General features: G+C 44.0%; 2 protein-coding genes across 2 annotated transcripts; both read left to right on the top strand.

Moving 5' to 3' along the window:
* The first annotated feature begins 348 nt into the window (after positions 1 to 348).
* Positions 349 to 21,407, top strand: EXOSC7 (exosome component 7). Its single transcript, XM_028750591.2, has 8 exons — positions 349 to 506; positions 3,912 to 4,013; positions 5,199 to 5,293; positions 10,263 to 10,428; positions 10,731 to 10,801; positions 15,966 to 16,086; positions 18,552 to 18,707; positions 21,172 to 21,407. Exons 1-8 carry the CDS (start codon positions 450 to 452, stop codon positions 21,274 to 21,276), a joined length of 873 nt encoding a protein of 290 aa, XP_028606424.2. The 5' UTR covers positions 349 to 449; the 3' UTR covers positions 21,277 to 21,407.
* Positions 21,408 to 28,722: 7,315 nt separating this feature from the next.
* Positions 28,723 to 37,948, top strand: CLEC3B (C-type lectin domain family 3 member B). The gene is made up of 3 exons (XM_028751417.2): positions 28,723 to 29,018; positions 34,265 to 34,363; positions 37,152 to 37,948. The coding sequence occupies exons 1-3, from the start codon at positions 28,922 to 28,924 to the stop codon at positions 37,550 to 37,552; spliced, it is 597 nt and encodes a 198-aa protein (XP_028607250.2). The 5' UTR covers positions 28,723 to 28,921; the 3' UTR covers positions 37,553 to 37,948.
* Positions 37,949 to 60,948: the final 23,000 nt, after the last annotated feature.

The following is a 60,948-nucleotide window of genomic DNA, read 5'->3' as shown; positions in this document are numbered from 1 at the left end:
ATTGTTGGGACTACAACTCCCATCATCCCTAGCTACAGGACCAGCGCTGAGGGATGATGGGAGTTGTAGTCCGACAACAGCCGAGGCGCTGTAGCCAGTGAGGCCATGCACAGGCTCGCCTGCGTTTACTCGGGAGTAAACACGAACGAACTGACCGGTCACGAATGTCCAAAAAAAACAAAAAACCAACCGCTCACTTTTAAAAGAGATTATTCCGGGCATCCGCAACGCACGTGCGCGTAAGCCCAGCCGCTCGGCGGGAAAGGCGCGAGGACGCCTGCGCCTGCGCGGTCAGGAAAGCAGGCGTGGAGGGGGCGCGAAGGAGCGAGGGCGTCATCAGACAGCGCCGCAGAAGTGGGCAGGCAGGGAGTGGGCGCCCTTTTGCTGATGGCGACGGCCGGGCGCGCGGCGTTCGGAGGGCGGCGCATGCGCGTGAGGGTGTCCTCGCCATGGCGTCGGTGGTGCTGAGCGAGGCGGAGAAAGTGTACGTCATGCACGGCGTCCAGGTAACTGAGGCGGGGCTGCAGGCCTGTCTGGGGCCTGTTACTTATTTATTTTTATTATTTATTGCATTTATAGCCCACCTGTTTCTCCATAGGGCTCAAGGGGGATGGTTCTTCCCCCTCCTCATTCAATCCCCACAACGACCCTGTGAGGCTGGGCTGCCACCGGCCCTATACAGGATTGTCCCAGTTACTAATTATTATTATTATTAATAATTATTATTTTATGTATTGCATATATAGCCCACCTGTTTCTCCATGGGACTCAAGGGGGATGGTTCAATCCCCAAAACGACCATTGTGAGGCTGGGCTGCCACCTGCCCTGTATAATACAGGATTATCCTAGTTGCTTTATTATTATTATTATTATTGTTATTATTATTATTACTATATTATTATTATTTTATTTATTGCGTTTATAGCCCGCCTGTTTCTCCATGGGGCTCAAGGGGGATGGTTCAATCCCCACAAACACCCTGTGAGGCTGGACTGCCTTGTATAATACAGGATTGTCCTAGTTGCTTAATAATAATAATAATTTTATTTATTGCATTTATAGCCCACCTGTTTCTCCATAGGGCTCAAGGGGGATGGTTCTTCCCCTCCTCATTCAATTCCTCACAACGACCCTGTGAGGCTGGGCTGCCACCTGCCCTGTACAGGATTGTCCCAGTTACTTATTATTATTATTATTATTATTATTATTATTATTATTATTATTATTATTATTAATTATTTTATGTATTGCATTTATAGCCCACCTGTTTCTCCATGGGGCTCAATGGGGATGGTTCAATCCCCACAACGACCTGTGAGGCTGGGCTGCCACCTGCCCTGTATAATACAGGATTGTCCCATGTTTCAATGAAAAATGCTCTTGTCATTAATACGAGGTGCAGTTTGTCCTGTTATTTCAGATCTTTTCTTTCTCCTTCTCTCTCTCTCTCTCTCCCTCTCCCCCCCTCTCTCCTCTCCAAATACACATGTCTCCAAGTACCGTATTTTTCGCTCTATAACACGCACCTGACCATAACACGCACATCGTTTTTAGAGGAGGAAAACAAGGGAAGAAACATTCTGAATGAAACAGTGGATGTATCATTTTTGTGCTTCATGCTGTGGCCACAGACATGTGATCTGATGGTGAATTTGGGGTGACCCAATGCAAAGATCCTGAGGATCCATGTGGATCCATGCTTTTTAACCACGTTTTTGCACCATTGCAACCCCAGGCAACAGTGGGTGCATGATTTTTGGGGGGCAGGCTCTAGCCATGGACATGCTATGTGATCTGATGGTGAATTTGGGGTGACCCAATGCAAAGATCCTGAGGATCCATGTGGATCTATTCTTTGTAACCACATTTTAAGTGGGGAGGGAAGGAAAAACAAAGAAGGGAAAAGGAGCATGAGAGGGGTGTGCAGAGAAGCAGCTGGCTAAGAATGCAGGAGAGGGATTTAACGGGAGGGAGGAAAGAAAGGCAAAAGTTTCCCCCCACCCAAGCACCCAAACCAGCCAGCTCTCTCTCTCTCTCTCTCTCTCTCTCTCTCTCTCTCTCTCTCTCTCTCCCCCCACCTGCATGTTGCCTGCTAGTCCCTAGATGCTTGCCTGGAGGGGAGGGGCTTTCCCTGCTCTTTGTTCCGTTTGAGCAAACACAGCAACGAAACAGAGGAGGGTGGGCAGTAAGACCCTGAGGCAGAATGCAGGAAAGCAGCCGCTTCCTCTTTTCAGGTTTCCCTTCTCCGTGAAGCGCGATTTGATTTTTGTCTGGTTTTTTGGCTCCAGGGACCACGCATTCGCTCCATAACACGCACAGACATTTCCCCTTCCTTTTTAGGAGAAAAAAATCTGCGTGTTATAGAGGGAAAAATACGGTATGTGTGAAAGATTATGTATTTAAGCTCTGGGTAGCAAAGCACAGACAGATTTACAAATTCATGTATTTGTTTGTGACAAATTCCAGAGGGGCCATCCTGTTAGGCTGCAATGGATTGTATTGGATGGCTTTGAAGTCGCTTTAGCACCAGCTGAAAAAATAATTCGACCACCTCATCCCGTCCTGTATTTTGCCAGACCAAAGATGGGAACCCTACTACTGTGAGCTACGTTAGACTGAGGTTCAGTCACTGGCTCCAGGTCACCCAGTAAGCTTCCTGGCTGAATGGGGATTCATACCATGGTCCTAGTCTGACACCTCCCATCATCATAGCCAGTGATCAGGGATGATGAGAGATGTAGTCCAACAACATCTGGAGGGCAGCAGGCTGTGCACCTCTGCTCTAACCACTGCACCACACTGCCTTATGCTCCAGGAGGCTTTGTTTGGTCAGAATCAAGAATACACTTTCGGAGTTAATGCTAAATACATTGCTTTTGGTAAATGAGTGCCATGGCCCTGAGAGGACTGTGAAAATCTCAGGCTTTTTAGACCTTTGGTACTATCAGAAACCAAAGTTGCGCATTGGTTGCCAGATGTGGATTTTTCTTTCAGCCAAGGTGGAAAATTGGAAAAAAATGTTTAAAAGTACCTTTCCAAAAAACACACACCCCAGAGTCCTTTTTTTTTGGGGGGGGGGGGTAATTCAGAGGGAAATTCCCAGGTGTCAAAAAATATTATTATTATTATAAATTTCATTTCATTTCTATACCGCCCTATACGCAAAGGTCTCAGAGCGGTTCACATAACCTGAACCTGAGTCTGTAACCTGAAGTGTCTGTAACCCGAGGTACCACTGTATAGGATATAGATCAAATCAGGCAAAGGCCTGATTAAAAAGGAACGTTTTTGCCTGGCGCCTAAAGGTGTATAGTGAAGGTGCCAGGCAAACTTCCCTGGGTAGTAGCATATTTATGTATGCTACTACTGCAGTCTGTGTTTTGTTAGCCCAAAAATGGAAAACGAGTGAGGTCCCAACCAAAGAAGAATCTCAACTTAAACTGATGGAATACGTACAGCTTGCATATTTAACTTATAGAAGAAGAGAACAACAAGAACGTACATTCAAAGAAGTTTGGAAAATGTTTACTGAATATATGGGTGAAAATTGTGTTTATTTAAAAATGCTGGTAGCATTAAGATAAATTCAATAGTGTAAATAAGTTTCTATGGCTGTAACAGTGGATTACTGAATGGTTTAGTCCATGTAAAACATGCAGGGATGTATGGTATGCAAAATGAACCACGGAAAGAAAAGAAGGGAAGTCATTGATTTAAAGTTGTTTAAATGAATACTTTGAAATGTACATTAGAAAATTTAATAAAAAAATAGAGAGAGAGAAAGAGATGGCATTCAATTATAATCACAAGTTCATGAATAATATGCATTCGTCTGCTTCTCTTAGCAACATTTATTTGTGTGATCAATCAATGGCATTAGGTAACACATTGTGATAAATGACTGTTTCAGGAGGATCTTCGGGTGGATGGCCGTGGTTGTGAAGATTACAGATGTACGGAAGTGGAAACAGATGTAGTATCTAATACAAGTGGGTCTGCCAGAGTAAAACTTGTAAGTACGTCTTGTGGGGACTTTTATACATTGCTAATGATATTGTGTGTTTTTCATTGAAGCTCACTCTGCACAATGCTAAAACATAGCTTGGGTCTGCCCTGCCCTAGCTAGAACAGTCTGGTGGCACCTGAAAAAGTAACTCATTTATAGTGGCATACGTTTTTGTGGCACAGGAAATGTATTGTTCATTTACAGTGCAGGAGAGAGATCTGTCACATTAACACGTAGAACACAAATAGAAAGGAGAGCCAGATGCAAGACTAATAATTCTGTTATAGTGGCCCATTACTCCCCAGTTCGTACTGAGTTGACAAAATTGTGTTCTTAAACACCCAGTAGTATTTAAGGAAGAGAAGGATGGCATATGGTATGGAAAATGAAAGGTTAGTATAAATGAGAAAAGGACGTTGGCTTAGGGCAGGCTTCCTCAACCTCGGCCCTCCAGATGTTTTTTGGCCTACAACTCCCATGATCCCTAGCTAGCAGGACCAATGATCAGGGATGCTGGGAATTGTAGTCTCAAAACATCTGGAGTGCCGAGGTTGAGGAAGCCTGGCTTAGGGGCTGTTTGCTGTTGAAGGAAACGAGGAAAGAGTTGGCTGAATGCCCAACATAGAAGGAAGGTAAGGGGGTGGGAAGTTCAGTGAGAGGAAGACCCAAAATGTATTGGAACCAAGCAACAGGAAACCTTAAAAGCAAGGTTTAGTGGAGGAAGACAAAATAAACATTGGTGTGAGAAGCAGGGATCAAAAGGGAAGGGGTGGAGGAGACAGATTTGCAGGAAAGGGGACTGAAGAAGTAAATTGTCGGAAAAGCGATTGGGTTATTATATTGAACAACCAGTACTTTTTTACAGGGTATTCAAGGGTATGCAGTACCTGCACCACTTTTTGTTGTTAAAAAGTGTGGCACTTACTATAACAACTTTACAATGAGTGCCAGCACCTGTTTTTCTAGGAAAAAAGCACTGTGAACAACAAATATTCACAATGTTAATCTCGCAGTCTATCAGACTCAGTGCTGTTTATTAGCAGTGCGTGTCTACAGTGGTTGGCCCTTTAAATGCTTTAAAGGTGCTTCAAAGGTTTGCCATTGTGTTTTCAAGGCTTTTTATTTTTTTAAGGAGAAATATTGGGTAGTACTGACTGACACAGAAAGTAAAGAGTGCTGTTATTTTAACAGGGGCACACAGACATCCTGGTTGGAGTCAAGGCAGAAATGGGAGCACCGAAGCTGGATAGACCAAATGAAGGATACTTGGAATTCTTTGTTGATTGGTTAGTGCAAACTGGGCCACAGGGGGGGTCTTCTATATAACTAAATACCAACAACCTTAAAGTGATGCTAGTTGCAGGACTATATGCTCTGTGTTTGCTTTTTTTCAGGATTTCAGAATGCCAGATAACGAATCATTAATCTGACTGCCTCTTTGCCTTTTCCTTCCCCATCTTTTGCATTTGGCAGTTTATTTCTTTACTTCCTTCTGCTCATGGCCAGTGTCCCACCCTTTCCCAAAATGGACACACACAACCTCCTAGTCCTCACCAGATCTCTGTAGTCTATTCCTTTCTGCAGATTCCTTTTGCCTGCTGCTGATGGTGGTACCTCATTAGTTTTCTTCACCGTGATGACCTTGCCTCCTTTGCCAGAGTAGTGAACACTGCATTCAGTTCTCTGTGCAATTTGCATTTCTCAAGGTGGCATTTGTAGTTACAAGATATTGCCCAGAGAGGTACAAACATTTTTAATAAGCCCTGAGCAGAGGAGCCAGTGAGATTCAGAGCAGCATTTCTTCTGCAGACATGCCAGATCCTATAGACCAAGGCTGAAAGGAGTCTGTCTTTCTTTCTTTCTTTCTTTCTTTCTTTCTTTCTTTCTTTCTTTCTTTCTTTCTGCTATGCCAGGTCTAGGCTGGCACAGTAGATCACTCCCATCTCAGGTCCCTTTCTGGAAGCTGGACCAGTGAATCAGTGGTTGGCCAAACTCTACCCTTGCCCCATCCCAATAACACCACTTTGCAAACCTAATAATAATAATTATTATTCAGGCATACTGGGCCGAGGCCATTTAGGGCTTGAAAGGTCAGCACCAACACTTTGAATTGTGCTCGGAAAAGTACTGGGAGCCAATGTAGGTCTTTCAGGACCAGTGTTATATGGTCCGGCAACCACTCCCAGTCACCAGTCTAGCTGCCGCATTCTGGATTAATTGTAGTTTCTGGGTCACCTTCAAAGGTAGCCCCACATAGTGCATTGCGGTAGTCCAAGCAGGAGATAACTAGAGCATGCACCACTCTGGCGAGACATTCTGCAGGCAGGTAGGGTCTCCGCCTGCGTACCAGATGGAGCTGGTAAACAAAATGACTCCCAGGCTGTGCACCTGGTCCTTCAGGGGCACAGTTATCCCATTCAGGATCAGGGAGTCCCCCACACTCACCCACCCCATCCCCCCAAAACAATACTTCTGTCTTGTCAAGATTCAACCTCAGTCTGTTAGCCGCCATCCATCCTCCAACCGCCTCCAGGCACTCACACAGGACCTTCACTGACTATTGCCAGCAAGAGCACTATGAGCTATAATAGGAACATATGTGGTTTTAGATCTGCACATATAGCTACTGGTGTACTGTTAGGGCTGCCATACGTCTGGGATTTCTTGCTTATATCCGGGATTTGTCTATCGAAAATAGCATCTGGGTGGAATTTCCAAAATCGATTAAAATGTCCGTATTTCCTTTAAATTGCTCAAAAACTTCATTTCATTTATTTTTTACTGTGCATGCTCAAAGCAACTGTAGAGCCTTCTCTACCACAATTAGAAATGGTGGGTTTCAATCTCTGGCACATCATTTGCCTGCCGCTAGGTGGTGCTAACTGAGCGTTTTTGAACACCTGGAGCATTTTGACAATTCCTCCTCTCCATTTCAAAGGGTTGTCAAATCATTAACTCGTTTTGAATTGCTGTCCTGGTCCCTCCTGCGCTTTCTGAGATAATGTAAGATAAAATTGAGGAGCAGAGTCTTCCAACAAAATTTTTAATGTGTATGTTGATACGCATTGTTGATGAGAGATGAGAAACGAGGTTGGCACTCTTGCTTGTGGTTGCATGTTTAAGAGTGACTTCAGGGATCTTTTCCATGGCTCTGTGCCAGGAGAGCGGGCAACCAGTTATGAAGAGCATGGCAAACACATACAAGGTTGATACTAACTTGATTTAGGTCTAATTAATATAATTTTCCTAAATCTTGGGGTACAGGGTGGGATGAAATCATTTTCTGGATTTCTTAAACCTTCACACATGAAACCTTGACCAGGCACTCATATATAAGATAGATGCGCATGCCCAATTTCTAATAGCTGGCTGACATTTTTGAGAATCCCTACCATTGGCAGAACCTCTAGGAGTGATGGCCAAACTTGGCCCTCCAGCTGTTTTGGGACTACAATTCCCAACATCCCTGACCACTGGTCCTGTTAGCTAGGGATGATGGGAGTTGTAGTCCCAAAACAGCTGGAGGGCCAAGTTTGGCCATCACTGCGCTACAGTATCCTGGAATGTTCATAGTTATTCCAACTGCTCATGATGTGGTTATTGATAAAGAATATGGATAAAGTGCAGCTTCTGTGGTGAAAGTGAAAGGGCAGCGTGAATGGGGGAACAGCTCCGCTTTCAATGAACTAGGTGGGGCTAGCCTCCCGCTCACACACTCAAACAAAACTCACTTCAGTCCACCAGAGGCAACCAACCATGCCAATGTAAACTAATGAATGAATGGAACCTACACATGTGACGCTGACACACAAACCTTGCACATGCACTTTGTAAAAGAATGGAAGTGTACTATTCCCCTTCTCCTCACCCGTCTTCTCCCCCAGCTTTATACTGTCTATAGTTGTGGTTCCCAACATGGGGCACATGCCCCACAGAGGGGCAATTTGATTTTTAAGGGGGGCAATTCGAGAATGAGTCATTAACAGTTACTTTAGGCTTCCTCCACATGAATAGGAGTTCACTTTTTCAATAATAAGAATTATATGTCACGGTGGGGTGCTATCAGGATGTTAGAGTTGCTTAGGTGGGGCATGTCCAAAAAAAGGTTGGGAATCACTGTTCTATAGCATTAGTGTCTCTCATTGAATAAAAATGACAATCTTTAATAAAAACATTTTAAAAAAACACTAAATGGGGCTAATAGGCTAGTCTAACCTATTTGTACCTGCCACTTGGCAATGACAACTGTTGTGGGAGACTCTTGACTACAGTCGTACCTTGGTTCTCGAACGGAATCCGTTCAGGAAGTCCGTTCGACTTCTGAAAATGTTCGAAAACCAAGGCACGGCTTCTGATTGGCTGCAGGAGCATCCTGCACTCATTCGGAAGCCGCAGAACATTCAGCTTCCAAAAAAAGTTTGCAAACTGGAACACTCACTTCCGGGTTTGCGGCGTTCAGGAGCCAAAACGTTTGAGTCACAAGGCGCTCAAAAACTTAAGATACGACTGTATCTGGCTTTTAATCATTGTGATTTGGAGAGGAAGGCCGATCCATCCTGCTCTCTTGCACCAAGCCTCTGCATCCTGCTTTTATGCATATCCAGAGCAGGATTGTGCCTATATAGCTTTTTAAAACAAATTCTATTGTGGGTGTGGGGAGGGGGGGGGAATGTAAGTCTATAATGGGGACGCTTCTGTCTCTTTAGCACAAGGTGATATGGACAGAAGCAGCAACAGACACAGAGTAGCGTATTACTTGGCTTTCTAATTGGAATGTTATCCTGCAATAAAGTTCTAAAACGCCGAAGTTCAAAGAGGCAACCTCAAGGTGTTGCTATGAGAACTGTGAATCTGCCCTTTAATTAAACATAACTTCAAACTCTCCCTCAGTGCGCTAGAGATGACTGTGTGATTTGATATTCATATAAATTGGCTATTAAAACGTTGCCACAATTTAAAAATCAAGTGTGCTTGGAGGCTAAATTGCATAGTGCAGGTAAATTAGATAATTGTCGGAGTTGTTTTTTATATAAGCTGCTTCTCCCTAGGAAACCTTTAAGGATCCTTTGTAAGTATACTATTAAGAAATGTTACATTTCGGACTAATTGCTTGTGGCCTGACTCAAAAAGAATCAATGTGAGATAAATGCTTTGCGAAGATCCTGCCTATTTTCTATGTTATGAAAAGTAGTACCTGTACCTGCCATTCAGCTATATATGCCAGCATTTCTCAAACTTGGGTCTCCAGATGTGAGATGATGGGAGTTGTAGTCTGACAACAGCTGGAGACCCAAGTTTGAGAAACACTTACACATGCTATAGGAAAACAGACAAGATAAATGCCTAAGGGGCCCGCTTTAATGGGAGCACTGAGAGTTATGTGTTGCCCTCCCAACAGTAGGGGCACTGTTGCTTACTATCGAAGCAGGACAGTGGTGAAGCAGGAGCTACACAGCAAATAGGATCAGTGGATTGGATCCACCAGTGTGCCCACATAGTCCCAGCTTGCTTCTGCCCTGCCCCACATTGTCCTGGCAGTGGCAGTGATGCTGCTGTTAGGAGGTTGCCTCCATGTCCCTCCCACACCAGCTTCTCCTGCCCTTAAAGGTTTGCTATGATCAGTGTTGTCCTTGCAGCCACTTCTACCTGTTGTGGACTTGAGAGCTTCTAAATCTAGGTAGGAGATGGGAGGAAATAGGATGGGCAGCATTGAAAGCTGTAGACTTCTAGTATGCTGCACAGTGTAATGCTGATTCTTCTGCTGGAATAGCTTCTAATTAGGCTGATTTTTGCCTTACATATTTGAAATTGTGTGTGCATTTTTTATAAGATTAGAGACCATCACGACTGACGCTTGTTGAAGGCAATGAGACTTTTTCAGTAGAGAAATACCCAGGACAGGAGAGGCCAATTAAAAATATGCCAGTCTTCCTGTTCTCTCCCCCTGTCATATTTAACAGGCTATATTGTTAGCCATGCAACTTTCTTTTCTTATTCTTAACCTGAAGATGGAAGAAAGCAATTGTTCTTAACTTCCATCAAACCACAGTAGTTAGACTGTAACAAAGAACTGGAGCTGAGATACCAAACTATGTTGTTGCCTGTTTCAGGTAATCAATAGCTCTCTCTGTCCCCTTTATTATTTTGGTTTATTAAATCTTATTCCTAGGGAAAGGGCAGGATTTAATGTCCTGTGCTGAGCCGTAGATCCCTGAAAGGTGAAAACTGCTTTGATTTTTTATTTCTTCCTTTCAGCTCAGCCAATGCCACTCCTGAATTTGAGGGCCGCGGTGGAGAGGAGCTGGGCACCGAAATAGCAAATACCCTCTACAGAATTTTTAACAACGAGAGCAGCATTGACTTGAAGTTGCTTTGCATTGCTGCCCGAGAGCACTGCTGGGTGCTTTACGTCGATGTCCTGGTAAGTAAAACAAACTTCAGCTTAATTGAAACTAGATATTCAGAGATTTCCTCGGGCCGTTGACGGGTTGAATTCTGATGAGATTGTTTCTGTCTCAAAGTCAGGGCAGATAGTTTAAACGCCATCGCAACCCTGAACCTCATTGTCAGCCTTTGCTCATTCAGGACTGTATCTTGATTTAAAAAGTCAAGATAAGAACGAGCCTATCTGCCACAATCAGATTATCACGTATAGTTCTAGGATTGATATAACTGAATGGGTTATTCATGTAAAACACACTTCTTCTTTTTTTAACGTTTCAGTTACTGGAGTGTGGTGGGAACTTGTTTGATGCCATCTCTGTTGCAGTGAAGGCAGCACTGTTTAATACCAGGTAAGGCACACATAATTTTCTAAAAGAAACTTGCGGAGGAAAATGCAGAGGTCTCTGTTGCAGCCAAAACAATGTGGTGTGGCGCCATAACAAGTTAACAAATTCATTATGGTATAAGATTTTGCGGACTAGGGTCCACTTCATCAGACACGTCAAGTGAAATCCTCAATTGTATTTATATATGCATGTTGTGTGTGTGTGTGTTTGTGTAATCTGTGAGATTGTTGTTGTTGTTGTTTAGTCGTTTAGTTGTGTCCGACTCTTTGTGACCCCATGGACCAGAGCACGCCAGGCACTCCTGTCTTCCACTGCCTCCCGCAGTTTGGTCAAACTCATGTTGGTAGCTTCGAGAACACTGTCCAACCATCTCGTCCTCTGTCGTCCCTTTCTCCTTGTGCCCTCCATCTTTCCCAACATCAGGGTCTTTTCCAGGGAGTCTTCTCTTCTCATGAGGTGGCCAAAGTATTGGAGCCTCAGCTTCAGGATCTGTCCTTCCAGTGAGCTTCATGGCTGATTTCCCTAAGAATGGATAGGTTTGATCTTCTTGGGACTCTCAAGAGTCTCCTCCAGCACCATAATTCAAAAGCATCAATTCTTTGGCGATCAGCCTTCTTTATGGTCCAGCTCTCACTTCCATACATCACTACTGGGGAAACCATAGCTTTAACTATACGGACCTTTGTTGGCAAGGTGATGTCTCTGTTTTTTAATCGGTGAGATTAGAAGGACATAAAGTGCAAAAACTACAGACAGTGGCAAATAGAGACAATCACAAATGCTGTTTCATTGTCACTGCTGCTGTTACAGGTCACTTTCCTTATTTTCCATCCGTCCAGTTCTAATGAAATCTCACTGTCTGTGATTTTTGCATGCCACTCATCTCTGAATTCACTACTTGCAGCAGCAGCCCCCCCCCTCGAAGTGAACTCTCGTCCGAGAAAGTTTATGCCATAATTAAATGTGTTAATCTTTAAGACAGGCATAGGCAAACTCCGGCCTTCCAGATGTTTTGGAACTACAGTTCCCATCATCCCTAGCTAACAGGACCAGTGGTCAGGGATGATGGGAATTGTAGTCTCAAAACATCTGGAGTGCTGGAGTTTGCCTATGCCTGCTTTAAGATGTCACAAGCCATTTGGTGCACCAGCTGAAACTGGGTATAGACACTCCTATCCGCTGAGGCTACCTGGGACTCAGTGGACTAAGATGGTTCCACAAGCACCTCAAACCTGCGCACCTGCTCCTTCAACAAGAGTGCAGCCTCATTAAGGACAGGTAGTTTTCCCAACTCCTGGATGCGTCAATCTCCCACGCATAGCACTTCCGTCTTGTCTGGATTGTCTCTAGTTTGTTTTTACCTTGTCCAACCCTTCACAACCTCCCAACACTAGTTTTTTTGTCTGTTTCTTTGTTTTTTGAAAATAATTTTTATTTGATTTTACAAATAAAAATTTACAACAAAATCAGTTACAAAGCCATATAAAGAGATTTCTCTGAACCTCGAGACTTCCCCCCATCCCCTCCATGGGTCCTAATTTCACCGCTTGCAACTGCACATCCACATTTTTGTCCATCTAGTTTATCCGTAGTCTTTGTTACCTTACAAGTGAGATTAAAATCCTGCCAATGTTTCCATTTGCTTACAATGGTCTCTTAAATAAATTATAATTTCCCCCCCAAAGTTCTTGTCCTCTTGGTTCCTGAGCTTTCCAGTTAGCTTTGCCTTTCGGCATACTCCATCAACTTGGTTTGCCATTCTTCTCTGGTCGGAACTGTTTCTTCTTTCCACCTCTGGGCTAATAACATCTGTGAGGCCGTTGCCACATACATAATTTTTCTGGGCCTTTGGAATCTAGGTACCTATAATTCCTAATAAAAAGCATCTAGTTTTTTAAACAAACATTATTTTGAACATGTTTTTTCATTTCATTATATATCATCTCCCAAAAGGTTTTTGGGACATGGGTGGCGCAGAGCCTAGGACTTGCCGATCAGAAGGTCGGCGGTTCGAATCCCCACGCCGGGGTGAGCTCCCGTTGCTCGGTCCCTGCTCCTGCCAACCTAGCAGTTTGAAAGCGCGTCAAAGTGCAAGTAGATAAATAGGTACCGTTCCAGCGGGAAGGTAAACGGCTTTTCCGTGCGCTGCTCTGGTTCGCCAGAAGTGGCTTAGTCCTGCTGGCCACATGACCCGGAAGCTGGACGCCGGCTCCCTCGGCCAATAAAGCGAGATGAGTGCCGCAACCCCAGAGTCGGCCACGACTGGACCTAATGGTCAGTCAGGGGTCCCTTTAACTTTAAAAGGTTTTTATTACCTTGCACGACCACCATATACTCCCAACGCTAGTTCAGGACTTGGTACCAGTGGAACCGAGAAGCAGAACTGTGCGTCATTGCCATTCTTGCTTCAGGTCCCGGAGACTGCTCTCAGCAGCTTTGTATAGATGTTGAATAACACGCATGACCAAGTTGAACCCTACTCCCACAGGGCTGAGCAAAAGTCACCCCATTTGAAACAGTTCTGAGCCAATATTGTGGTGGTAGCTTCAGGGTAGATATCCCCCAGCGCCGCAACAGAGACCCTGTTCCCATCGCACACCTTTGCACCACTTCTTGTTGGTCAGCTGGATAGGACACAACAGGTTTAACTTACATATAAAATGTACTCTTGGTTGCGCAGACACATGGTTGTGGTAGATCCAGACAAGCAGGAAACATGCACATAACCAGAATTACATATAAACATGCATATAACCCCTGGTCTCCTCACTGGCTCAAATAGGACTAATTCGGCCAGTTAGTCCTTGTGATCACCTTGTGTTTATTGGATGGATTTTCCCCCTAAACTGATTTTTGAATTCTGAATTTATCGTTATTCACATTTTATACTGTATTTTATGCTGTTTTTTGTTGCATCAATTAAATGTTTTAAATTTGTTGTTAACCACCCTGAGCCCGGTTTTCTGAACCGGGAAGGGCGGGGTATAAATAAAAAAATATTATTATTACTAATTTCAGGTACGTTTGACTGAATAAATAATAATAATAATAATAAATTTTATTTATATCCCGCCCTCCCCAGCCAAAGCCGGGCTCAGGGCGGCTAACAACAATAAAACAGTACAAAAGTACAGCATAAACAACATTCTAAAATCATTCATTATAAAAGTTAATTAATTCAAGCCACTGGCAACTATTGGGCCAGAGCTCCGTGAAGATTGCCGAGGGAGGGAGTCAGGCTGTGCCCTGGCCAAAGGCCTGGTGGAACAGCTCTGTCTTGCAGGCCCTGCGGAAAGATGTCAAGTCCCGCAGGGCCCTAGTCTCTTGTGACAGAGTGTTCCACCAGATCGGGGCCACGGCCGAAAAAGCCCTGGTTGAGGCCAGCCTAACCTCTTTGTGGCCTGGGACCTTCAAGATGTTTTTATTTGAAGACCGTAAGTTTCTCTGTGGGACATACCAGGAGAGGCGGTCCCGTAGGTACGAGGGTACTAGGCCGTATAGGGCTTTAAAGTATAGGGCTTTAAATTTGAAAGGGGTGGGAGGGATGGCAGGGATTGGAGTAGGGCTGGGCGATAGCTGGTTTTCACCATCACAATATCACACCAGCAAAACAGTGTGATATATTGATATATCATGATGTCTTAAATAAGGATGGAACTGTGTAGAGGCGAACACTAGGGCTGGGTGATACCTGGTTTTCAGTATCATGATTTATCACCAGCTAAACATCGTAATATACCAAGATATCACGATGTCTGAAATAAGGATGGAGCTATGTAGAGGCATTGGCTGGCTCCACGGTTTTTCCTGCATCCTGATTTTTTGCCAGCGCCTGCTCTTGTGATTCTCTGTCCCCTGCAGGAGGCAGGGGAGAAGAACGGAACCAGCAGAGATAACAAGGGCTACAGGAATCAAGAAAAGTATTGGCTGGCTTCACGGTTTTTCCCATATTGTGATTTGTGCATCACACCCCCACACCCCATGATTCACGATATGTTGCCAGGTCAAAAATTATGAAACCGGTATCAATATATGGACTTCAAACCGGTTTTTGATGATATATCAATATATAATTGCCCAGCCCAAGGAAGGGGGTAGGGGGAATTCTCCAGTGTTCCTCATCCTTCTTTAGTGTTTGTTTGTTTGTTTGTCTGTCTGTCTGTCTGTCTGATTGATTTATATACAGTGGTACCTCGGGTTAAGTACTTAATTCGTTCCGGAGGTCCATTCTTAACCTGAAACTGTTCTTAACCTGAAGCACCACTTTAGCTAATGGGGCCTCCTGCTGCTGCTGTGCTGCCGGAGCCCAACTTCTGTTCTCATCCTGAAGCAAAGTTCTTAACCTGAAGCACTCTTTCTGGGTTAGCGGAGTCTGTAACCTGAAGCGTATGTAACCTGAAGCATATGTAACCTGAGGTACCACTGTACTGCCCTTTGTCATCTCAGGGCTGCTGTAACTCCATCAGGCTTCCTAACTGCCAAACAGCCTGGTTGAAAACATCTTGCCTTTTGTTTTGTTTCTCATTATATTATATAAAGCCTACATAACACTTTGGCAGAGCTGCTTTCAAAAGCAGTCCAAAACAGTTCTCGGCTGTTTATTTTAAGTGACCTCAGCTTTAGAATGGAATGAACTGTATTATGCTGGGAATGTGCCTTTTCTTTTTTTACAGATGGGAAGCTGCTCTAAATCATTTGCTGATACAGCTTCCATTTTTTAAAAAGTTCAGATAAGGAAAAGAACACACCACACACCCTGCGATTTTGTGGAAAACCTCCCTATTTGGACAATGAATTGGGTCTCTTCCTATTTTTATTGTTTAAACTGCTTACTGACCAACAACAACGAAGATAATTGCCATTTCTGCAGTAACTACAATCACAATATATCCTTTTAAAATGATAAATATGGTGTGGTTTTCCCCCTCATGTTGCCAGGTTAAAAAGCTGTACCTCTTAGAAAGATGCTCCATCACTGAGCTATCTCTCTTCTGCAAACTAATGTTCTTTTAATTGTTTGTGGTGTTGGGTGAGATGCTCTTCTGGAGTATGAAAGCTAATAGGATCTATCTTTGGAAACTAATTTCAGCATATGAATAGGAATTGGAATGTGGCAGAATGTGCAGAAATGACATCTTAATTTGACATCACCTTCTGCTTTCTTTAGAATACCCAAAGTACGCGTTTTGGAGGATGAAGGTGGACGGGAAATTGAACTTTCTGATGATCCTTTTGACTGTATTCGACTTAATGTAGATAATGTACCTTGTATTGTCACACTAAGCAAAGTAAGTCACTGACAATTCTGAGCTTATCTCCTATGGGCTTGTTTTGATAGAAAAGTTCTAATACAGAAGGTGGACCTGCCATTTTTATTGTGGACACTGCCATGGAAACCATCAGATTATTTCACTATTTCTTTCTGGGTTCTTGAGTGTACAGTATGGGAGAGATTTATTATTATTATTATTATTATTATTATTATTATTATTATTATTATTATACTTTCTCTTCTTTAGAAATGGAACTCTGTCCATTAACGCCTTTAACAACATGGTTGGCTATTCTGTAGCAATGATTTGAGAAGCCATTTTGACACGTATGAAAAAAGGGTTTGTGGTTTGAAAACGTTAGGTTTACAGAAAACAGTCGCTTGCGAGGGCTTCTCTTCATCATGGCTTGGTCTTTTGGTGAATTAATTGCATGAGAATTCTGGATTAAAATGCTGTGGTTCTAGAATTCCTTCCCCATGTTATTTCTCTATATTCTAACTTTCCTCCCTCAGATTTGCACAAAACCAGAAAATTGCACAAGCAAACCACATATAAAATTTGCAAACCAGATATATTGGGCAGCGATCTGAAAAGGCTGTGCTAGGCAGTGGTTTTTTTCAGGGGGTACTCAAAGCTACGCAGTACTGGCACTTCTTTTTTTGTTGTTAAAAAGTGTGGCACTTACTTAACAGCTTCATAGTGAGTACTGGCACCTATTTTTCTAGAAAAAAAGCACTGGTTCAAATAAATTTTAAGTTGCTTTCATTTCTTTTCCAGGGTGCTAGTAAGGTTGTGTGAAGAACTTACCATATTGTTTGCCCTATAGGACACACCGTCCCATAAGGCGCACCTAGTTTTTTTGGGGGGGAATAAAGGGGAAAAAATTATTTCCCCCCCAGGCGCGGGGCGGGGGCGGGGGAGGCCCGAGCTTCCCCCAACCCCAGCCCCCAAACAGGCAGCTCTCTGCAAGCTGTGGGAGCCCAGCGCTGGCTCCCGCTGCTTGCGGAGAGGTCCGCGAAGCCTGGACGCACTGATCCCAGCGTGCACAGGCTTCGGCATGCCGGCAACTCTCCGCAAGCAGCGGAAGCACTCCCGCTGCTTGCGGAGAGGTCCGCGAAGCCTGGACGCGCTGATCCCAGTGCGCGAGGCTTCGGCATGCCGGCAACTCTCCGCAAGCAGCGGAAGCACTCCCGCTGCTTGCGGAGAGGTCCGCGAAGCCTGGACGCGCTGATCCCAGTGCGCGAGGCTTCGGCATGCCGGCAACTCTCCCAAGCAGCAGGAGTGCTCCCGCTGCTTGCGGAGAGGTCCGCGAAGCCTGGACGCGCTGATCCCAGCGCGCGCAGGCTTCGGCATGCCGGCAACTCTCCCAAGCAGCGGGAGCGCTCCCGCTGCTTGCAGAGAGGTCCGCGAAGCCTGGAGAGCGAGAGGGGTCTGTGCGCACCGACCCCTCTCGCTCTCCAGACTTCAGCGAAAGCCTGCATTCGCCCCATAGGATGCACCCAGATTTCCCCTTCATTTTTGGAGGGGGAAAAGTGTGTCCTATAGGGCGAAAAATACGGTAGCTTTTTATATTTCTTTTTTTCTTTTTACCCATTGGATTTGCACAAAAAACACGCACAAGCGAATTTGCAATCACCTGCCTGTGTTTTCGCACACTTCTCATGTGGGGATTTAAAAACAAACAAACCACAAAGGTGCATGTACAGCTCTTTGCACACTTTGTACTTAATTGGTGTAATAGAATCAACAGATTAGAAGGAAGGAATGAACACAAAAGGGAGTGCCTAGAGATATGAACTGGAAAGACTAGAGTCGCTCTGCATATACAAATTCAATTATGTGAGGGTGTAGATTACTCTGGTGTAATTTGAATAAGATGGGTGGGGAATGGATTAACAGCTAAATAATGTTGACAAGCCCTATGTTTACTTGGAAGTAAGTCGCACTGTGTTTACCTGCCTTACTCGCACAGAACTGTACAATGGTACCTTGGGTTACAGGCACTTCAGGTTACAAGACGCTTCAGGTTACAGACTCTGCAAACCCAGAAATAGTACCTCAGGTTAAGAACTTCACCGCAGGATGAGAACAGAAATTGCGCAGCAGCGGGAGGCCCCATTAGCTAAAGTGGTCCCTCAGGTTAAGAACAGTTTCAGGTTAAGAATGGACCTCCGGAACGAATTAAGTTCTTCACCCGAGGTACCACTGTATAGTCAAACCTTGGTTGTCGAACGTAATCCGTTCCAGAAGACTGTTCGACAACTGAAGATCAAAAGGTGGTCAGCAAAGTAGATGGAGACAAAAGGGGGCGGGGGATTCTCCAGAACTATTCGGCTTCCGAAAAACGTTCAAAAACCAGAGCATTTACTTCCATGTTTTCGGAATTCGGACGCTGAAATGTTCCAAAACGGAGCCGTTTGGGAACCAAGGTTTGACTGTATAGGATTGCAGTTTACGTTTGTTTGCCGTTGCTTTTCCAGATTGGCTATAGGCATGTAGTGGACGCCACACTTCAGGAAGAAGCGTGTTCTCTGGCTAGCCTCCTCATTTCTGTGACCAGTCGAGGTGTCCTAACCTGTATGAAGAAAGTGGGAAGGGGAAGCCTTGATCCAGAAAGCATATTTGAGATGATGGAGGTAAGATGTGGTCAGGTTGTTGTAAATCAAGCCGTAGTGGGATTTTTGAGCACGTTAATAAGTACAGTGGTGCCTTGGTTCTCAAACTTAATCCCTTCCGGGAGTCCATTCCAAAACCAAAGCGTTCCAAAACCAAGGCACGCTTTCCCATAGAAAGTAATGCAAAATGGATTAATCCGTTCCAGACTTTTAAAAACAACCCCTTAAACAGCAATTTAACGTGAATTTTACTATCTAACAAGACCATGGATCCATCAAATGTAAGCAATAAACAATGTACTGCATTCACACAATCAGTAACTGAACTGGGTTCCACACAGTCACAAAAACAAAACAAAAATGCCACAAAAATGCAAAATAAATAGGAAAAACAGACGGACTTCAGCGTAACACTCGAAATGGAAGTGTGGCACTCAAAATGGAAGCTTAACACTCAGAACGGAGCATATTCAACTTCCGAAAAAAGTTCACAAACCAGAACACTTATTTCCGGGTTTGCAGCGTTCAAGTTCCAAGTTGTTCAGGTACCAAGGCGTTGGAGAACCAAGATACCACTATGCACCATAAAGGTTGAGCTATCAACCTATTTTGGTTTTAAAAATCTAACTTCTCCAAATATCTCAAAAGACAACTGAAAGACAGTTTATATTAATCAAAAGCATTTAGTTATTCCAGTTAACAAACAAGGACTCCTGTTTTAAAAATTCTGTTTATATAGATATTTTTATATATTGTGTTACATACTCATCTGAAATGGTGATCAGAGTCTTTTCATAGGAAATGGAATGAATATTTTTGTTGGTGCAAGCAAGATGTAAAGGAAAATGCTGGAGAACATGTTTTTTAACAGTTTCATAACTCCTCCTTAGCATTCTTAAATGCACCAACATATTGACACTAGGGACGCGGGTGGCGCTGTGGGTAAAAGCCTCAGCGCCTAGGGCTTGCCGATTGAAAGGTCGGCGGTTCGAATCCCCGCAGCGGGGTGCGCTCCCGTTGCTCGGTCCCAGCGCCTGCCAACCTAGCAGTTCGAAAGCACCCCCGGGTGCAAGTAGATAAATAGGGACCACTTTCTAGCGGGAAGGTAAACGGCGTTTCCGTGTGCGGCTCTGGCTCGCCAGAGCAGCAATGTCATGCTGGCCATGTGACCCGGAAGTGTCTCCGGACAGCGCTGGCCCCCGGCCTCTTGAGTGAGATGGGCGCACAACCCCAGAGTCTGTCAAGACTGGCCCGTACGGGCAGGGGTACCTTTACCTTTACCTTTATTGACACTAAGTCATGAATTCCATTATGTTTGCCAGCCTTGAGGCAGACAATAATTCCATAAAGCCCACAAAATGACAGGTGCAAGATAGCTTTGGGAAAGTAAATTGAATTACGATTCAGGTTGGGTGTATTTATAGTACACATTGTTTGCCTATAGTTTTCAAATCTATATCATACTTATTGTAGTCATGTCTTTGTTCCATGTTCCATTACTTTTATGCCTATGGCTTATGCTCCCTCTCTCTAAAGAAATCCAAGAGATTCAATTGGTTAAATTCTTTTATTTCCATTCCAAGACATACAACATTGGCAAAGTTGTTGTGCTTTGTTTTTCCTCCGTGACCTCTAGCAGTATTTTCTGCATCTTCCCTCTAATCTTTGCAGGTGTCAAGAAAGCTAAAATGCTGTTAGAGAGTACATTTTTTGCTTCCAGTGGGAGGCTAGGGTATTTCACGCTAACCCTTCTGATGTACTACCGTTGTCGAGATCTGCAGGGGGGGGAGAGATAATGTTAGCATCAGAGCTTCTTCTGGTCTGAAAGGCTAGACACTAAGGTCTAGGGGGAATGTGCAAGTCTATAACTCAAAACTCCACTGGGTTGTTAGCGAGTAGAACTTTTCATCAGCTAGACAGAGATCTCTAACTTTTTTTGGGGGGGGTGTCTGGGGACATACCATATTTTTCGCTCTATAAGACGCACCAGGCCATAAGACGCACCTAGTTTTTGGAGGAGGGAAACAAGAAAAAAAATATTCTGAATCCCAGAAGCCAGAACAGCAAGAGGGATCGCTGCGCAGCGAAAGCAGCAATCCCTCTCGCTGTTCTGGCTTCTGGGATAGCTGCGCAGCCTGCATTCGCTCCATAAGACGCACACACATTTCCCCTTACTTTTTAGGAAGGAAAAAAGTGAGTCTTATAGAGCAAAAAATACGATATTTGGAAATCTGAGAAGTTGTCCTGGGTACCACAAAATACCCACTTCACAGTAGAAAAAACTGGTGATGCTCAGATCCACCAAACCCCAAATCTCTACACCCGCCCACACCAAAACAAATAGAAAGTAGAGAAAAAGCAGAGAGGTAGGTATTAACTTTTAAAGAAAAAACATTTCCACAAAAGAAGGAAGCTTCTCTGTGGATTCTTTTTTTTTACAGTTAAATTCTCCTGCCACACATTGGTTTTTGTCTTTTCATTTCAGACTGGAAAGAGGGTGGGCAAGTTGTTGCACACCTCTTTGCAATCTGCCTTGGATAAAGAAGAAAGTCTTGGACCAACACGGAAAAAAGTTGGATTCCTGGGATGAGCCTCATTGTTACATTGAACATCTCTCAAGGACTGGGTTGGTTTGTTTGTTAGTTGTTCAGATTTTTTTCTTTTTCTTTTTTTTTTACAAAGTTGGCTATATATTTGTTAAATAAAGGTGGTTTCCTCTCACACACTTGTCATTTCAGCTCTTTTTTTCAATGGGCGTTGGTGGCAAAATTAAAAGATTTGATCAACACTAGGGCTGGGTGATATGTCACTATATCGTCCAAAATCAGTTTGAAGTCCACATTTCGATACCGGTTTCATAATTTTTGACCTGGCAATATATCATGAATCATGGGTGTGTGGGTGTGTGTTATGCAAAAATCACAATGTGGGGGGAAATATGAAGCTAGCCATTGCTTCTCTCACGTCCTGCAGCCCCTGTTAACTCTGCCAGCTCGACTCTCCTTCCTCATTCAGGGGGCAGCAAATCAGGTAAAACCGTGAAGCCAGCCAGTGTCTCTGCGTAGCTCCATCCTTATTTCGGATATTGTGATATATTGGCATATTGCAGTGATTATCTGGTGCTGGAAACCAGATATTGCCCAGCCCTAATCTACGCCTTCATAGAAATGCAAAAGCAAGCAATGGATTGTAAAATGGTTGCATAGCTGTCAACCTTCCCTTTTTTTGCGGGAAATTCCCTTATTCCAGCGCTGCTTCCCGCTGCTATCCCGGATTGTTAGATATCCCGTAGACTGTCCCCAGAATAGGTGAGGCTGCTGATCCCTTATTTTCTGAAAGTTGACCGCTATGTGGTTGTATTCACTTACCCTAGGGGCGAGAGGAAACTTTCCAGGGGTTGCTTTCTCTATTCACAGGGCCAAATGCTGGCAGTGGGAAACCAGAAACAAAAGGGGGCAAAGCAATTAATGCTTCTTTACGCGTTAATAATAACAACAACAACAACAATTTATTATTTATACCCCGCCCATCTGGCTTGGTTTCCCCAGCCACTCTGGGCAGCTTCCAACAGAATATTAAAATACAATAACCTATTAAACATTAAAAGCTTCCCTAAACAGGGCTGCCTTCAGATGTCTTCTAAAAGTCTGGTAGTTGTTTTTCTCTTTGACATCTGGTGGGAGGGCGTTCCACAGGGAGGGTGCCACTATCGAGAAGGCCCTCTGCCTGGTTCCCTGTAACTTGGCTTCTCGCAGCGAGGGAACAGCCAGAAGGCCCTCGGCACTGGACTTCAATGTCCGGGCAGAACGATGGGGGTGGAGAAGCTCCTTCAGGTAGATGTCCTTTGCTATCTTCCACCCAGGGAAGTAAGCAGCAATGTCAGAGTTCAAGGGCCCATTCTGTTCTGGCCAAAACACCTGGCAGGCCATTGAGAGTGTGGTCTGGGGAGAGTCCTGTGGGCTAGATAGAAATTTGACCTCCAAGCCTGAGGTTCTCCATCTCTGCCTTGCCCCATCCATCTTGGTTGTGGTGGGGAACCTTTCCAGCGGTGCTTCCCAAGCTCTTGACAACCAGGCTAAGCCTTTGATCTCAGCCCCATCTTTACCAGTCTCTCAGTTAACGTCGTACCTGACCTCAGGTGTAGGGCAGGTTGGCATGGCTTGCCCAAATTGGAGAGAAGGCAAATGGGGGAGGTCTCTCAGACCAGAATTTCCCCGCCTCTGGTCAAGGGGCACTCAATATGCCGAAACTGATTTTCTGCATGGTTCTTAGCTCACTACACATGCTGAAGTCGGTGCTGTCGTGGTTATTGTGGCATAAGATGTACCAGGCTAGATATTGATGCAGGAAGATGGAAAGAGGAAGCAGTCTTGACCAAAGAAGATTGGCAAACCAAGTTAATGGACTATGCCTAAATGGCAAAACTAACTGGGAAGCTCAGAAATCAAGATGATAAGAAATTTTAAAAAGAATGGGGGAAATTTGCAAAAGTATTGTAAACAGGTTAATACAGCGTCAGGATTTTAAGAACATTTGTAATTTTAGAATTCATATAGGAATTTTGAGGTAGAAAAAACAATTTGGAGTAGAAATGACAGGCAGTTGAAAAGAATTTAAGGAACGGGGGGGGGGGGTAACGGGATTTGGAGAATCCCCTTTTATGGATTTGATGTTGTTGCGTATAATTTTATTTGTGGTTGTTTGTTTTTTATTTTTGTTGAAAATTTAATAAAAATATAATATAAAAAATAGATATTGATGCAGAGCAATGAAGACACAACCAAAATGTTAGTGTCTGGACTCATGCTCTGGCTTCCAAACAGGTGGCTGCATATCCCACAAGAAAAGTGCCTGAGCTTTTTCCAGAGAAGAATTAGAACATCGTAGTTTACAGGTTCAAGTTTCCATTTAAGGTTCTATTGAAAATGGAGCTCACACTACTTAAATTCTTTAGCCCGTTGCAAAGTATTCCCCTTTAGTAGTGCCTAATAAAACTTTCCCTACGATTTAGAGAAAATCATCGTTACATATAACCACAGCTTTGGAGAGAGATCATTGGCAGTGATGAAACAATATCATTCAGAAATACAATAAGTACGGGGTTAAAATACATTCCTGTTTGACTCCCCTTTTTGTGATTATCTCCATGTGGCAGTTGTCCCTGCTGACCGCAGTGGACTTGAATAGTTGTTTTGAGTGTACAAGTCACGAATAAGAAAACTTTGGTCTGTGGATGTCTATCCTAGTTTAATCCCACCGTATCTTTCTTGAAACAGAATCGAAAGCCTCTTTCGAGTCAATAAACATTGTAAATGGTTCCCCTCTGCCGAGATTAATACATTTCTCTGCCGATTGGACCGACACAATACCATGATCCAGTGTGGATTTGTTAATGGCAAAAGCCAGTTTGCTCCTGTCCCAAAAGAACTGATAAATGACAAAGGACTGACGACGCACGGGAGAGGGGACTCGCTAGCCCAGGAAAAGACATCAGAATGATTTGTGCTCTGGTTTAAAGAACTGCACTCAAAGCTAAATGGCTCAGAGGTGAACTGTCTGTTCTACACTGCCAGGAGAGGTCTGCCCACTTGGTTGGCAAGATGCATTCCTTGGCACAGAAATACATGAAGACGTTGCTCCAGACAGGCAACAGCCTGCACACCCAGCCGGAATTCCTGTCTGATTCTTGAACAGGCTTTTGCCATGGCAGCTGTTGCCATTACGGCTGGTGGAAATTTCCATGTGTTGCTGCGCACTTATCGCCACGTTTTCATTGTCATGTGTCCAGTGGAGCAATAAAAGGAAACATCTGTGGAGCAAAGAGCTCGGTGTTTGTCCCAGAAACATTAAATTGCTTTTGCTCTAAAAGCCTCGTGGAATAAACCAAGGATTTCAGCAGCTCCTCGGAGCTTAAGAGAGTATAAGAAATAGCCTATCTGGTGGTTGTAAAATATTTTTGTGTCTGCTGTAGAAGCATTCTTCCCAAAACAGTGGGAGATAAAATGCAGATCAACACCACACACAAAAAAACTTGTTCAAGAGCAGCAGTTGGTTGTTTATTCTTTCAAAATCTTTGCTCTTGTTCATTTTTGCACATTTTTCAAGGTAGCTAGTTAGTGTGTCCCAAATCACATATTCCAAGCTCTTTCAGTTCATTTTCTCCCCATTAGGAGGGAAACATGAACCAATCCTTAGAATTTTCCTCCTATGGGGCCATCATAACTCCCAGCTGGAATATCAAGACTGGTTTACACAAACAGCAGTGCCACCAGATCCCTGAATATTCATGGGAGGCAGGAGACAAATTGTACCTAATTAAATATAACTCAGTTAGCATTTCAGGTCACCAAGAGATTAATATTCAGATTTGGGCAATCTTTTATAACCAGGTAAGTGCTTGCTTCCGACGGATAAATGCAGGTAAGCATAAGTGTAAAGCTGTCAGTTTGATATCATCCCTGTACAGTGGTACCTCGGGTTACATACGATTCAGGTTACATATGCTTCAGGTTACAGACTCCGCTAACCCAAAAATAGTGCTTCAGGTTAAGAACTCTGCTTCAGGATGAAAACAGAAATCGTGCTCCGGCAGCGTGGCAGCAGCAGGAGGCCCCATTAGCTAAAGTGGTGCTTCAGGTTAAGAACAGTTTCAGGTTAAGAACAGACCTCCGGAACGAATTAAGTACTTAACCTGAGGTACCACTGTATATATAAACCAGCTGTTGGAGTATGGATAGAATCTCCATTTTAAGAGATAAGATTTAAATTTAATAATGCAGCCCTTAAGAATTGCAATTCCTAATCAACCAAAGTTATCATGTTTATTTGTTGCAGACGTGGAATCTGGCTGTGTCCAAAATGGGAATTGAAAAGGCCCATCTCTTAACTTCTATTTCCTTTCTGCACTTTCTTTTCCTTTCTTCCAACAGTTATCCTTTAGTTCTCATCTACTGAACCACTTTGCAATACCTGCTTGTTTCCTAGAACTGCAATGGAACCTCGGTTTTCGAACGCAATCCATTCTGGAAGACCATTCAACTTACGAAACGTTCGAAAACCGAGCATCAATGGGTGGTCAGCAAAATCCTTTGAAAAAAATGGAGAAACATGCCTCGGAAGCTGTTCAATTACTTCCAGATTTTTGGCGTTCGGCTTCCGAGACGCTCAAAAACTGAGGTTCCACTGTATTCCCAGAATGGTTAGTGATGTCACTGTTTGTTTTTTCTTCCAGCTGGGTGTTATATCTGTCTTGTTCCATTACCTGAAATGTCCAGCCATTCATTTAAGGTGCTGGTTTTGACCTTTAAAGCCCTTTGCAGCCTAGGACCCACGTACCTACGGGACCGCCTCTCCCGGTATGCCCCGCGGAGGACCTTGAGGTCCACAAATGACAACACTTCGGAGGTCCCAAGCTCCAAAGTGGTTAGATTGGTCCAGAGCCTTTTCAGTACTGGCCCCGACTTGGTGGAACGCTCTGTCACAAGAGACCAGGGCCCTGCGGGACTTGACATCTTTCCGCAGGGCCTTCAAGACAGAGCTGTTCCGCCTGGCCTTTGGTTTGGACTCAGCCTGACCCTTATGTTTCCCTCCCCTTATGGTTTTGATCTATGGGCTACTTTTAAAATGAGGCTGCATTTTAAATTGCATTTTAACCTGTATTTTAAATTGGTTTTTTCCCCCTATTATGTTTTTACTGTAATTTTACCGGTTTTAGCCTCCCCCGAGCCCGGCTCTGGCCGGGGAGGGCGGGGTATAAATAAAATTTATTATTATTGTTGTTGTTGTTGTTGTTATCATCCCTCTGTTCCATTTTCCACATGGAGATCTGTGTCCATTTACTGTAGTGTTAGGGACAACTCTGTGCTTTCTTACCTGCTGGCTGCATCTGCAGAGCTTCCTGGGATACTGAAGTCTGAGCCGTTCAAACTCGGGACCTGTTAAAAAGAATGCCACTAAGTGGCCATTGGAGAGCATTAGTTCCTATAAATTGCTGTAGGGGTACGCTGGCCATTAAAATGCATTGTGACAAATGTAACTGGTTGCTTATAGAATTGCAGAGCTGGAAGGGACCCAATGGTCATCTAGTCCAACCCCCCTGCAATGCAGGAATCTCAACTACAGCATCCATGACAGATGACCATCCAACCTCTGCTTAAAATCTCCAAGGAAGGAGAGTCCGTAACCTCCCAAGGAAGACCGTTGCACTGTCAAACAGCTCTTTAGGGGCTGCCTTTAGGGGCCATCTCTAAATTGCCAAACGGGAAAATCTTGCTCCAAGTAGGTTCAGTTCCTAGGTGAGGGCTTTGATTACAAGCCCTGTGGCAGTGTTCCCCTGCCTTTAACTACTCTGTGATAGGTAGAGTAGTGTGCCTCAAAATGATGCCCACCAGTTTATCTCCATGCTGTTACACCTTTTTCAAAGGGTGGCGCTGTGGTCTAAACCACCGGGCCTCTTGGGTTTGCCGATCAGAAGGTTGGCGGTTCGAATCCCTGCAATGGGGTGAGCTCCTGTTGCTCTGTCCCAGCTCCTGCCAACCTAAGCAGTTCAAAAGCACGCCAGTGCAAATAGATAAATAGGTACCACTGTGGTGGGAAGGTAAACAGCATTTCCGTGCGCTCTGGTTTCCGTCATGGTGTTCCGTTGCGCCGGAAGCGGTTTAGTCCTGCTGGCCACATGACCCGGAAAGCTGTCTGTGAACAAACGCCGGCTCCCTTGGCCTGAAAGCCAGATGAGCGCCACAACTCCATAGTCCCTTTGACTGGACTTAACCGTCCAGTGGTCCTTTAACTTTTTTTCACCTTACACCTTTTGAATTTCCAATTCAACCATTAGTAGGCTTACCAGCTTACCAGGGGAAAAAACGTGGCTCAGCTTCCTGTTGTGCCTTTACCAACAGATTACAGAAATCAGCAGATGAAACTTGGCATCATGTGAAGCTGAACACTGCTAATGTGTCTCCGAATTTCTGTACAGTCATACCTTGGGTTAAAGTAGCTTCGGGATGAGTATTTCCGGGTTGAGTGCTGCAGCGACCCGGAAGTAACAGAGCGTGTTACTTCCGGGTTTCGCCGTTTGCACATGCGAAGATGGTCAAAATGACGTCATGCACAGAAGCGGCGAATCGCGGCACATGCAGACACGGGTTGCGTTCGCTTCAGGATGCGGACAGGGCTCCGGAACGGATCCCGTTCGCATCCAGAGGTACCACTGTATAGCCCAGGTGATATCAAAAGCACCTAAGAATATAAGAAGAAGGGACCACAGAGCCTAGGACTTGCCATTCAGAAGGTCGGCGGTTCGAATCCCCGCTACAGGGTGAGCTCCCATTGCTCAGTCCCTGCTCCTGCCAACCTAGCAGTTTGAAAGCACGTCAAAGTGCAAGTAGATAAATAGGTACCGTTCCGGCGGGAAGGTAAACGGCGTTTCCATGCGCTGCTCTGGTTCTCCAGAAGCGGCTTAGTCATGCTGGCCACATGACCCGGAAGCTGTACGCCGGCTCCCTTGGCCAATAAAGCGAGATGAGCGCCGCAACCCCAGAGCCGGCCGTGACTGGACCTAATGGTCATGGGTCCCTTTACCTTTTAAGAATGTAAGAAGAGTCTGCTAGATTGGGCCAATGGTCCACCTAGTCCAGCATCTCTGTTCTCACAGTGGCCAAAAAGATGCCTTTGGGAAGCAAGACTTGAGCCCTGTCTCCTAACATCCAGAAACATGACTGCCTTTGACCGTGGAGGCAGGACATAGCCATCATGACTAGTAGCCACTGTTAGTTTTGCCCTCCATGAATTTGTCCAATCCTCCTTGAAAAATCATCCAAGCTGGTGACTGAAAACCAGCAGCACGGCAGACTCAAAAGTTGGCAACCTTGGCTGTTAGGCACAGACTCGTTCAGGAAAAAAGTTGGCACTTTTGGAGCCCGAATAAATCCATTGGAAATGAACATTTTCATTTTCAAGTTATTTCATTTGCAAGTTTGTACAAGACCTAAAAAAACCCCCATCCCATTCCACTCCCCTCTGTGTTTATGGGAGGGTCCGAAAGCTCTTAGGATACTGGATCTCTCCCAACAATCTGTAAAAATAAGCTCCAGTCGCTGCGTTGCTTACCGAATAATCTGGAACTTATTTCTTGGCCAGGCATTTTTGGTTAAAGCCCACATTAAGAAGCTCGACTCAGGGCAGCTCAAATTCACTTCAGCTCCTCCACTCCCTTTGAGAACAGCAGCCGGACAGCGATGGAGCTCCGAGGTGTTTGCCTTCTGGTCTGCCTCATTTCTGTGGTACAATTGACAACTCAGCAGATCATCAGACCCAAGAAGAAGACAGAGAAAGGTAAGAGAACCAGAAGGAATTTCCCAATAGCTCCCCAGATAGATAGATAGATAGATAGATAGATAGATAGATAGATAGATAGATAGATAGATAGATGATAGATAGATAGATGATAGACAGATGATATAGATAGATGATAGAGATAGATAGATATAGATAGATAGATAGATGATAGATAGATAGATAGATAGATAGATAGATAGATAGATAGATGATAGATATAGATAGATATAGATAGATAGATAGATAGATAGATAGATAGATAGATGATAGATAGATAGAGATAGATAGATAGATATAGATGATAGATAGATAGATGATAGATAGATATAGATAGACACACACACACACACACACACACACACACACACACAAGCATTCAACTGTGTTTCTCCCACTGAGTTTGTACAGTTTAGCAAAAGCTGCATGTGTAAAAGGGTGTCATCTGTGCCCTGCTGTCTACCTCATCCTGTGTTGAAATGACTCTCCAAACAGGGTTTATTAAAAGGTCAAGAAACAGTAACACTTCTTATCACCCCTTTCCCCTTATCCACGCTATCCAGCCCAGTGGTTTCCAATTAGCTAAGTACTGCAGACCCCCTGTTTTTCTTTTTACTATAATTTTTATTAAATATTTCTAATTCACATTTTAAAATATTCATTTAAACCACCTTAAATCAATGACTTCCCTTCTTCCTTTTCCATTCCATTTCATTTTGCATACCATACATGTTTTACATGAACTAAACTATTTGGTAATCCATTGTTACATCCACCAAAACTTATTTACACTGCTGAATTTATCTTAATGCTCCCAGTGTTTTTAAATGTACACAATTTTCACACATATATTCAGTAAACGTTTTCCAGTCTTCTTTGAACATATGTTCTTCTTCTCTTATTGTGTATGTTAAATCTGCAAGCTGTAGCGTATTCCATCAGTTTAAGTTGTCTTTCTTTCTAGTTGTGACTTTGCTCGATTCACTTTGGGGCTAACAGAACACGAGCTGCAGTAGTGGCATAAATAAATAACCTTTTTTTTGACAGACCCCCTGTTTTTCAAAAGCCAAGCCACGGGCCCCCTACTTTTGAAAATTTCAATATATCTATGGTACTTTTTGTTATGTGAATGGGTTATGCAGACCCCCTGGGGTCCTCGGGACCATTAGTTGGGAACCACTGATAATAATAATAATAATAATAATAATAATAATAATAATAATAATAATTGTACCCTGCCCATCTAACTGAATTGCCCCAGCCACTCTGGGCTGCTTCCAGATATGACTGTATATGACAGTCATCTAAATTGGGTTTTGCAATATTGCATGGCAGACTGAAAGAGATCTAGGCAGATTTTTTTTTCTGGTTTTGTGGCAGAGCCTTCAGATCATAACCAGTGTGTGTTTAAATAAGCTCATGCACAATATGTGCAAATCGCATTGCTAACTAGAGGGGGCATGTCACCTGCTTTGCAGAGGATGGTCTTCTATTTTGAAAAGCTGTCTGGTCCAAGTCCAGGTTAAAAATGAAGAACCACAAGAAAGAAGAGCGAGGATCATGTCGCATTCATAGAATCGTAGAATGGTAGAATCAGAAGGGGTACCCTGAGGGTCATCTAGTCCAAACCCCTGCAATGCAGGAATTTCAGCACCCGGTCTCCCATCCAATTTGAAACCAGACCAGACCCTGCTTAGCTTTGCAAATGTGCTAGCAGTTTTATTGCTGCACCTAAGGCTGGTAGCTAGAACAGTTGCACACATACTGGGAACAGTTGCACACATACTGTGATTTAAAACAGAGATAATATTGCAATGAATGATGGCTAGACTACGGCACCGCAATGTAGACATTTAATAATAATAATAATAATAATAATAATAATAATAATAATAATAATATTTTATTTATACCTCGTCCATCTGACTGAGTTTCACCAGCCACTCTGGGCGGCTCCCAACAGAAATAATAATAATAATAATAATAATAATAATAATAATAATAATAATAATAATAATAAGTGATAAAAATGTGTTTTGATAAGAGGAGCCAAACTAATAATGACTAATTCAAAGTTAGTGGAACCCATTAAAGTTAATTGAGCAATGACTTAAAGCATCCACATCTCATTCTTTGCTTTTATATTTTTAAGACCCACTCGTAATTCTTGCTTTTTAGCAGGCGATAATTGACATTTGATAAAAATAAGGCTATCAAGTTTGAGGAAATTTTAGGTTCCATGTGAACCATATACAGAAACTGATCCCCCAGTACTTTTTATAACCACATTTAGATATTTGGGCTTCTTTTGTTTTTATATTTCAGGGTCTGTGGAACATCCTGCCACAATAACATTTCTCCACATGCTCTTATGTTGCATGGATGTTGTTCCATCTATTCAGATGTTGTTCACACATGTACAAACCACCTCAGGCAACCTTTTTTTTAGAGCAAAAAGGCAGAAATAATTTTAAAAGGATGAGGCCAACTTGGAAAGTTCTGTTGGAATCCTGGAATCCAAGACCCAAGTTTGGGGCAAGTACTCTTTGGTGAGAAGAACAACTGCAGAAATTTAACATTGCAATACATGCAGCAAAGAAAGGCATGGAAATAGAGGCTGTAAAACCTGCCTTTCCAGTGAACCCCAAAATTGTCCCTTTTAATGGTTCTTTCCAAAGTATCCCACTTCCCTAGCACACAGACAGACTTCACATTTAGTAAGTCATAAAATGCTTTACTTACAAGACTCTTCAAAGCTCAGATTCATGCGTTTTTCCATACAGTATAGCAGTCAGAAAAGACGCACAGGCAATAAAATGTTGCTTGGTTACAAAATAGCAGAAGTTCCTAAACTACAGGTATACAAAAACACTAGTTTCATATTCCATTCTTGCCTAAAAACAAGAGAGGCTGGTTAAAGCCATGCGGCTGAGCTGAAGCAACCAGCTCAGACCTCCTCACACACCAAATCCACATGTAAACTGAGTACAACAAGGGGTCTGGTTGCCCATTTCCTTCTGAGGTGAGGGGAAGTGACCTAGGCTAAGCCAGGCAGGTCAGCTTACTCTATAGCATTAACCACTTCATGTGTTAATTAGAATCAATCATGCTGGTTATATGGGGTTGGTTTCCCTACAAGTTCCTGGCCACTGTTTTACACAGGCCTTGTTTATTTATAATGGTCAGTTGTCTTGCAGGAACCATGATGTAGAATACAGTGGTACCTCAGTTTTCAAATGCCTCCATAGTCAAACATTTCGGAACTCGGAATGCCGAAAACCCGGAAGCAAGTGCCTCAGTTTTTGAACACACCTTGGAAGTCGAACAGGAAACATGGTTCCAGTTACAGATAGGTAGCCGTGTTGGTCTGCCATAGTCAAAACAAAAAAATATTCCTTCCAGTAGCACCTTAAAGACCAACTAAGTTAGTTCTTGGTATGAGCTTTCGTGTTTCGGGTGTATCTGAAGAAGTGTGCATGCACACGAAAGCTCATACCAAGAACTAACTTAGTTGGTCTTTAAGGTGCTACTGGAAGGAATATTTTTTTGTTTTGAGGAAACATGGTGTCCGTTCTGAGTTTTCCATATTGAGGCTTCCGGTTTCAGTTTTCGAATGTTTCAGAACTTGAACAGACTTCCAGAACGGATTACATTCGAAAACCGAGGTACCACTGTACTTAATTGAACAAAACATACCCGCTGCCTTGTGGGACATCTTTGGGAGAAGAAAAGGCGAAGGAGTAAACCCTACACAAATCTGGAGTGGAGTCCCTAAGACAGCTGGATGGCATCTTCTATGCCTCCCTTGGACAACTCCTGCAGCCAAGCTGGTGCCAAACATATCACTCTGCTTTCCTTTGATCCACATCAGTGAGACCAAGAGGTCTAATTATCTGGACATCCCAGGAGCTCCAAACACACTGCCCAGGCTTCCACCCCAGGAAGGTCACTTCAGTGCTGATAATGCAGTAGAAACTACGCAGGAGGCAGCAGTTACAAATTTCTGGTCCCTGCCTCCAAAGCAGGTGCTGTAATTCTCCAGCACTTTGACTTCACCCCTGGAGGCACAGATGCCAACAACAAAACATAATGTAGCATTAGGTAAAGGTAAAGGTACCCTGACCATTAGGTCCAGTCGCGGATGACTCTGGGGTTGCGGCGCTCATCTCACTTTATTGGCCAAGGGAGCCGGCGTTTGTCCGCAGACAGCTTCCGGGTCATGTGGCCAGCATGACTAAGCCGCTTCTGGAGAACCAGAGCAGCGCACGGAAATGCCATTTACCTTCCCGCCAGAGTGGTACCTATTTATCTACTTGCACTTTGATGTGCTTTCGAACTGCTAGGTGGGCAGGAATAGGGACCGAGCAACGGGAGCTCACCCCGTTACAGGGATTCGAAACACCAATCTTTTGATTGGCAAGTCCTAGGCTCAGTGGTTTAGACCACAGTGCCACCTGCGTCCCTTAATGTAGCATTTTTGAGGGTAAAAAAGGGTAAAGTCCAGTTAAAGGTGACTCTGGGGTCGTGGTGCTCATCTCGCTTTCAGGCCAAGGGAGCCAGCGTTTGTCCACAGACAGCTTTCCAAGTCATGTGGCCAGCATGACTAAATTGCTTCTGGTGCAATGGAACATTGTGACGGAAGCCAGAGTGCACAGAAACACTGCTTACCTTCCCGTCACAGTGGTACCTATTTATCTACTTGCACTGGCGTGCTTTCAAACTGCTAGGTTGGCAGGAGCTGGGCAGGAGCTGGGACAGAGTAACAGGAGCTCACCCCATCACGGGGACTACCAACCTTCTGATCCACAAGCCCAAGAGGCTCAGTGGTTTAGACCACAGTGCCTCCCACTTAATTCAAACAGGACATATTAAGATGAGGGCATTGTGCTACAAATATAAAACATATTGATATAAAAGAGGGAAAGCAAATAAAGTATTAGGAAAGGTAAGAAAGAGTAGGGAACGTTGAAAAGTTGCTAGGAATACCAGTTTCTAATCAACTTCCATGGAAGTGATACGCAGCAAAGGTGGGACATTTTACTGCATGGACCTGTTACGATTTGCTGATTCCATCTATTGCAAACTCTCTATAACAAACGCTGCATAATACGCTGCTTTCTTCTTTGTTCATTGTACTCTTTGTTATATTGCCAATGAGGGAGGAAGTTCTGGTTCCATTCATAAATGTGATTGCATTCATTCCGTGTAGGCAGACATGATCATCAATCTCTTCGTTTGCTTTGCAGATGTCGTAAGCCTCAAAATGTTTGAAGACCTGAAGGAGCAGCTAGAGAATATCTCCCAGGAGGTGGCTCTGTTAAAGGAAAAGCAAGCACTTCAAACAGGTACAAAACCCAATAGCCTATAATTTTTCATACGCCACAAAATGGCCTCACTTTGTGAAATAAGGCTATTTATGACATAACATTAAGCCGTGATGTGTTAGCTAAAGTCTGGTTTATTTGTATTTCCAGTACATTAACATTAACTGTTCAGTAACCATAGGTTGTTTGGGATCAATAAATCTGGATTTTAAACTACGATACGAAGCACCATAGTTTGCACTAACTAGTTTCCCATTATGCTAAAGCTCAGATGTACTGATTTGTTCTGTTGCTGCAGCCTCACACCCCGCCTGGTTGCAGAGATGGAAAGGGAGAGTGGTTAGAAAACAAAATCACTCCAGCATTTTAAAAGACTCTGCCTGTCCTCTTCCTTACAGTCAGCCTCTGTGGGTCAGGCATCCAAGCTCCGAAACCAGCTTGCAAGCGCAGAAAAAACACAAGAGCTTTTGTAGACAAATGCTTAATGTTGTTATCCTCGCTCTAGGAGCGAAGTGAACAGCATTGTTCAAAGCGACATATGCAAACAGCTGAAGGCAATTTTGTAGCTTGCATTGCATTTCCTCTCAATCAGTGCTCCAAACATGTGTGATATGCTGTGTCCTCCATTCTTTGTTGACCAGGGAGCAGGCTCTAATGATCCATATTGTCCCAGGGCAACTGTTTACCTTCTCCATCTGGTACGCAGGTTGGGACCCTACCTGCCCACAGACTGTCTCACCAGAGTGGTGCATGCTCTGGTTATCTCCCGCTTGGACTACTGCAATGTGCTCTATGTGGGGCTACCTTTGAAGGTGACTCAGAAACTACAATTAATCCAGAATGTGGCAGCTAGACTGGTGACTGAGAGTGGCCACTGAGACCGTATAACACCGGTCTTGAAAGACTTTCATTGGCTCCCAGTACGTTTCCGAGCACAATTCAAAGTGTTGGTGCTGACCTTTAAAGCCCTAAACAGCCTCGGTCCTGTATACCGGAAGGAGCGTCTCCACCCCCATCGTTCAGCTCAGACACTGAGGTACAGCACCGAGGGCCTTCTGGCAGTTCCCTCACTGTGAGAAGTGAAGCTACAGGGAACCAGACAGAAGGCCTTCTCGGTAGTGGCGCCCGTCCTGTGGAATGGCCTCCCTCCAGATGTCAAGGAAATAAACAACTATCTGACTTTCAGAAGACATCTGAAGGCAGCCCTGTTTAGTGAAGTTTTTAATGTTTGAAGTTTTATTCTGTTTTTAATATCCTGTTGGAAGCCGCCCAGAGTGGCTGGGGAGGCCCGGCCAGATAGGCGGGGTATAAGTAATAAATTATTATTCTTATTATTAATGTTTTCACCCCTTCTGTACTGCAGCAGGGGTCACTAACATCATATGGCACATGCTGAGGACTGCACCTCTTCAGATGGACCATGGCCGGTCCCTAGATCCCTCTGGCTCCTCCACATTCATGTTGATTCCTGTTCCTCTCCCTGCTGAGTGACTGAGGAATGAGAGGACCAAGGAGGAGCAACCTTTGAGGCACCTCATCTTCTCCCTCTGCCTGGTTGTGTGGTTTAGGTCCAAAGGAATAGGGCAGTAGCAGCAGTGTGGAGGAGAAGGACCCATTCAGAAAAGGTGGCCCGCTGAAGGACTCTTCTCCAAGGCCTCCCCAAAACTTGGAGAGCTAACGGGCACTGACTACCATTCACAAGGACAGCTGTGTTTCCAAGACCCTCTTCCAGGGGCAGATCTACTTTGAAACGAATGAGTCGTAAGCCCCTAATTCTAGAAGGGTCCCAGACATTGCTTAAAATTTTAAGGTCTAGTAGACCCAATTTGAGCCGCATGACTCAAAATAATTATTTTTTTGTTGTCAACAATCCCAAAGTTCGAGAGTCAATAACACAGATGTCATAAACGTTTAGTGATCTGTTGTGGAACAATCCCGTTGAAGAAGATGACAGCGGTTGCCCGGACCTCATCGCTGGTTGCGAAGAGGCCCGCACAACAGTTCAAGCTTCAGGGCTCCACTCCCCCCAAAATGTAGGTCCGCCACTGCTCTCAGCATCCTTTTTTAAGTCTAATGCAGTGTTTCTCAAATTTGGTTGTTTTTGGACTACAACCACCATCATCCCTATATAGCAAGGGTGGGATGATGGGAATTGTAGTTCAAAAACAGCTGGAGACCCAAGTTTGGGAAACCCTGCTCAAATTGAAAGAGTAAGAAATGCTTTCCTTGCAGATACATCGAACAGAGCTAGTACAGTGGTACCTTGGTTCGCGAACTCAATCCGTTCTGGAAGTCCGTTCGACTTCCAAAACGTTTGCAAACCAAGGCGCGGCTTCTGGTTGGCTGATTGGCCCCGGACACAATGCTGACAGCCGAAACAGACGTTCGGCTTCCCAAAAACATTTGCAAATTGGAACACTTATTTCCGGGTTTGGGAGCTGATTTGTTCGGGAGCTAAGCCATTCAGGAACCAAGGTACAGTGGTACCTCGGGTTAAGTACTTAATTCGTTCCGGAGGTCTGTTCTTAACCTGAAACTGTTCTTAACCTGAAGCACCACTTTAGCTAATGGGGCCTCCCGCTGCTGCCGCACTGCTGGAGCATGATTTCTGTTCTCATCCTGAAGCAAAGTTCTTATCCGAGGTACTATTTCTGGGTTAGCGGAGTCTGTAACCTGAAGCGTCTGTAACCTGAAGCGTATGTAACCCGAGGTACTGCTGTACCACTGCATTGCACTCCAAAGCACATGGTTCCTTTTCTGACTCCCCTGTCTCCCTGCACCATCTCCTCCCCTTTTTGTCTCTCGCTAGTTTGTCTGAAAGGCACCAAGGTCAACCTGAAGTGTTTCCTGGCTTTCCCCAACGCCAAGACCTATCACGAAGCCAGCGAAGACTGCATCTCTCAAGGCGGCACCCTCAGCACCCCTCAGACGGGAGACGAAAACGACGCTCTGTACGACTACATGAGAAAGAGCATCGGGGCCCAGTCGGAAATCTGGCTCGGCATCAACGACATGGCCGCCGAAGGGAGATGGGTGGACATGACAAGTACCAGCATCGGCTTCAAGAACTGGGAAACAGAGATCACCACTCAGCCTGATGGTGGGAAACTGGAAAACTGCGCCACGTTGTCGGGGGTCGCCACTGGCAAGTGGTTTGACAAGAGGTGCAGAGATAAGTTGCCATATGTGTGCCAGTTCATGATAGTTTAAAGGTGGGACACCCGCTGTGGACGAGGAGGTCAAGGCGTTCCACTTGGCCCCAGGAACAGAGCTACACAAAAATATGCAACTCATACATACCCTCATATACTCTTGGCAGATAAACATGGCTTGGCAGAACGAGTTACATCTGTGCTGCATTTTAATCGGCTAAAAACTACATTCCGCTCAGTAGCAGCTACATTTTTCTCACTGAGGCATGAGTTATAGATATCTATATTTTTACATCCAAAGCCTAATAGGATGACTTCATTAGTCGAGCGGCGTTTCAACTTTGCCAAAATAATACGATCCTTAAGACTCATTAGTTGTTCGTCGCATGTACTCTTCCTGCCGACCCTTTCCCCTTCCTGCTGATTGCACCAAATTAAACCAGCTTTTGCAGAATTGTCCTTATTATCATCTTTGGGGGGACGCCAAACCGAAAGTGCTTTAGCACAGCTGCCTTTCATTAAACGTTACAGCTCCTTATGGCCAAATTAACCCAAATAAATCCATCGCACACCTTTTGTTCCACTAAAATAAGAGTTCGGTAGAGTTGTCTCAGCCTAAGTTATAATACTGGACAATACTGGTGTAAAGAGGAAGGGAGGGGAGGTGCTATTGAGAGCTTTCACTCTGTTGTGCAGAAGAATAAAGATCGTTTTTTTATTTTAAAAAAAGACATTTTGCATATGTTGATGGGGCAAAGTGTGTTCTCTCTCTCTCTCTATTTCCGAGCTACATTAACTTCCTTCTGGGCACAATTGGCTGAAAATATAAGGAAGGAATTTCAAAAGGTATTAGTAATACAGTGGTACCTCGGGTTAAGTACTTAATTCGTTCTGGAGGTCCGTTCTTAACCTGAAACTGTTCTTAACCTGAAGCACCACTTTAGCTAATGGGGCCTCCCGCTGCCACCGCACAATTTCTGTTCTCATCCTGAAGCAAAGTTTTTAACCTGAGGTACTATTTCTAGGTTAGCAGAGTCTGTAACCTGAAGCGTGTGTAACCCAAGGTACCACTGGAGTAGTATATTTGTACCCTGCCCATCTACCTGGGTGGCTTCCAACACATATAAAAACATAATAAAGCATTAATCATTAAAAACTTCCCTTCCTCTGATGCCCTCTTACATCTCTGCCTCCCAAAGGCTTGCACAGCTGTTTGTTGCAGCAGCCCTGGCTACAAGCTCCCCAGGCGAATGGTGCCTCTGGGTCTGGCCAGGGGGTGCTTTCCAGGCCCCTGCGGGGCAGTGTAGGAGGCCTGTCTATTTGAGGCAGGGGGGGCAGCTCAGAGACCAGGGGTGGCCACTGTGGTTGCCCAGAGGACTCCCAAGGAGAGGGGAGAGGCTGAGGGAACACTCCACAAGGGAGGGTGTTTGAAAAAGAGTGAGGGGCTGGCAGCTCTGCAGGCAAGGGGGGACATAACTGGGTTCCTGAGCCCTAAAGGGGTGCTGCAGGAAGAATGTACAGTGGTACCTTGGGTTGCACCACACTGAGCCAGTGTGGAGTAGTGGTTAAGAGTGGTGGACTCGTAATCTGGGGAACCGGGTTCGCGTCTCCGCTCCTCCACCTGCAGCTGCTGGTTGACCATGGGCTAGTCACACTTCTCTGAAGTCTCTCAGCCCCACTCACCTCACAGAGTGTTTGTTGTGGGGGAGGAAGGGAAAGGAGAATGTGAGCCGCCTTGAGACTCCTTTGGGTAATGATAAAGCGGGATATCAAATCCAAACTCCTCTTCTTCTTCTTAAGAACTTAATTCATTTTGGAGATCCGTTCTTAACCTGAAACTGTTCTTAACCTGAGGTAACACTTTAGCTAATGGGGCCTCCTGCCGCGCCGCCAGAGCACTATTTCTGTTCTCATCCTGAAGCAAAGTTCTTAACCAGAGGTACTATTTATGGGCTAGCGGAGTCTGTAACCTGAAGCGTATGTAACCTGAAGCATCTGTAACCCGAGGTTCCACTGCAGCAGGTCATGGACCCGAAAAGGTTGAAAACCCTGATTTAAACCCACTAAGCTTGCTTTCACATTTAGGTAACAACCTTTTTCCATTTTACTTTCTCACAGCACCCTAGACACTATTCACATATTTTGACAGAGTTCTGAGGTGACCCATCACAAAATGGCTGCTATGAAAATGAGACAGATGCCTCCAGCAAGCTTAGGCTTAGGCTTGTGCTTGATAAGTCAGCTGTGCCCGGCTGGTCCTGATTGTGGCACAGTGGATCAGTTGCGGATGTCTTAAAGCAACAGGAGAAGATAGCCAAGGGTCCATACCACATTCACTTTCATTTCACAGAAAACACTTCGAGAAGATACCTGTACATTTCACCCCATAATATTCTTTCTAGAGGCATATTTCTTAAAAATGAAAGCTAAGTCTGAGGCACCTGTTCAAGGGCACCACTGAAAGCACTCACAGATGCCATGGTGCCCCTGGGCACCAGGCTGGCAACCCGTGAATTAAACACCGTATTTTTCGCTCTATAAGATGCACCAGACCACAAGACGCACCTAGTTTTTGGAGGAGGAAAACAAGAAAAAAAATATTCTGAATCTCAGAAGCCAGAACAGCAAGAGGGATCGCTGCACAGCAAAAGCAGCGATCCCTCTTGCTGTTCTGGCTTCTGTGATAGCTGCGCAGCCTGCATTCGCTCCATAAGACGCAGACACATTTCCCCTTACTTTTTAGGAGAGAAAAAGTGAGTCTTATAGAGCAAAAAATACTGTAATTTTCCATTGGTTCCAGCTGGATGTCAGTGTAACTTAGACTGGGGTCACCGGTAAGGAGGAAGAAAGAGAGTCTAGGTCATGAATTTACAAAACATGCATGCAAAAAAATATATGCACAAATGTGGTCAAATTTGCTTAATTTTCTTTTACGTATTGGGATTTCACAAAATCTGGACCTATTTCAGCAAATTGGGGTTTTTAAAAAATGTATGAGCTGTCTATATACCGGTACATCACAGAATCTGTTGTGTCAAAAGTCATTGACTTATAAATCACTGTTCATGAATCTGTCGCTGAAAATTTGTGCTTACATATGTCAGTTATGTAACTTGGCAAAGGACCTCTCTCTAGTAACTTGTACCATAGCGATGACGACAACTCTGGGAGCAAATTAAAGCACATTTAGAATTGTGCAAGAAAAATACTTGGTGACAAAGTATATGAGCCCCATCTGAACAACCACCAAAGCAAATTCCACCCAGCTGTGGAAAACATTCCCCTTCACTTCAATACACCCTAAAAATATGGGCTGTAAAATATTGTTTTACCATCAACCTCTTTGACTCCAAAAACTCAAGGCTGGCCTAGATTTCAAATAAACATACTTGAAGATTTGCTATTTTCATAACTTTCCCCCCCATTTTATTAATGGGCTGAGTTCTGAAATTTAAAAGTACATGGAAAAACCTGAGAGCATTTGTGCTTGTATTAAACTACTTGGAGGTCTGTGATGGGGAGCATCTCATTAGCAGCAACTATGCTTCAGTAATTGGCCATAATATTTCCCCAGCAACCTACTCTTGCGAAACCTTTTTCTCTTTCTGTTTTGTATTTCTCTCCAATGAAGGAGAGTCCATCACCTTCCAAGGTAGTCTGATGGACAGCTCTTACTGTCAGAAAGTCCCTCCTAGTGCTTAGTTAGAATCTCCTTGTAATTTAAAACACTGGTTTGGGTCCTAACCTCTGGAGCATGGGTAGGCACACTAAGGCCCGGGGGCCGGATCCGGCCCAGTTGCCTTCTAAATCTGGCCTTCAGATGGACTGGGAATCAGTGTGTTTTTACACGAGTAGAATGTGTGCTTTTATTTAAAATGCATCTCTGGGTTATTTGAGGGGCGTAGGAATTCGTTCATTCCCCCCCCCCCCCAAAATATAGTCCGGCCCCCCACAAGGTCTGAGGGACAGTGGACCGGCCCCCTGCTGAAAAAAGTTTGTTGACCCCTGTCTGGAGCAGCAGAAAACAAGCTTGCTCCATCTTCCACATGACAACCTTTCAGATATGTGATGGGTGCAAAAATAGTGTATTCGTTATGGGATTACAGGGACGCGGGTGGCACTGTGGGTTAAACCACAGAACCTAGGACTTGCTGATCAGAAGGTCGACGGTTTGAATCCCCGCGACGGGGTAAGCTCCTGTTGCTCGGTCCCTGCTCCTGCCCACCTAGCAGTTCGAAAGCACGTCAAAGTGCAAGTAGATAAATAGGTACCGCTCCGGCGGGAAGGTAAACGGCGTTTCCGTGCATTGCTCTGGTTCGCCAGAAGCGGCTTAGTCATGCTGGCCACATGACCTGGGAGCTGTACACTGACTCCCTCGGCCAATAAAGCGAGATGAGCGCCGCAACCCCAGAGTCGGTCACGACTGGACCTAATGGTCAGGGGTCCCTTTACCTTTATGGGATTACAGTGGTACCTCGGTTCTCAGACGTAATCCGTTCCGGAAGACCGTTTGAGTTCCGAAACCTTTGAAAACCAATGCACAAAGGGCTGGCTGCAAATGCAATTGAGAAAATTGAAAAACAGACAGCGGAAGCCGTTTGAAATCCGAGGCGCATTCGAAAACGGCAGTATTTAGCAATCAAGATCCTTTATTAGGCATAGCAAACCACACATTATCAAACAGACACCGTATACAAATTGTGCAACATACAAGCTCAACATAACAAGGTTTGTCCCGGTCAGATCTTTAACTCCAGAGAAAATCAATTTGCATAAATAATACAGGAAGCATTTACTTCCGGGTTTTCGGCATTCGCGTCCTGAAATGTTTGTCAACGGAGACATTCGAGAACAGAGGTACCACTGTATACTGGACCATCTACACATCATTCAGCTTCATAGCTGTCAAGCGTCCCTTATTTGGAGGGACAGTCCCTTATCCCAGCGCCATGTCCCGCTGCTGTCCCTTATTGATGGATGTCCCTTAAATTTCCCGGGTTTCAAAGGAAGCAGCTCCTCTCCCTCCCTCCCTCCCTGCCGGCCAGGGAGGAGGGAGGCTCCAAGTGTGTTGCTCGGCTGCCCGCCCCGCCCCCCTCCAGCCTCCTCTCACCAGCCTCGGCCCCTGGGAGCCCCTCCCCACCGGGACTGGCGGGAGCCTCGGTCCCTTCTGCCGCCATCCTCCTCCTGAGCGTCTTCGCTGCCGCTCCCGCTAGGCTGTACTGCGACTGTGCCGCTGAAGGACCCGGATGAGATGGGCAGCCTGGCATGGCCTATGAATTGCTGAGGAGCCTTGAGAGGAGAGGAGAGCGAGGGCAACCATAGAGAAAGCAGTTCAGAGAGAGGAGGAAGAGGAGGAGGCGGAGGCGTGGGCAGGTGCTCCAAGGGCTACAAGGGAAAGACCGAAAGCGCTTCTCCCATAGATTTGTAGTGGTAGACCTAGCATAGATGGTCTGATCTGTGGGTTTACTTCAGGCGCTATTCCCCCCCCCCTCCTCCCTCCCCGTCTGATGGAACTGAGAGCTGCAGATGGAGCAGGAGAGAAAAGATACAGAACTGCAGCAGCATCTTCGTAGCTTGGACTTCGTTTTGCACGAGAAGTGGTTGCTGCTTGTAGTTATTTAATTGCAGTGTTTCATCGGCTGGTGTCTTGAGCAGCAACCTCTGGAAACGAAGGGCTAAAAACCGGCGCTGCTCTCCAAAATTGCCTGGTCCCTTTTAACTGGTTGACTAAAATCCCTTATTTTGGCTGCTGGTCCCTTATTTTCAAGGCTGCTGGTCCCTTATTTTCAAATCTGTAAGTTGACAGCTATGTTCAGCTTTATTAATTGTTCTGTGGTGCTCCTCCGACATTGACAGGTCATTGCCATCTGGGAGGGCACCCTTGTGCTATAGTACGGCAAAAGTGGGACAAAAAAACCCCCCAGAACACTTATGGTAGAAGAAGTTACAAGATTTCAGCAGGGACATGCATTGACTGGAAACAAAGCAGTCGGTCCTTCCCAAAATGTTAACAGGTGCAAACAATACTGAAAGCAAGATTGCGTACAAGCCCACTAATACTGTTATCAGCGCAAATAATCAGGAACGCACCATAAAAAGAACATCTGGAGCGGCCCCTTAGAAGCTTCTGTCTCCATTTCCAAAAGCAACACAGGCAAAGAAAAGACATAACAACAGAGGGACAGCGCTGGTCCTTTGTGAGCGATGTCTGAGCCCAGCCCGGAATTCTGTGGTATTTGCTTTGATGTCTAGAATCCTGGCTTTATTTAAAATTGTGAAGGCGGCAATTATCAGAAACAAATGAATCCCATCTGCTCAGCACTGGCTCTAGTAACAGTCTTTAAGCAGCTCCTAGGTCTATGTTAATGAGGTTACAGGGAAGCAGGCAGAGGGCCTTCTCAGTAGTGGCACCCTCCCTGTAGAACGCCCTCCCTTCAGTTGTCAAGGAAATAAACAACTACCTGACTGTTAGAAGACATCTGAAGGCAGCCTTGTTTAGTAAAGTTTTTAAGCATTGATGTTTTTATTCTGTTTTTAATGTTAATTGAAAGCCGCCCAGAGTGGCTGGGGAAACCCAGCCAGATGGGTGGGGTAGAAATAATAAAATGATGATTATTATTATTTTATCTTTAAAGCTCTAAGCCATTTTGGACCAGGATATTTAAAGGACTGCCTTCCTCCACATTACCTTGCCTGCTCACTAAGGTCTTTGGATGAGGCCCTACTTGATTTGCCACCTCCATTAGAAGCACAGCTGGTGGTTCGATGGGATGGAGCTTACTCAGTTGTGATGCTCAGACAGGACGGTCCATTATATTTTTTTATGCTTGAGGTAAATGACAAAATGCCTTCCTTGGGGGTGTCAGGAATCTTACCAACACTGCTGTTGGGATATTTTCCTCCTGAACACCAGTTGACAGCAACTTTTTTCCCCATATAATGTTTTTATTAGTTTTTTAACATATCATTTCCAACAGTAATTAAACATACTTTTACATCTTATTCAATTTTTTTGACTTCCATCAATCCTGTCTGAAAATTTTCCAATCTAATCTCTCAGTATGCATTTCTTATCTTCCCAATTGCATTTCAAACTCATAACCAATATCTCTATCTTTTTCTACTTTGTAACACTTCGGATATTTCTCCTTACAAAACTTCTTGTAGTCCTACTAGCGTAATTTGTTGATTACAGTTGCTCTTCAAATAATTCATATACTTCTTCCAGTCTTCTGTAAATCCCTGGTCCCGCAGGTTTTGAATCCTTCCTGTCATTTTGTCCAATTCTGAATAGTCCATTAATTTCGTCTGCCATTCTTCTTTCATCGGAATTTCTTCTTGTTTCCATTTCTGGGCTAACAGTACTCTTGTTGCAGTTGTTGCGACAGCAAGTTAACTTAGCGGACCCAAGACGGACCATGCAACACATCCAGTTCTGGCTTCCAACACTTCTACCGCCACCCCACAGAACCTGCCACCTGAGGCAGTAGCCTCATTCTGCCTAATGGTAGGGTTGGCCCTGGCTGTTAAATTGCCTCCTTCCTTACTCCCTGGTTAAGTGGGTACAGGATTGGTACAGGATTGGAGCCTCAATTCTTTTGTTGCAAGCCCCTTCTGTGGTGCTATTTGGGTGGGAAAGCAGCCAATAAATCTAAGTCTAAACAAATCAAATAATTAGATCCAGCTTCTCTGTACACACTGAAGGCCACCAAGAAAGGAACGGTTTCCTCAGCATGTGGTTCAATTTGCGGCAAGCCGGTTGCTGCCAAGACCATTCTCAAATCAAAGCCACACACATTATTTGAAGCACATTTAAAAGATTTCTTACAGAATGCATGTTTCCAATTAGGTTTTATGATGTTCGAAGAAAGGGAAGCGCCGTCTGCACTCCAGAACGATGAAGTGGGAATATTAAACGGATAAATTTCTTTTAATCAGCTAACGAGGCCTCATTTGACCCAATTAAGATAGCATTAAAGTCTCACTTCAGGTGACATTTTGAGATTGTTCAATGAAAACAACCCCTGTTGTTAAGCAATTTAAGCACATGCGTTTCTACTTAAAATACCTGATAGGAATAACATATTCAAGACTTTAAATCAGGGATGGAGGGCCCTCCAGATGGTGCTCTCAGAATCTCTGACTATTGGTTATGCTGGCTGGGCAGATGTGAATTGGTCAAACCACATCCATCAATTCTTCATCCCTGTTTTAAAGCCTTGTCAAGCCATAAAGGACTGTGTCAGATGCTAACTAAGGTTTTGCTATTACAGTGGTACCTTGGTACTCAAACGCCTTGGTACTCAAAAGCCTTGGTTGTCAAATGCCAAAAACCTGGAAGTAAGTATTCTGGTTTTCAAATGTTTTTCGGAAGCCAAATGTCCGATGCGGCTGTCTGCTGCTGTTTCCGGGGCGCCTGCACCAATCACAGGCTGCGCTTTGGTTTTCGAACATTTCAAAAGTCAAACGGACTTCCGGAACAGATTAAGTTTAGTGCTTTCGTTTTTGCTATTTATTTCGCTTTTTTGTTTGTGTGGCTTTTTCGGTTCATTTGTTTTTGCAACTGTGTGGAACCCAGTTCAGCTACTGATTGTGTGACTGCGGAAATGGGTAAAAGCCCCCCATCCAAACCATGACTATCAATAGTGCACGTAAGAAAAAAGTTAATTTCAATTTTTATCATCTACAATACTGTCTTAATTATTTTATAGTACAGTGCATTGATTATTGCTTTCATTTTATGGATCAATGGCCTCGTTAAACAGTAAAATTCATGTTAAATTGCTGTTTTATGGGTTGTTTTTAAAAGTCTGGAACGGATTAATCTGTTTTGCATTACTTTCTTCGGGAAAGCGTGCCTTGGTTTTGGAGCGCTTTGGTTTTGGAACAGACTTCTGGAACAGCTTAAGTTTGAGAACCAATGTACCACTGTACCTTGTGAGTGAAATTCTGCTTGCAGCATGATTCCACCAGTGTTTACTTGCTGCAGCGCCAGTAGTGCTTCGATTAGGCCCTACAATCTACAAACAAGGGATAATGATGATGATAATAATAATAATAATAATAATAATAATAATAATAATAATAGTGATAGTGATACTTGTACCTGACTGGGTTGCCTCAGCCACTCTGGGGGGCTTTCAACATAAACAAATGCATAGTAAAATATACAGGGCTGCCTTCAGATGTCTTCTAAAAGCCAGATTGTTGTTTATTTCCTTGACAATGTAGCTTTGAAGGAACAGGAAGCATTACAGAATATATTGGCAGGGTTGTGGGTTGTTGTTTTTAAAAAAGCAAGAGTTCTAGTTACATTCATTTAAATAACATTTGAATTCCATTTTTCATTCATCCTGTTGTACAGTTAAGTCCTTTATGGTACATTTCATATCAAGTAAACCTGTGGGGCTGGCCCTACCACTATGGCAGACATAGGCAGTACTCTCAGGTGGCAGATTTTGGGTGCCACAAAAAGGGAACAAATTGACATTTTATTTGTCATCGTCGCGTTTTATCAAATGCTGAGAGTTGTGCCTAATAAACAATACATTACTGTATAAAGTTTCAAGCTCCATCCACAGATTCCACATCTGGTTATTTTTATGTTTCGTTAAAATATTTAACTCACAGCTCATCTTCTGTTTTGTAAAAGGGTGGAGTTCTTTGGCCTAGATTTACTTTATGCACACCCAACTGTTTAAGCAGAAGAATGACTGCAAGTTAATTCTTCTTCAGCTGCGTTCTCTTAGGTTTCAGGATTTGGTACAGTGTTTGCACCAGGTTTGGTGAAGTTTGAATCAGAATAAGAAAGGGGTGAGCGTTAAAAACAGTTTGTCCTTCCAATGCTGTGCCCAGACGCTGGGACACTCTCCAATTTGGAGAGTCTGTGGGTGCATAGGAGCCAAATTGGGATGATCACACCATTCTCCACGGACGCTTATTACAAATAGCCTTGGGTTATGACTAACATTTGAGCAAACAAGTAAAGAGGTGACTTAAGTGACTCTTGTCTTGGCAGGCATATCCCATTCTACAACTTGTAGGCAGTTTTTAAATGTCAGGTTTTAGGAAACATTCCAGATATAACATCATTGCTTATAAACATGTTAAAGCAATACATGGCGTGTTTTGGGTTATGTGGATGTTTTGCAGCGACTGCTTACCGAAACAGGACTAAAAAGCTTTCTACGACTGCATGCGTTGAAGTCATCCATTTAAAGTTCTGGGATCTTGCCAAAGGATGAGAGAGCTGTGTTAAGTTGTGGGTGAACATATCAGACGACACAGCGATTCTTCAAACAGCTCTTGTTTATTCATAGGCCAGAACAGAACTGAACTGAAGGGTTCAGCCAGCCTGCTTATATAGAGCTCCAGTACAACGTAACTGTAACAACTTTCTGTAGCTATCCAATCACTGAATGTCACTTTCGATCCCTTATTTGCATATGTGGACCTGAACTATCTACAGGATCCCCCTGCTGGCCCAGGGTGAGAACTTCAGTATATAACAAGCTGCATCACCTTTTGTCAAGTTTGTTCATCTTTAAGAGTGATACAAGGCTCTGGTACGCCCCCTCTCCAAATGTACTTTTTATGGCACATTCGTGATTATTTGTGCTCATTCGTGCCATAAGCGCAGCCCCACATAATCCTGCTTTCAATACTACTTAGGTCTGCAAAAGATTTAGCGTGATCCATTTGTGTGCCCAGGCGGAGACCCTCTGACCCCAGGCGACATTCCGGGTGGAATAATGACTCGTGACAACGTGTTAAGGGATTAAAATTGGCCACAACTTTATTCAACTTTCAGATGAAAGAAGAACTTGGCTTAGGCATTGGGCATTTATCCCTCCCAGTCCCCGGCCGGGGATCTGGGGCACATCAGGGTTAACCAATCTGTCTGGGGATTGGGCTGGCTCTGGAAGACGTATGCTTAAGCAGAGAGCCTGCCCCCCATTTCACCGCAACACAGGGGAGTGCACTGACAACCTTTCACCGTCTGGCCAGTGACTCCTCTCAACACAACCCCTTTAATGGACAACCCTGGGATCGCCACTGCAGGGGGGGGGCATGTGTCACTGCTTCACGCCCCCCCCAATTTGGGAAAGATTTGTTGTTGTTGTTTAGTCATTCAGTCGTGTCCGACTCTTCGTGACCCCATGGACCAGAGCACGTCTAGCACTCCTGTCTTCCACTGCCTCCCGCAGTTTGGTCAAACTCATGCTGGTAGCTTCGAGAACACTGTCCAACCATCTCGTCCTCTGTCGTCCCCTTCTCCTTGTGCCCTCCATCTTTCCCAACATCAGGGTCTTTTCCAGGGAATCTTCTCTTCTCATGAGGTGGCCAAAGTCTTGGAGCCTCAGCTTCAGGATCTGTCCTTCCAGTGAGCACTCAGGGCTGATTTCCTTCAGAATGGATACGTTTGATCTTCTTGCAGTCCATGGGACTCTCAAGAGTCTCCTCCAGCACCATAATTCAAAAGCATCAATTCTTTGGCGATCAGCCTTCTTTATGGTCCAGCTTACATTTTGGTTTGGCTCCTATTAATAAAGTTAATACAGTGGAACCTCAGTTTTCAAACTTAATCCGTTCCGGAAGACCATTCGGTTTCCGAATAGTTCAAAAACAGAGGCTCGATGGGCCGACTGCAAAGTCAATGGGAAAAAATGAAAAATGCGCCTCGGAAGCCGTTTGGTTTCCAAAAATCGTTTGAAAACGGAAGCATTCACTTTCGGGTTGTAGGCGTTTGGGTTCTGAATTGTTTGGCTTCCGAAGCGTTCGACAACCGTGGTTCCACTGTACTTGAAAGCCAGCACAATATGCATGCAGAAAAATCTAAAAATCCTATTAACTGCTGAGCATTTCCACAAGGAGTCACTGTTGTTCCAACCACAGACAGAACAGAGAAGTAAGCGGAGGTTGTCCTATGAATATGCTTGGTTTTGAAAACAGAGGCCAGCAGTTTGTAGTATTTGCGGCATAAGGATGGCAACAGAACACTTGCTTTCAAAACACCCATGAACCCACAGTATCTTATTCCTGTGGCCCTGGTGTTTTCACAGGAGCGAGCCCTGAAGACAAAGGGCAATTGGGAGAGGAGAGTAGAGGATGGCAGGATCCCACCCTGACCCCACAAATCTCCAATGTCTATGTTATAATTTGCAGCCAGTTCCAGTCAGTCTGAAGTTTGCAAGCTGCAAGCAGTGTCTTCTTAATAATTGTGATTTTTTTTGAAAGGTCCTCTTGAGGCACCAGGGCAGTGGTGTCCAAACTGTTTCCAAAGAGGGCCAGATTTGATGAAGTGAAGGGCCGTGGCGACCAAAGGGCGACCAAAGTTGTTGACCGTTTTTTTAGGATCAAAGTTGTTGAGGTGTGTTTTTTTAGAATTTTACTCCAGGAAATAAACTGCCACAGGGACCGGATTAAACCGGCTAGTGGGCCAAATTAGGCCCCCGAAACACCGAAACAGACTTTGGACATGCCTGCACTAGGGGGATCTGGGGGTCTGGTAAGAGACCTTTTTGAATGAGACACAAAGCTCCCTTTTGTTCATAAAAGACACATAGTCCAGTTGCTGCTTGGTTGCTGGAGACACTTGGTGGAGGCATTTGGGAGTGAACTTCTGAGAGTAAACTTTTGGGAGTAAACCGGCCATGGCAGCCAAACCAAGGACAACTCACCCTTAGTATGTAGTGTAATAAATGAAAATATGCCCTTATTCTCTTATGGGGGACAGAAGAGCCCTTATAGAGTCCTTTGCAGGTTCTCCATTGGTCGGAGAAAATAGCAGAGGCCAACCAGAGAACATTGAGAAGCAAAGCAGCTCGTAAGCCTGATCTTTATTGAACTGTTGCAACAGGGTGCCCCCTTCACACGCAGGAGAAGAAGGAGGACCCCGAACCAAGGTGTGCCCGCCCTTATATACACATTTTAAATTGCCCGCCCTGGAGTCCAAGACCACCCCCAGACACATCATACCTACATCACAGAAAGGGCGGTCTACAACAGAAATCTGAGTGCGTTGTTTACCTCCTGTCTGGCAGGTTACCTGTTAATGCTTACTTGATTGGATACCCTGGGGAGCCTGGCCAGTCTTTTGTAATGTTAAATACTTAGTTCCTGAGCCAGGTCACAGGCTCACCCTATTCATACACAGACATACCCTTAAGACAGGATTTGTGAAGGAAAAGACAATGGGGAGGCTTTTTGATTTTCCTTGACCTTGCAGAGAAATCATTTGGTCAGCTTGGGAGTCAAAATGGTTTCAGGACTGTCTTCCTGTGCTGCTTCAGACATGTGGTTTATATATTTATGTATGTGTTTGCTTGGTACATTTATGAACATTTATTATATATAAGGGGACGCGGGTGGCGCTGTGGGTTAAACCTCAGTGCCTAGGACTTGCCGATTGCATGGTTGGCGGTTCGAATCCCCGTGGCGGGGTGCGCTCCCGTTGCTCGGTCCCAGCACCTGCCAACCTAGCAGTTCGAAAGCACCTCCAGGTGCAAGTAGATAAATAGGGACCGCTTACTAGCGGGAAGGTAAACAGCGTTTCCGTGTGCGGCTCTGGCTCGCCAGAGTAGCTTTGTCACGCTGGCCACGTGACCCGGAAGTGTCTCCGGACAGCGCTGGCTCCCGGCCTCTAGAGTGAGATGAGCGCACAACCCCAGAGTCTGTCAAGACTGGCCCGTACGGGCAGGGGTACCTTTACCTTTTTATTATATATAAGACCTTTCTTTTATTATTTCAGTAGGCTTCAGAACTTTATCCATGCAGGCATTTTTTTAGTAAAAAGCAAGAAGGCTTCAAAGGGCTGACACATCAATGTGCAGACGTGGACATCGCAGAAAGTTGTATCCAATGGTGTGTTTTTTGCCAGCTACCCTCTGCAGATGTCTGGGAGCTTCTGATTGGATTTTATATGTATTTTTTGTTTGTGTGTAAACCCTATAAAAACTCCAGGTGGACAACACCTAGGGGTTCAGCTTTTGGGAAATATCCCACTGCATCTTACTTTGCGCAAAGTAATAAAATTGCTGGACTCTCCTCTGGCTCTTGTCTAATTGGCAAGATCCAGGAAGAACAGGTTTTTTAACCTTCAACACTTTCACTCACCTGAAGATTCAAGCCCTCCACCTGGAGGGAGCCAAGCAAACCTGGAGACTTCAGGCTTTTGAACAATCTGGTTTTTGGTATGCATCAGTTAAAGCTATGGTTTTCCCAGTAGTGATGTATGGAAGTGAGAGCTGGACCATAAAGAAGGCTGATCGCCGAAGAATGGATGCTTTTGAATTATGGTGCTGGAGGAGACTCTTGAGAGTCCCATGGACTGCAAGAAGATCAAACCTCTCCATTCTGAAGGAAATCAGCCCTGAGTGCTCACTGGAAGGACAGATCCTGAAGCTGAGGCTCCAATACTTTGGCCACCTCATGAGAAGAGAAGACTCCCTGGAAAAGACCCTGATGTTGGGAAAGATGGAGGGCACAAGGAGAAGGGGATGACAGAGGACGAGATGGTTGGACAGTGTTCTCGAAGCTACCAGCATGAGTTTGACTAAACTGTGGGAGGCAGTGGAAGACAGGAGGGCCTGGTGTGTTCTGGTCCATGGGGTAATGAAGAGTCGGACACGACTAAACGACTAAACAACAAAAACATGCATCAAGCTGCAAGGGCCAAAGTGTACACGAGTGGTTGCATTTTAAGAGGTCTTAAAAAAGAAAACCAGCTGTGGGGAAAGACTAAAAGGATGAGGGTCATGGCATCTAGTAAGATGTAGCAATTCTTTCTCTCCTGCCATAATTCTTGCCTCCTAAAGTTACTATCTGTTGCAGGAGGAAAACGGCCCCAAAACAGCTTCACTTTTCTGTCAAAATAGCAGGTGGGGGGAATATTTTCAATGAAAGATGACTAACTTCCTGTCTTATGTCCTGAAGCCCATCAATTGTATCTTCTGTTTTAAAACAAATCAATACTGGACGTATTCTGTGCAATCAGATATTTACCAAATCTAGTAATCTGGGTCTTAACTGAGTCATGTCTACCACTGCCTTGGTAGAGAATATTGGAAAGCGTTTATTGAATACATGGGAAATAATTGTGTACAGTTGGCAGCATAAAGATAAATTCAACAGTGTAAATAGTCTTTGATGGATGCAATAATGGATTACTGAATGGTATAGTTTTTGTAAAATATGTAGGGATTTATGAGGAAACATGGAAAGAGAAGAAGGGAAGTCGTTGATATTTCAAGGATGTAAAAATGAGTATTTGAAATTGTAAAACAAAAAGTTAATTAAATTTTTTTATAAAAATACATAAATACCTCGATCCTCACCTTCACCGACAGAGTTAATCTTTGTGGTGATTTCCAGAGTCTGAATTTCAAGCATGAGTATGAGGAGAGACAGGCTCGTTTTCCACAAGTGTACAAAAATGTATGATTAATGCCATTATTCACACAGCTATTAATGAAGATGAGCTATCCTATGTCTGGCCTCAAGTCCTTAATTGGACATTAATCATGTAATTCTGGGAGTTAGTAGCCAACAGAGGATGCATATGATGGAAAAAAGAAAAGATGGAAAAAGTGACACCTCTTTTTTTTAAAAAAAGAAAAAGCAGCCAGCAGTAACTTAAAAATCAGCTTTCATTTATTATTCCTTTTAGGTTTGTCACGGTGGACCACGCAGCTTGCCCTAACAAGCATATATTAAATCTCTGGTAAGGAATGTGATTCCTTGCCTTCGTCATAATCTTTGTTGATGTTGAATGGGGTCTGATTCATCAAGGTTATTTAAATCACAAGCAAGCAGGTGCAGACAGAGCAGTATGAGGAAGAATGTGTCACAGAAGTCAAAGGAATGTGCCTGGATTTTTAAAGAACACACTAGGCGTTTCCAGGTTACCTACGGTGGTAGTTAGCTAACTTTTACTTCGAGTAGATCTACTGAAATTCACATGAGCAGCTTGAAACACAGGAAGGTCACTATCCTCTGCTGCGTTACAAGTCACATTCTTACATTGCTGTTGTTGTTGTTGTTTAGTTGTTTAGTCGTGTCCGACTCTTCGTGACCCCATAGACCAGAGCACGCCAGGCACTCCTGTCTTCCACTGCCTCCCGCAGCTTGGTCAAACTCATGCTGGTAGCTTCGAAAACACGGTCCAACCATCTCGTCCTCTGCCGTCCCCTTCTTCTTGTGCCCTCAACCTTTCCCAACATCAGGGTCTTTTCCAGGGAGTCTTCTCTTCTCATGAGGTGGCCAAAGTACTGGAGCCTCAGCTTCAGGATCTGTTTGCCGAAAGTCAGATTTTTTCCTGAAATTGTACCCCGGGGCTTAGGGATTTTTTCAAAAAAATATTCCGCCGGTTAAATTGTCGAGGGCTGATTTCTTGTCCTGTGATAAAAAGCCTTCTGTTTCGACCGCCAAACCTTTCAGGGGAGCATCTGCAACCGTTGGGCACCATTTTTCAGTGAATTGCCGAAAGTCAGATTTTTTCTGAAATTGTGACCCCGGGGCTTAGGGATTTTTTCAAAAAAATATTTTCCGCCGGTTAAGTTGTTGAAGGCTGATTTCATGTCCTGTGATAAAAAGCCTTCTGTTTCCATCGCCAAAGCTTTCAGGGGAGCATTTGCAAGCTTCTGACATAATTTTTGAGTGAATTGCCAAAAGTCAGATTTTTGCTGAAATTCTGACCCCGGGGCTTAGGGATTTTATCAAAAAAATATTTTCCGCCGGTTAAGTTGTTGAGGGCTGATTTCTTGTCCTGTGATAAAAAGCCTTCTGTTTCCATCACCAAAGCTTTCAGGGGAGCATTTGCAAGCTTTTGGCACCATTTTTGAGTGAATTGCCAAAAGTCAGATTTTTGCTGAAATTCTGACCCCGGGTCTTTGGTATTTTTTTAGAAGTATATTTTGCGCCGGTTAAGTTGTTGAGGGCTGATTTCTTGATCTGTGATAAAAAGCCTTCTGTTTTGACTGCCAAACCTTTCAGGGGAGCATTTGGAAGCTTCTGGCGTCATTTTTGAGTGAATTGCCAAAAGTCAGATTTTTGCTGAAATTCTGACCCCGGGGCTTAGGGATTTTTTCATAAAAATATTTTCCGCCGGTTAAGTTGTTGAAGGCTGATTTCTTCTCCTGTGATAAAAAGCCTTCTGTTTCCATCGACAACGCTTTCAGGGGAACATTTGCAACCGGTTGGCACCATTTTTGAGGGAATTCCAAAAGTCAGATTTTTGCTGAAATTCTGACCCCGGGTCTTTGGGATTTTTTTAGAAGTATATTTTGCGCCGGTTAAGTTGTCGAGGGCTGATTTCTTGATCTGTGATAAAAAGCCTTCTGTTTCGACTGCCAAACCTTTCAGGGGAGCATTTGCAAGCTTCTGGCGTCATTTTTGAGTGAATTGCCAAAAGTCAGATTTTTGCTGAAATTCTGACCTCGGGGCATAGGGATTTTTTCAAAAAAATATTTTCCGCCGGTTAAGTTGTTGAGGGCTGATTTCTTGTCCTGTGATAAAAAGCCTTCTGTTTCCATCGCCAAAGCTTTCAGGGGTGCATCTGCAAGCTTCTGACATCATTTTTGAGTGAATTGCCAAAAGTCAGATTTTTGCTGAAATTCTGACCCCGGGGCTTAGGGATTTTATCAAAAAAATATTTCCCGCCGGTTAAGTTGTTGAGGGCTGATTTCTTGTCCTGTGATAAAAAGCCTTCTGTTTCCATCGCCAAAGCTTTCAGGGGATCATTTGCAACCGGTTGGCACCATTTTTGAGGGAATTGCCAAAAGTCAGATTTTTGCTGAAATTCTGACCCCGGGGCTTAGGGATTTTATCAAAAAAATATTTTCCGCCGGTTAAGTTGTTGAGGGCTGATTTCTTGTCCTGTCATAAAAAGCCTTCTGTTTCGACTGCCAAACCTTTCAGGGGAGCATCTGCAAGTTTCTGGCATCATTTTTGAGTGAATTGCCAAAAGTCAGATTTTTGCTGAAATTCTGACCCCGGGGCTTAGGGATTTTTTCATAAAAATATTTTCCGCCGGTTAAGTTGTTGAAGGCTGATTTCTTCTCCTGTGATAAAAAGCCTTCTGTTTCCATCGCCAAAGCTTTCAGGGGAGCATTTGCAACCGGTTGGCACCATTTTTGAGGGAATTCCAAAAGTCAGATTTTTGCTGAAATTCTGACCTCGGGTCTTTGGGATTTTTTTAGAAGTATATTTTGCGCCGGTTAAGTTGTCGAGGGCTGATTTCTTGATCTGTGATAAAAAGCCTTCTGTTTCGACTGCCAAACCTTTCAGGGGAGCATTTGCAAGCTTCTGGCGTCATTTTTGAGTGAATTGCCAAAAGTCAGATTTTTGCTGAAATTCTGACCCCGGGGCATAGGGATTTTTTCAAAAAAATATTTTCCGCCGGTTAAGTTGTTGAGGGCTGATTTCTTGTCCTGTGAAAAAAAGCCTTCTGTTTTGACTGCCAAACGTTTCAGGGGAGCATTTGCAAGCTTTTGGCATCATTTTTGAGTGAATTGCCAAAAGTCAGATTTTTGCTGAAATTCTGACCCCGGGGCTTAGGGTTTTTATAAAAAAAAAAATTTCCGCCGGTTAAGTTGTTGAAGGCTGATTTCTTGTCCTGTGATAAAAAGCCTTCTGTTTCCATCGCCAAAGCTTTCAGGGGAGCATTTGCAACCGGTTGGCACCATTTTTGAGGGAATTCCAAAAGTCAGATTTTTGCTGAAATTCTGACCCCGGGTCTTTGGGATTTTTTTAGAAGTATATTTTGCGCCGGTTAAGTTGTTGAGGGCTGATTTCTTGATCCGTGATAAAAAGCCTTCTGTTTCGACTGCCAACCCTTTCAGGGGAGCATTAGCAAGCTTCTGGCGTCATTTTTGAGTGAATTGCCAAAAGTCAGATTTTTGCTGAAATTCTGACCCCGCGGCATAGGGATTTTTTCAAAAAAATATTTTCCGCCGGTTAAGTTGTTGAGGGTTGATTTCTTGTCCTGTGATAAAAAGCCTTCTGTTTCCATCGCCAAAGCTTTCAGGGGATCATTTGCAACCGGTTGGCACCATTTTTGAGGGAATTGCCAAAAGTCAGATTTTTGCTGAAATTCTGACCCCGGGGCTTAGGGATTTTATCAAAAAAATATTTTCCGCCGGTTAAGTTGTTGAGGGCTGATTTCTTGTCCTGTGATAAAAAGCCTTCTGTTTCGACTGCCAAACCTTTCAGGGGAGCATCTGCAAGTTTCTGGCATCATTTTTGAGTGAATTGCCAAAAGTCAGATTTTTGCTGAAATTCTGACCCCGGGGCTTAGGGATTTTTTCATAAAAATATTTTCCGCCGGTTAAGTTGTTGAAGGCTGATTTCTTCTCCTGTGCTAAAAAGCCTTCTGTTTCCATCGACAACGCTTTCAGGGGATCATTTGCAACCGGTTGGCACCATTTTTAAGGGAATTCCAAAAGTCAGATTTTTGCTGAAATTCTGACCCCGGGTCTTTGGGATTTTTTTAGAAGTATATTTTGCGCCGGTTAAGTTGTTGAGGGCTGATTTCTTGATCTGTGATAAAAAGCCTTCTGTTTTGACTGCCAAACCTTTCAGGGGAGCATTTGGAAGCTTCTGGCGTCATTTTTGAGTGAATTGCCAAAAGTCAGACTTTTGCTGAAATTCTGACCCCGGGGCTCAGGGATTTTTTCATAAAAATATTTTCCGCCGGTTAAGTTGTTGAAGGCTGATTTCTTCTCCTGTGATAAAAAGACTTCTGTTTCCATCGACAACGCTTTCAGGGGAACATTTGCAACCGGTTGGCACCATTTTTGAGGGAATTCCAAAAGTCAGATTTTTGCTGAAATTCTGACCCCGGGTCTTTGGGATTTTTTTAGAAGTATATTTTCCGCCGGTTAAGTTGTTGAGGGCTGATTTCTTGAACTGTGATAAAAAGCCTTCTGTTTCGACTGCCAAACCTTTCAGGGGAGCATTTGGAAGCTTCTGGCATCATTTTTGAGTGAATTGCCAAAAGTCAGATTTTTGCTGAAATTCTGACCCCGGGGCTTAGGGATTTTATCAAAAAAATATTTTCCGCCGGTTAAGTTGTTGAGGGCTGATTTCTTGTCCTGTGATAAAAAGCCTTCTGTTTACATCGCCAAAGCTTTCAGGGGAGCATCTGCAAGTTTCTGGCATCATTTTTGAGTGAATTGCCAAAAGTCAGATTTTTGCTGAAATTCTGACCCCGGGTCTTTGGGATTTTTTTAGAAGTATATTTTGCGCCGGTTAAGTTGTTGAGGGCTGATTTCTTGATCTGTGATAAAAAGCCTTCTGTTTCGACTGCCAAACCTTTCAGGGGAGCATTTGGAAGCTTCTGGCGTCATTTTTGAGTGAATTGCCGAAAGTCAGATTTTTGCTGAAATTCTGATCCCGGGGCTTAGGGATTTTTTCAAAAAAATATTTTGCGCCGGTTAAGTTGTTGAGGGCTGATTTCTTGTCCTGTGATAAAAAGCCTTCTGTTTCCATCGCCAAAGTTTTCAGGGGTGCATCTGCAAGCTTCTGACATCATTTTTGAGTGAATTGCCAAAAGTCAGATTTTTGCTGAAATTCTGACCCCAGGGCTTAGGGATTTTATCAAAAAAATATTTCCCGCCGGTTAAGTTGTTGAGGGCTGATTTCTTGTCCTGTGATAAAAAGCCTTCTGTTTCGACTGCCAAACCTTTCAGGGGAGCATTTGCAAGCTTTTGGCATCATTTTTGAGTGAATTGCCAAAAGTCAGATTTTTGCTGAAATTCTGACCCCGGGGCTTAGGGATTTTATCAAAAAAATATTTTGCGCCGGTTAAGTTGTTGAGGGTTGATTTCTTGTCCTGTGATAAAAAGCCTTCTGTTTCCATCGCCAAAGCTTTCGGGGGAGCATCTGCAAGTTTCTCGCATCATTTTTGAGTGAATTGCCCAAAGTCAGATTTTTGCTGAAATTCTGACCCCGGGGCTTAGGGATTTTTTCATAAAAATATTTTCCGCCGGTTAAGTTGTTGAAGGCTGATTTCTTGTCCTGTGATAAAAAGCCTTCTGTTTCCATCGACAACGCTTTCAGGGGAACATTTGCAACCGGTTGGCACCATTTTTGAGTGAATTGCCAAAAGTCAGATTTTTGCTGAAATTCTGACCCCGGGGCTTAGGGATTTTTTCAAAAAAATATTTTCCGCCGGTTAAGTTGTTGAAGGCTGATTTCTTGTCCTGTGATAAAAAGCCTTCTGTTTCGACTTCCAAACCTTTCAGGGGAGCATCTGCAAGCTTCTGACATCATTTTTGAGTCAATTGCCAAAAGTCAGATTTTTGCTGAAATTCTGACCCCGGGGCTTAGGGATTTTATCAAAAAAATATTTTCCGCCGGTTAAGTTGTTGAAGGCTGATTTCTTGTCCTGTGATAAAAAGCCTTCTGTTTCCATCGCCAAAGCTTTCAGGGGAGCATTTGCAACCGGTTGGCACCATTTTTGAGGGAATTCCAAAAGTCAGATTTTTGCTGAAATTCTGACCTCGGGTCTTTGGGATTTTTTTAGAAGTATATTTTGCGCCGGTTAAGTTATCGAGGGCTGATTTCTTGATCTGTGATAAAAAGCCTTCTGTTTCGACTGCCAAACCTTTCAGGGGAGCATTTGCAAGCTTCTGGCGTCATTTTTGAGTGAATTGCCAAAAGTCAGATTTTTGCTGAAATTCTGACCCCGGGGCTTAGGGATTTTATCAAAAAAATATTTCCCACCGGTTAAGTTGTTGAGGGCTGATTTCTTGTCCTGTGATAAAAAGCCTTCTGTTTCGACTGCCAAACCTTTCAGGGGAGCATCTGCAAGTTTCTGGCATCATTTTTGAGTGAATTGCCAAAAGTCAGATTTTTGCTGAAATTCTGACCCCGGGGCTTAGGGATTTTTTCATAAAAATATTTTCCGCCGGTTAAGTTGTTGAAGGCTGATTTCTTCTCCTGTGATAAAAAGCCTTCTGTTTCCATCGACAACGCTTTCAGGGGAACATTTGCAACCGGTTGGCACCATTTTTGAGGGAATTCTAAAAGTCAGATTTTTGCTGAAATTCTGACCCCGGGTCTTTGGGATTTTTTTAGAAGTATATTTTGCGCCGGTTAAGTTGTTGAGGGCTGATTTCTTGATCTGTGATAAAAAGCCTTCTGTTTCGACTGCCAAACCTTTCAGGGGAGCATTTGGAAGCTTCTGGCATCATTTTTGAGTGAATTGCCAAAAGTCAGATTTTTGCTGAAATTCTGACCCCGGGGCTTAGGGATTTTATCAAAAAAATATTTTCCGCCGGTTAAGTTGTTGAGGGCTGATTTCTTGTCCTGTGATAAAAAGCCTTCTGTTTACATCGCCAAAGCTTTCAGGGGAGCATCTGCAAGTTTCTGGCATCATTTTTGAGTGAATTGCCAAAAGTCAGATTTTTGCTGAAATTCTGACCCCGGGTCTTTGGGATTTTTTTAGAAGTATATTTTGCGCCGGTTAAGTTGTTGAGGGCTGATTTCTTGTCCTGTGATAAAAAGCCTTCTGTTTCCATCGCCAAAGTTTTCAGGGGTGCATCTGCAAGCTTCTGACATCATTTTTGAGTGAATTGCCAAAAGTCAGATTTTTGCTGAAATTCTGACCCCAGGGCTTAGGGATTTTATCAAAAAAATATTTCCCGCCGGTTAAGTTGTTGAGGGCTGATTTCTTGTCCTGTGATAAAAAGCCTTCTGTTTCGACTGCCAAACCTTTCAGGAGAGCATTTGCAAGCTTTTGGCATCATTTTTGAGTGAATTGCCAAAAGTCAGATTTTTGCTGAAATTCTGACCCCGGGGCTTAGGGATTTTATCAAAAAAATATTTTGCGCCGGTTAAGTTGTTGAGGGCTGATTTCTTGATCTGTGATAAAAAGCCTTCTGTTTCGACTGCCAAACCTTTCATGGGAGCATTTGGAAGCTTCTGGCATCATTTTTGAGTGAATTGCCAAAAGTCAGATTTTTGCTGTAATTCTGACCCCGGGGCTTAGGGATTTTTTCAAAAAAATATTTTCCGCCGGTTAAGTTGTTGAGGGCTGATTTCTTGTCCTGTGATAAAAAGCCTTCTGTTTCCATCGCCAAAGCTTTCAGGGGTGCATCTGCAAGCTTCTGACATCATTTTTGAGTGAATTGCCAAAAGTCAGATTTTTGCTGAAATTCTGACCCCAGGGCTTAGGGATTTTATCAAAAAAATATTTCCCGCCGGTTAAGTTGTTGAGGGCTGATTTCTTGTCCTGTGATAAAAAGCCTTCTGTTTCGACTGCCAAACCTTTCAGGGGAGCATTTGCAAGCTTTTGGCATCATTTTTGAGTGAATTGCCAAAAGTCAGATTTTTGCTGAAATTCTGACCCCGGGGCTTAGGGATTTTATCAAAAAAATATTTTGCGCCGGTTAAGTTGTTGAGGGTTGATTTCTTGTCCTGTGATAAAAAGCCTTCTGTTTCCATCGCCAAAGC

The sequence above is a fragment of the Podarcis muralis genome, chromosome 12 (assembly GCF_964188315.1).
Source record: "Podarcis muralis chromosome 12, rPodMur119.hap1.1, whole genome shotgun sequence".
Lineage (NCBI taxonomy): Eukaryota > Metazoa > Chordata > Lepidosauria > Squamata > Lacertidae > Podarcis > Podarcis muralis.
Note: the sequence above shows the minus strand (reverse complement) of the source record. Positions and strands in the feature narration are given on the sequence as shown.

Bases quoted from the DNA above. Each gene is read 5' to 3' on its own strand.
- EXOSC7 (XM_028750591.2), top strand. From the start codon at position 450: ATGGCGTCGGTGGTGCTGAGCGAGGCGGAGAAAGTGTACGTCATGCAC. The intron at 5,294-10,262 runs GTTAGTGCAAAC...TCTTCCTTTCAG, and splicing joins TTGGAATTCTTTGTTGATTG to CTCAGCCAATGCCACTCCTG. The intron at 10,429-10,730 runs GTAAGTAAAACA...TTAACGTTTCAG, and splicing joins TGCTTTACGTCGATGTCCTG to TTACTGGAGTGTGGTGGGAA.
- CLEC3B (XM_028751417.2), top strand. From the start codon at position 28,922: ATGGAGCTCCGAGGTGTTTGCCTTCTGGTCTGCCTCATTTCTGTGGTA. The intron at 29,019-34,264 runs GTAAGAGAACCA...TTTGCTTTGCAG, and splicing joins CAAGAAGAAGACAGAGAAAG to ATGTCGTAAGCCTCAAAATG. The intron at 34,364-37,151 runs GTACAAAACCCA...GTCTCTCGCTAG, and splicing joins AAAGCAAGCACTTCAAACAG to TTTGTCTGAAAGGCACCAAG.